The 72089-nt window shown below is 29.6% G+C and overlaps 5 protein-coding genes across 6 annotated transcripts in view; 3 read left to right on the top strand and 2 right to left on the bottom strand.

Moving 5' to 3' along the window:
• Positions 1–1861, top strand: part of LOC119685855 (endocuticle structural glycoprotein SgAbd-9-like) — a 2081-nt gene extending 220 nt beyond the window's left edge. The window contains exons 2-3 of the mRNA XM_038100251.1: positions 1348–1475; positions 1553–1861. Of these exons, the coding sequence (XP_037956179.1) occupies positions 1348–1475; positions 1553–1778 (354 nt within the window). The 3' untranslated portion in view covers positions 1779–1861. The remainder of the gene's footprint in view (positions 1–1347; positions 1476–1552) is intronic.
• Positions 1862–14719: 12858 nt separating this feature from the next.
• Positions 14720–19591, top strand: LOC119686390. Its single transcript, XM_038100964.1, has 9 exons — positions 14720–14893; positions 16126–16340; positions 16455–16576; positions 16641–17064; positions 17123–17281; positions 17383–17589; positions 17649–18757; positions 18991–19195; positions 19250–19591. Exons 1-9 carry the CDS (start codon positions 14735–14737, stop codon positions 19548–19550), a joined length of 2901 nt encoding a protein of 966 aa, XP_037956892.1. The 5' UTR covers positions 14720–14734; the 3' UTR covers positions 19551–19591.
• Positions 19592–22934: 3343 nt separating this feature from the next.
• LOC119684168 (cardio acceleratory peptide 2b) lies at positions 22935–31605 on the bottom strand. Of its 2 annotated transcripts, none has more exons than XM_038098136.1 (3): positions 31337–31605; positions 23542–23691; positions 22935–23389 (listed from the first exon to the last, which is right to left on the bottom strand). In XM_038098136.1, the coding sequence occupies exons 1-3, from the start codon at positions 31413–31415 to the stop codon at positions 23217–23219; spliced, it is 402 nt and encodes a 133-aa protein (XP_037954064.1). In that variant the 5' UTR covers positions 31416–31605; the 3' UTR covers positions 22935–23216. The 2 variants fall into 2 exon arrangements, with proteins under 2 accessions (XP_037954064.1, XP_037954063.1); XM_038098135.1 differs by having other exon boundaries at positions 22935–23443; positions 31337–31467.
• Positions 31606–34558: 2953 nt separating this feature from the next.
• LOC119683915 (transient receptor potential protein-like) lies at positions 34559–46075 on the bottom strand. The gene is made up of 16 exons (XM_038097803.1): positions 45817–46075; positions 42139–42368; positions 41838–42078; positions 41623–41765; positions 40762–40963; positions 40484–40660; positions 40186–40420; positions 39972–40124; positions 38491–38636; positions 37932–38299; positions 37513–37870; positions 36865–37084; positions 36579–36744; positions 35843–36003; positions 35613–35776; positions 34559–35445 (listed from the first exon to the last, which is right to left on the bottom strand). Exons 2-16 carry the CDS (start codon positions 42279–42281, stop codon positions 34630–34632), a joined length of 3693 nt encoding a protein of 1230 aa, XP_037953731.1. The 5' UTR covers positions 42282–42368; positions 45817–46075; the 3' UTR covers positions 34559–34629.
• A 17103-nt stretch (positions 46076–63178) lies between these two features.
• LOC119683299 overlaps positions 63179–72089 on the top strand; it is a 9823-nt gene continuing 912 nt past the window's right edge. The window contains exons 1-3 of the mRNA XM_038096945.1: positions 63179–63504; positions 70274–70600; positions 72052–72089. The exon at positions 72052–72089 is cut by the window's right edge and continues 912 nt beyond it. Of these exons, the coding sequence (XP_037952873.1) occupies positions 70474–70600; positions 72052–72089 (165 nt within the window). The 5' untranslated portion in view covers positions 63179–63504; positions 70274–70473. The remainder of the gene's footprint in view (positions 63505–70273; positions 70601–72051) is intronic.

Here is a 72089-nt window from a genome sequence, read left to right as displayed (position 1 = left end):
TCTTGATACGTACAACTTTTTTATTGCCTTGATTTTCAACAATCGCTAGCACAAGATTTTGTCTAAAATCAATACTAAATACAATTGCACTTTTGAAACTGAATGGCATTTTGTAGAGAAATAGTACGAGTTTTATAAATCGTCAGTTTTATATCTAGGATCTTGTACACTTCCTTAAAAATTCTCCTTTTCTGGTTTCTTGCTTTCTGGCATCTTTTTCTTTTTTTTTCTGCTCTCTCTCTTTATTCTGTTTTTCAGGTTTTTGTTTTTTTAACTGTTTGTTCTTTATCTTTGTTTTGTTCTTGTTCCTTCTTCTGATTCTTTTCCTTCTTCTCTTTCTTTTCCTTCTTCAATTTTCTTTTCATTATTTGAATCGATCTTATTCTTCTTACACCTCTTTCCTTTTATTTATTTCTGCTTGATTTTCTTGTCTTTTTTCTTATTTTTCTTCTTTCCTTTTCCTTGCCTTCGTTTTCATAATACTGCTTCTATTTATCAAATGAATGAATCATTATTCAAAGTTAAAATGTAGGTAGCATCGTTGATTTTTCCTTCTATAGTTAAGCGAGTTTAGCACTGGATAGTTAGGCACTCAGTTCATTTGCGAGATGAGAACGAAGGAGCGGTCAGCTGTGAGAGCCAGTTCACGCCCTTTCCAACAGGCTCGTTCCGGTGCAACGAAGACCTATACACAACTTCATCTACACCGGCTACTTGGACATGATGTTCCTTATTAGTCGGAAAACTCGATCGTATGTGATTACGACGCAGAAGGCACCCAAGTGCCGATCATTGGAGTCCTTACGGTCTTCATCTGCTGTAACACCTCCGTTGCGCTGACGTTTAATTCCACGAACAACGCTACCGTCTTCTCATTATCACCCCATGGGTGACATTATTTTACTCTAGAAAATACTTAACATTTACATCTAAAATATTAAATATTTAAACTACTATAAAATATCTAAAGCACTAAAGACCATATGGCTCTTGAAATCTAAATTCAAATAATTCCAAGTATGCACTTGTCATAGTCAAATTATTCATTTCATTTTTAATTATTATTATTATTTATTTTTTGTTAAAATGGTAGGTACAGGCGAAAAAAATATAATTATCTCAATCCTCTAATCATTAGTCTTTAGCATTTAGTGGTCTAGTCCAGATGAGAAACTAGGTCTTTTTAATTGAACACATTAAAAGCATATTTTTTGATTTACGATGTATTTAAAACTTGTAATTATAAATTTCCAATTTATATTTATCATTGTTATCGTTATACTTATCATTATAATTCTCATTATTATCTATAGCAATTCGAATTAATAATCTTCCTTCCTTTTTTAGTTTCTTCTGCTAGCCGTTGTGGCTGCACTTTCCGCGTCTACCTCAGCTGGTCTCCTGGATTACATATTCCCAAAAATCATGTCAGAATATTATGAACAACAACCTACCAAAGAAGGATATCGCTTTAAGTATATATATTATATTTTCCGTTTTTATACTCCTGATCTCCTGATAAAAAAATATTGTTTTATAAAAATTTATTTAGTTTGGAAGAACCAAATGGCAGCAAACGTGAAGAAATTGGTGTGATCATGAATCCTGGTACAGATAAAGAAGAACTCGTTGTTATGGGTACTTATTCCGTGTATGATGAAAAGACTGATACCGAAACAATGACCATGTACACTGCCGATAAAGATGGTTACAAGGCACGCTATCAGATTAAGAATCGTAAACTCAGTTCTACTGCTTTGAAAACTAGTGCCGGTTAAATTTTAACCCTCTTCAGTAGATTGTAATTATGTTCTCGAAAGATTTTTTTAATTTTTGGTAAAAATTTTTATTTATTTTTTTATTAAAGTGATAAACTAATAAATTTTGTGTTTAATATTATAAGTGTAAAAATATTCAATAGGTCGTTGTATTATCTTCATTTTTCAGAATGTTTTATAATTTCCAATTTTCAACGTGTTGACAGTGTTTAAGTACTTCACAGTAAAGGATAATGAACACAACTTATGCAATTCAAGCAAATATTCCTTTATCGATATATACTAGCATTAAGTTGCCTTGTTTCATACACTGATGCCTATAAATGATTTTACAAATGTTCCATAAGATGACAGTATATAGGAAGCCATGCCTCAGCTTAATTTTTGAGAAGATTGTAGTCGTAACTTGCTTCAATAATTCGTTGATTCTACTGACAATACAATATGTATACACTACATTACTCACATATTGAAAAATAAATCGATGTTCATGGTCCCGTCCATAGAGCCGGAGCAATGACGATATCATCCTGATTTTCTTAATATCTTAAAAAATAGGCCCAATGATTCTACTATAAAATAGTAGTTTGGATGTCCTTAATACAGATCAAAATTGGTTAATAGTAAAAAAGGTATGTTCCATCATGACAACATCATGCCACAGATGTCTTCGACAACTATGAATAAATTTACGGAATATATTAGGGTTAGACTCGTCAAGCTATTCCAAATTGTCTTCAGAATGCAGAACAAAATTCAATGAACAATACCAATTATTTTGTCATCAATGGTAGATGTGGAGAACTTCGAAGTCTGAAATTCAAGAAATTTGCTCTAGTCAATTAAGAGTCAACAAGAGTATGATATATTTAGTTTAAACACAAACTCTAGAGAAAAACATGAAACGATAAGTAACGGTTTATAAACATTATACTTCTGGTTAATAGTTTTTATATAGAAATGTTCAACTTAATAGTCCAGTATCTTACTGAAACTTTTCGTTAAATGAGAGTACCCGACAAGTCAAAATCATAAAATATTATATAAAAAAAATAAAATATGCTAGCTAACTGCACTAAAACCGCGGAATAAACATGAGAACAAATATGTATGGAAAAATGTTTATTGTAACGTTTGTCAAAAGCACGTCCTATTAATACATATCTGCAGGTACGCTGATCAAACCACTTATTTAAGAAATAAAAAAGTATCAAAAATAAAATAATAAAGTAAAAATATATCTTATCACATTAAGTGTATAATATTTATAAGAAATTTTAAAAGGTATAACAAAAAAATTAAAAAAGTTCTCAAAAAAATTAATTAGTAAAACAATTTTTTTATAGCAACTGCCAGAAGTTCTATTCACAAAAATATTGTTTATAAATATGACGGCTTTCTATAACCTGTTCAAACCATCTGTATTTAATTAATATACTTTTAAACCTCATAAAATATACTTTTTGGTTTAAATATGTGCAGAAAAAAATGAAATGTCATATATGTATTTTTCTACTATTTATCTTTTTATGAAACTAACGTGCTTAAACTATAATTAACACAAAATTAAAAAATATTTAATTATATATATTTTATTTTTAACAAATCAGCATACAATTTGTATATTAGCAAAAAACTATTTAAAGAAAATATGAAAAATACAGAGTTTAATATTGACGTCAAATTTCGGTATAAAGTTCGATTTTTAACATGAAATTCAGTTTATTGTGCTTTGAAGCACATCAAAATCTTTTCCAATAATATGAATCTAAAGTTTTATTGATGCTAGAAGTTCATTAACCACAGAGATACAAAAAGTATCTCGTCTCGCACTCTAACACAAGGCAAGCTTCAAATCACAAACAAATGTATTGTGACTGAAACATCTGTTATAACTTCAATAAAAATATTATTTATTTTCAAAATATGTGTAAAATATATACGCTTTAAGAATTAAAAAATAATTAGTTTGTTGAGGTAGTCAAGTTTTATAGCAAACATTAACTATAATTTATTTCTAAGAATTTTATAATGTTTTAAAAAAAAATATTAATTATCTTTTAAGCAAAGTCAGTGATTAGTTGCGTTCTAAATTAACATAACGATTAAAAATAAAAGATATAATATTAAAACAAAAATTATAGGTTTAAAAAATAGTTTTCCAAAAAGATATATAATTTAATATAATAACATTTTTAAAAAAAGTAACCGCATATATCCAAGAACTGACAATATCATTGGTGTAAAAGTCCTTGAAAATCCTATGGTTGTCGCTGTTGACACATATTCTCTGTATCTTCAGCTATATCTTCTTTTATGCATTAGTCTATTTTTCCAGTTCTTTGGTAAACTATTAGTAAACATTTCAGAAATAATTCCTTATACAGCAAAGCAAACTGAATTAAATTTATTAGGTTAGGTGAAAAATCTAATGTTCTAATGTTATTTCCTGAAATTCTTAATATATACAAAATGAAATTGAAACTAAAAAGTTTATATATATTATTTAATTTACTAATATTCATACCTTTGCATGCATTTATACATACTTTGCAACACTGACAAAAATGATATGAAAAATACTAGCAGAGTAAGTAGCAGCGGCAAATATCAAAAAAAAAAAAATTAAAAGTGGCTTTAAAATTGTCATAAATAAAAATAATACAATACAGTCTATAGATATAATCTTGCAAAAAATTTAAAATATTATCCATGAAATGATGTTACGGATAATTTAAAAATATCCGTAACATCATTAAATAAATCGATTAAGTCCCACAGTCAATACAGCAGCTATGTTTAGATCAAACACAATGACTTAAAATTTTATGACAGTCTTTAATTGCTACAAATGGGTTAGCAATTTGTTAAACATATTATTTAGGAGACGGATCATAGCGATATAGATAAAAACTGCATTACACTTCAGATTAATTAGAAAAAAAACTATATATTCAAATTCTTCCAAAAAATAATAGATTAGTAATCCTTCAGAGATCTGAAAGTGCATAATCTTTGAAATCTTTTTAAATGAAATATATGAAGAATGGAATCAAGGTCCCTTGACACGGAAAGCTCATATGGCTAAAATGGGGTATAAAAAAATCACAGAAGTTTTTTTCTTTATTTAGTAAGAAATGAAAACTCAATCCTTTTAGGCACCATTAAAGAAAGTCTAATATATTGCCTTAGCAATAGGTGTTACATTCAATAGCTATGCTATGGCGGTGAGAAAGAATAGGATGTAACGATAATACTAAGTTATTATCAGTTGGAGAATAATAAGTTAATGCTCTCGTTAGTGTTGTAGTAGCTGCGGTGGTGAGAAGAGGAGGAGGCCATTGTAAATCTACGCTGTTGATGTGTAAAACATTTTAAAAAATTATAACACTATGTTTATAACAGTCGAAGATTGTCCCATATCATTGATCAAGTAAGGATCCTACTGGAATCATATAGCATTTTAGCAAACACATCGATTAAATTAACTAAAAAATATGGTTATATTTTTAATAATAATAAATTTTAATTATATATATGCTATATTTTCCTATTAAGTATTGAATCCAAAGTATATTCAAATCTGCCATATGGAATGAAAAATGTTGTCACACTACGTAGGCAATTTTCGATTCATTCTCCAAACTTCGCTGGCTTGGTCATGTCGTGCTAATAGAAAAAAGTGCTCCGGCTAGAAAGGTTTTGATTCTCTACCCTCAGTTGAAAAACGAAATAAAAGATGAGTAACTTCGGTGGAAGGACCAGGTGATTAATGATTTGGAGATACTCGGTACTACTAACTGGCGACAGCAAACACCGTTCCGACTGGGTGGTGGAGGCTACTCGATGCGGCCAACTTAGTAAGTAAATCGATCACCAACTCTATTTATATACATTGAAAATGACACTCTGCATTCAGTTGGTACATAAATTCATATCAATTATGAATTTGAAGTTGATTTAAAATGAATACTCATTCAGTAAAGTGAACTCTTTCACTTCACTCCCTCATGCATACAATACTTAGTGGACAGCACCAAAAATACAAAAAAAATAGACATGAGAAGTCATAAAACAAAACGTTTATCTACGTTTAAAATACACTACACTATGTACACTACATTACTGTACTAAAAAAGCACATATAGATATTAAACTAAAAAAACCAACTTAAATAAAATAATATCATATCTGTAGCATAAATTAATTTAACTATAATATAAACACCATTAGACAGTGTCTAGTAATTATTAAAAATTATTTGAACTTTTCATTTTATACTACATTCTCAATATTGGCAAGTATGTTTATCTTACATATGTAATAAAATAAATGAGGTAACTACTGTAACTGTTCTGTTATATTCTGCCTCTGCCTCAATGTTAATTAGGCTTCTGTTAGGAATAAACTGGTATAAAGAAATGCTATTTATATCGCTTAGGCAAAAACATTTTGCTACCAAAGCAATAATGATAGAAAATATTACGAAATAATATAATTTTTTAAAATAATATAATTAAAATATATAAAAATTAAAAAAAAAATTTATATTAATTATTTTTACTATTTTAACAATAAAAATTTTATGCAGTTAAAGAGTTTCAAATATTATCCGTCAACACAAAAATTTTTCATATGTAAAGTACAAATGAACGTACGAATGATAAGGCTTCACGCCTCTTAATTACAAACAAAATCAACCAAATTCAGTTCCTAGAAAACTGTTATAAAATAATTGAAAAAATTAATAATTAAAATTCATAAGAAGCTAAATTCATTTAAATTTTGATTTCAATAGTCATTGAATCAAACAAATCAATTTTTCTCATCCTCTTGACCTTTTGCCAAGCATTTTATCTTTAACCGCAAAATAAAATTACTCCCTTTGTTTTTGTTTTTTAATTGAAAATATAAACAAACACGTGTTACCAGCAAAAAATATAAACAAAATAAAAGTGTGTCAGTGACAATTGAAATATTTGTGGTAAAATGTTTTGTATAACAGTTGAGAGTGAAGTGCTGTTAAAAAGAATGTAAAGACGAAATGTAAAATTTAATGAAGTAACATAAAAACATGAAAGCTTTGCCAAAGCTACTTTGATTTACCATTGATTTTGGTTAAAAACAACTTTAACTAAAAGAATATGTTGTACGTTTTAACAGGAGATGGCAGAGCGACGAATTTTACATACTAAAGAATATTTTTAATATTTTAAAACTAAAATTATTTATAAAAATATTAATAAAAAATTTTTAAAATTAAAAATTTTTGTTAAATGTTAATAGCGGTTAGATTTGAACTCATTTACTTACGCAGTATGTATAGATAATGGCAAGAAGTCGATTATAGTTTCCAGTAATATTTATTTCATATTATTTAATATAAATTAAATAAAAATCTGTTCTGGCATTAAGAATAAAACGCCAATATAAATGAGAAATATTGTACACGGATTGGTTTCACCATCTTTTCAACAGCATCAAAACAAGAATGAGATTTTAATCAATTAAATTCAGTAAACTGTGTGAAAACTGTTATAAAAACTGATTTTAATCCTTGATTTTACACAAGTCTAGCACCGGTCAATTACATTATTTTATTATATTATTTTATTATATACAAAATGAACATATTTATATTAAATAAAAATGAAAAAATACTTGTAAACTAGCGTTAGTCATTAATTGGAACGAAGAATCATTAATGAATTTCAAAGTTATTTTTATATACAGTGGCTCACAGCTTATTTGATGCAAGCAAAAATTTTTTGAAAAATGTTGTTTATTTCAAAATATTTTGCAAAATTAAAAAAACAAAGTATGCAGAGTTATTGTTTATAGTGTGTTTATTCATTTTCAAAAAAAAAAAACCTAAAAATCTTCTTCCATTCCTTAGTAATGCATCAAAAATCAAAACCAAATGAAAAATTCATGTCACAGCTTAAATGATGCAGTTAAGAATACCGTTATTTTTGTCGCCAGATTACACAGAAATTAAAATATTTTTATTCTGCGATCATTTGTAATCTAGTTTTTGAGCGAATATATTATAAAAATTAAAGTGAGTGCATTTTGTTAACCATGGGATGGCGCACATCAATTGAAAAGCGTGAGTTAGTGTTGGAGTACTTTAAAAAGGGAATTCTCCAGCGTAAAATTGGTGAAATGGTAAATATAAGCTCTTCAACAGTTTAACACATAATTGAACGCTTCGTACATGAAAATCGCATAGAAAATAAGGGACAAAAGGCTCCCAATAAAATTTTTACAGAAAAAGAATCAAGGTATTTGGTAAACCAAATTTGAAAAAATCCAACAATTAGCGCTCCAAAGTTAACAGACATGGCCAAAATAGATTTTGGAAAAATTTGTCATCCTGAAACCGTTCGTAGAATATTGAGAGAATCAAATTTCAATGGAAGAATAGCTGTAAAGAAACCTTTCGTAAGTGCAAAAAATAGAATTAAAAGGTTGCAGTTTGCACGAGAGCATTTAAATAAGAGTCCAGCATTTTGGCGAAATGTACTTTTTGCAGACGAAGTCAAAATAAACTTATTTGGATCAGATGGAAGATCTTATGTATGGCGCGAAGGCAATTCTGAGCTCAAACCACAAAATTTACGTGCTACCGTAAAACACGGAGGTGGTAATGTTATGGTTTGGGCATGTATGTCATCAAATGGAGTAGGAAATTTGGTCTTCATCGAAGAATCTATGAATAAAAATATTTACTTAAAGCTTCTTCAAGAAAATTTGATTCAAAGTGCAACGAAATTGCAGATTGCAGATGATTTTCGCTTTTACCAAGACAACGACCCTAAGCACAAGTCAGCATTAGTACAAACGTGGTTGATATGGCAATGTCCACACATTGTCCAAACTCCTGCACAATCACCAGACTTGAACGTTATTGAAAATTTGTGGTCCGTTTTGAAGACAAATATCAGAAAACATGACATCCGCAACAAATTTGACTTAAGAAACGCTTTACAGCAAGAGTGGAGTAAAATTAGTCCAGATTATACCAAGAAACTGGTTGATTCCATGCCAAAAAGGCTTCATGCTGTTATTACTAATAAGGGATATCCAACAAAGTACTAAGTACTTAGAATTAGTCCGGAAGTTTGTAAAAATATTAGTTTTTTTGATGTTGCATCATTTAAGCTGTGACATGAATTTTTCATTTGGTTTTGGTTTTTAATGCATTACTAAGGAATGGAAGAAGATTTTTGGGTTTTTTTTTTGAAAATGAATAAACACACTATAAACAATAACTCTGTATACTTTGTTTTTTTAATTTTGCAAAATATTTTGAAATAAACAACATTTTTCAAAAAATTTTTGCTTGCATCAAATAAGCTGTGAGCCACTGTATGTATTCGTAAGCTTGTATATCAGCTGTATAATACTGAATAATAAGACACAGAATCAGTGTCTTAGTCTGAATTATGCTAGAAAATATATAAGTATCTACTTGTTACATTGTCAAGGGAGCCTAACACCTAATACTCCTATTCTCCCTGTGTATACGACTGCATAAATGGATGTTTCGTTTACAAAGACATATGTTAGAATTAATATCATAACAGGACTGAATAAACTTAATTCGGTTATTCTTAAATAATTTTCACAAATTAAAATAAAGTATTTATTAAGTATGGTTTAAATGATTTATTCTTGGTATTCTTGGCCAACTATCTTACACCCATGAAATTTGTCAGATTAAATTTATTAACTAATATAGAATAAAAATTGTTATCGTTCAATATTTTTAACAGAGCTGGAACACATTGCTTCTCAGCAATAAACAGGCTTAGTTTGAGTCAAAACAATAAAAAAAAAATAAAAAAAAAGTCTTGCAAAAAGGTAAACAAACTGAGTTGGCGGCATTATTTGCCTATCTAAAAAGCCAAGCAGAACCATTGTTGCACGCTTGACGCTTTCCGAGTTGATATTGTTGCCACAGGTAACTGACCAGGCACAAAGCGGCCCAAACAAAACAATTCCAACAAAATAAAATTAAATGGAAAATGCTCAGGCGGTGAGAGAGTCACAACTAATAACTAGCGACTACGGGGCAGATTGCAGGCAAATTACTACGGATACTGTTACTACCACCAAAGTCAGTCATCGCAGCGCCCAACGGTTCTAGTAACGCTAATATAGTTTAGACAAGTCAAGCAGCGAGTAGAATAAACTGAAAGCTATGAATCAGTACGGGAGCAGCAATTGACGGAGAGAGTGAAAATATCGGAAAATAAAAAAATTAAAACGAAATAAATTTAGTGTATATCATATATATAATATATAAATCATATATATTAAAAATATTAAAGTGAATAGTGAAAAAAATTATATGACTTCCAATTAAAAATAAATAAATAAATAATTGCAAATAATTAGAAGTAAAAAAAATTTATTAGTGAAAAATGTATAAGAGTATTATTTTAATATATAATATGTATATTAATATAATAAAATGTTATTTAGAATTTAAATAAAATTATTTAACATTATTAATATTCACTTTTCGTCTGCCTCATAATGTGAACTTGGTTTGCTAGTTGAAAGCCATTAACAATTTTTAAAATTATTATTTTTTTTTTGAAAAAAGTGCGAAAGAAAATTTGTTTAAAAAAAAACTAAGTGTAGTGCTGTGATGAGGTTTTTCCAAAAATTTTTGACAATCTCTTTGTTCCTTGGTGTCTCATGGAAATGCTCCATTGCCGATGTTGGTCTGCCACTTATACAAATAAGTCACGGTAGGTTGATTTTAAGAGTGTTTATATTATTTTTTTCCCTATTGAAATTTTATTGAAATATTTTAATATTCAACAATAAAAAAAAACAGAATTTATATTTTCACAGTAAATAGTTTTAAAATTCACACTTTTTATTGAAATGTACATTTTGGCTACGGTCAAAGGCGACATGTTAATCTTGTTCAGGTTAACAGTCACGCTGACCTTTAATGTTCCACATCAGCAGTCACAATTGTGGTGAAAGTGTAGATAGAACATTAGTTTGCATAATAATAAGTCTAGGCTAGTTCGATCTAATACTAAATTTTTTCATACCATTGTGTAATGTGAACTATTTAAGTAGTTAATAGGCTCAACCAAAATACAATGTTTAGATGGAAGTTTAGGTACTGAAGTTTATAGTTGAATAGAAGGCATAGTTACTCATATGACTAATAAAAAAATATTTTTAAAAAATTAAAATAATGTGGTTTTGAATGGTCTAATAATTTAATTTACTTCTGTGTATAAACGTAAGCAAACACGATCTACATGACTCCGACAGGGTACGCCCGATCCCATAGTACAGAGTTCCCTAAAAATTGTTATTGTTTCTACCCATAACAGAGTTAGCTTTGGAATACTTGGAAGTAAGCTGAGAAATTGTCTATTGATGCAGACTGATAAAATAGTTTTGATAGCTGTGTAACTGTCTGTGAAGATATATTCTTCCCCTTTCAGGAATTCCAAGATTGCAGCTTGGAGAACACGATCATATAATGGCGAGTACGTAGCTGCTGAAAAAATAACTTTTATTATTAACTCTTATGTAGTCGCAAAAAGTGATCAAATATCAATCTTTATCTCTGACTATCGAGAATCAATACAAGAAGGCGTTCCAGCATGGAGATTATTTGTCTCACAACCTCATCAGCACGCTTCTTGCTCAGTATACTTAATGACTCAAATTATAATTACGTTGGATGTGCTAATAAGTTATCTAATAAGTTGATAAATCCCTTACATTCTTTGATGAGAGGCAGATTGTTGAAATAGCTTTGATGGCTGTCTGATTGTTTGTAAGAATACAGATTTCATTTTTTAGAAAAGCCATGTTCTCAACCAGAGAACAGGCACTTATGAGAGCCAATAATACGATATTTTGGGTGATAGGATAAACAAGTTCTTAGGTCCACGAAGTAGATTTAACAGTCTCCACCTCTAAATTATCATTGACTTCTTAGTGTAAGTTCCTACCTTTACATATATTGTAATTAAATTTTTGTTCTAATCTCCTTTTGTACTAATTATGATGTCAAGGTTATTATCAAATTTTAAGTGAGTGAATACTTGACTAGTAAATTATAGATGAACATAAAAAAATTAAATGAAATGCATTGTATCTGTCGTTAAAATTAAAGACCAAAGGATTAAGTGTATGATCCAAATTAAATGACTCATAGATATCGAGGTAAATATCTTGTGGTAACTAATAAACTCATAGTACCTTATATACAGTACATATAGAATAAAAGGACGGCTTTCGAAATGCTAATACGTATATACCATATACTATTACATTTATAAAGAATATTTTACTTTGTCTCCAAAAACTAAAAAAGCACTTCACGAAAATTAATTTTTATATTCAATTTAATATATCACATGAAATAAACTATATTCCGTATTTATTTTTGACACATATGGTTCATTGTAAATATTTGATGAATTCATTCACATATTGTACATATATATTCCATAGAAAAAAGTCCCTCTTACTTCCTTCCATTTATATTTGGGGCAATCAATAAAAATAATAATTTGTACACTTTGAATATAAACATGTTAATAAAAAGTAACTAATTTAATGGGTTGGAGGTATAATCAAATGCCGCCCAATTAAGGTCAGTGACCAACAGAACTAACTATTGTAATACCAAGTTAATTAAAGTTGTATAAAGTATGAGTTAGCATAAACAACTTTATAAGTTGGTGGAAAACCATGTATAAATACTAAATAAATTTTTATGGAAACATAGGTTATTTTTCGGCAATCCATCTCTGAAAATTTATTATGATATGAAAAAAATTATTTATCTGTATGATAAACCTATAAACGTTTAACATCGAACTTAGAAAAAAAATTAATTTGATTTCATCAACACTTCAGGAACCTTCTCTCAGCCACATTCCTTTCCCAAAGACCATCTGTTCAGCTTCCGAGGGTAATGTGAACTTTATGAAGGACTGTTGTTCGTTGCATTTCAGATCCAAAAAATTGTTTCAGTGGTATACACTATCTAAATTTCGTAAATTTATTTGTAAACAGTTGTTACTGTGATTGTTGGACTCATAGTTATCAAATCGAAAAATGTTAAAATGATTGATTGACTATACTTTCTGTTACCGTTCAGTCATTTTTAGATAAATGAATAATGAATTGGAATGTATAAAGTCTTTTGATTCATTTTGGGGAAGGGTATCGCCAGCCCGTCAAGATATCTGCCTTTCCCTATGGTTTGAGATTTAACAGAGTGATTCATAGAATTAGGCACTTATAAAAATTTTGAAATCGAAGAAATTCATTCGGATAATATCTTTTGGACACTTTCAGGTGACAGATCACCAGTTTATATTAAGAAAATATATATTATAAAAATGAAATGGCACTTAGTTCCCGTTCACGAGTTGCTTCAAGACATGTTTCTAATTGGTTTTAAAACCGTCAATTAGAACAGTTTTATGATTGACTACAGTCTTTCTTAATATTTCCAAATAACAGTATATAAAAATAAAAATCCTTAATTTAAAAATATTATTTGTATACGAACATTAGAAATTATTAGAATGTATTTGATTCAAAAATGAATTCCTAAATATAAAAAAGATCTAAGGTAAAAATGTGTTCAATATACCTATTTTAATTTTATTCAGTTTTTTTAGATTTGTGGTATCTTATAATAGATATACGTTTCTATAGTAGAATCTATAGTAGAATGGTATAAAACTATTGAGATCTTACTATCAATTGCTAAAGACGTCTGTATTAAATAAAAAAAAATAGAAAAAAATGTGATTATTTTTTATAAATATAATGGTTATTCACTTTTTTTTCTAAAACGTTTGAAACATATATTTTAAAGTAATTGGACTAAATATGACTAGTATTTTAATGTACATAGGTATATAAGACAACTATTAAAGGAAGCATTACTTTTTATTAGAGATATAGGAGCCATTTAACTGTAGAATTATGTTTAGCTTATTATATTTAACTGAAGATATATGTAGCTATATGAGTAATATTTCATACAAAATCCATACAAAATCCGTATTAAAAAATATGTTAAAGAAGTTCGATAAGACATTTAATTGTAATATTATTTTCAGCTTATTGTATTTAACTTGACATACTCGTATATGTAGCCATATGAGAACTTTTTTATACAAAATCCATACAAAATCCGTATTAAAGAATATGTTAAAGGTGTTCGATAAGTCTAAGTGTAAACAGGGGTTAGTGGCATTTAAACGAAGTTGCTTTCACTTGAATAAAACTTCTAGTACAATATAATTGAATGTGACAATTTTTAAATTTGGCTGTTTTAAATAGGATAAGAGTGAATAGGTAGTAAATAAGATAATAAACCCGAAAGTTTAGTTGATCAAACAAAAAATAATGTCAATATTTTATCTCGATTTTTTTATTTAATATTATATTGAATAGATGAACAAATGAAAGAATCATTTTAAATCAAATAACTATTTCAGAGTTTTGTAATTTTATTCTTATTATATTGCGGAAGTAATTCTTTTTATTTTTCTTACTAAACATAATAAGACCTCATTACGGAAATTGATTAAACAACGTTACGAGTGGTAACACGTAAAGATTTATCGATATAAAAATAAAATACCCAAAAGTTAAATGCGCCAAATAGGAATTTCTATAGCAACTACAACAACAACACGTTATGACTGAAAACTATGCAGACAAAAGTTATTAAAGTTTTTCTTAGATACTTTTTTAGAATATTTTTTAATAGAAATATGCACTTCTATATATGTATATCTATATATATATATAAGTTTATGTTCTTACATGACAAGGACAAACACAAATTGAGAAATTCGATTTTAAATAAATAAACTTACAATACAATAAATAAACTTTTACTTTTATTTAAAGATGATCTTGGTGAAGATTATCCGGAAATGCAAGAGGAAATTCATTTGGAGGATTTCTTTTGGACAGGTTCAGGCGATGCACCACCAGACTACTTAAAGAAAGTACACACAGGCATCAGTAAAGGCAAAGATGTGATTGTTAAAACGGAAACTGTAGTTGCAACAGTTTATGTTGATGGCAACAATGTAGGTTGAGCTAATATTTAGCATATGATAGTATCTTATAATTTACAATTACATACATAATTATTATATGTTAATTTTCTCTTACCGAGAGTGACATGTCTTATGACGAAAAGAAACAATTTAAAAGTTAGAAGAGTTCGAATAGAAATGTAAAGACAACAACAAAAATTTCGTTCATTTCGTTCATTAATACATACATACATATATAATTGTTAATATACCTCAATATATGGAATAATATACAATAATACATATTTTTAAATATCAGTTATATCTATAACTGAGATGTAAAATATATTTGCAATATTATATATAACAATATTATATATAAAATTAGTGTAATTACCCAAAATGTATTTATTTTGCAACAATATTATAATTATATAAAAGATCTAGAAATATCTTACCACTGTGATATCAAATAATTTATCTACCAAACATATATTTCTAAACTAATTATGTTTCCTCTGATATATCGACTATAGCGAACTTGACGACAAATTAATGCTCCCCATAGATAAAAATTCACAATCGCTATTTGTTATAGCTATCACAAGGCTGGCTTCAGATTCCCCATGGCGAAAGTTCAATTACATTAACTTTTCCGGTTGCCACTAAGGCAGCTTTGAGTTATAGTAGCCATTTATACAAAAACATCAGACGTCTGCTTTCACCAGTTTTCATACTCCGTGGAGAGTACATATATCTAATCTATACTTTTTGTATGCATATTGATGTTTTTAAACTTAATGAGAATTATTAATTTAATCATCTATATATCGAAAAATAGTACATATATGGTAGCAAGCGTTTATATACATGCTTAAATTCAATTTTTCTATCTATACACTACCATCAAACAATATTTTTAGTAACAAAGAGAAGTATTTTTAATCAAACTGATAACAGATATATACAGTTCAGATATAACTTACAGTTAATGTAAGAAATATCTTGGAGAGATTCTACAAACTATGACTGCTTATTTTATATCAGTTAGACGAGACTAATTAACGGCGAAATATTTTAAAATCTGCAATTGTAATTAAATTTTTAATAAGGGTAGATATATATGTTTATATTTAATATATAAGACAAGTGAATTTCCATATAAATAAATCAAAATCAAATATTTAGTTGTTATCCTTGTCGCGGTAAAAATTTTTCTATAAAAAAAGCTAACTTTTATTTCTATGAAAACTTTGGATCGTTTATTTTATTGTATCCTACAGGAAATAGACATACCAATTTGTTTGGATTGTCTACCAGACGATGGAGGTGGAGGTAACAATGGCAATTGGGGTTTCAAAGAAGCACTGCCACATAATTATTCAGCTACAGATAGACGATATTGGCTGCTTACTGTAATGTCAGGATTCTACTCACAGAAAGATAATCCAATGCTAGAAGAAAAATTGGCAAGGCTCTATCGTTTAGCATTTACAAGGTAAGTATATTAAATACATGACAAATCGTTTGCTATATTAAGTACATTCATGTAAAAAACACATGTATTATATTATTATACAATTATATATTATATTATGTTTCATTATAATAGACAACAATCTAGACATTTGGGTATTAATGGCGTTCAGGAAATAGCAGGACTTTCTGTGCCAATTGGTAGAGAAAGAAGAGAAAATAATGATGAACCAATTTTAAGCAGTACAACCGCAAGAAGTAAGAGATGTTATTTAAATTTTTTTAATTTATAAATTTTTTTATGACTCATATTCCCCTCCAGCATCAGTATCGGATATTGAAATTGTTGATATGGCCAAAGATAACATACCTATTACTCAAAATATTTCCCTTAATCAAATAAGAAATACCAAATCGGAATTAGTGTCTTCCGAGGAGAGTGAAATGGATATACATTTAACCAGTACAGTAATTACAACTACAGAAAAACAATCTACAAGTGAAGCCACAGATTATGTGACTTTCTTACCTTGGGAATTGATACAGCAAAATGGCAAATCAGAGAAATCAGAAAAAAGTAAAGCGGCAGCTATACTTAATCCATTTAGTCCAACACATTCACCTCACCCAGTCTTCAGAAATGATCATGTACGTATTGTGATACATAATATCAGTCAAATTACAGAGGATGATGTGCAGAGCGGCAATTTCGGAAATACATATGATGACGATGTTAATAGTAAATTGTAAGTATAAAGCTTGAAGTATTTATTTTAATTATTCACCTATATTAATAATTCATAGAGATGAACGTCCAATTGCGAACCAAACCGAACTGATCTATTCAGTTTTTGTTAATGGTCGTCCGGTTTTGGCATCGACGGCCGCAAATGACATGAAACTAGTAAGTGAAGCAGAAGTTTCAGATGTGATTGGAAAAGAGATTTATATGAAAGCCGAACGTAAGTTTATATTTATAATAAATACACATATCTGTAAGGCAATATACATATTAAACATATTGTACATAAAAATACTATACATCATATAATAATATAATATACTATTTCAGCTTATTTACGTGAACCTCAAGCTACTCCACTTGCTCCAGCTACACGCAGCGGTTCAGTTGGCTTTATTGATTCTATACAAAACAACACTGCGTTGGTTGTTGTCAGTTCCATTGCTCTCCTGTTGCTTCTATTACTGCTCATTGCTCTCTTGCTAATGGGTCGTTCCCATGTACGTGAGAAACATATTGAGAATACTAGGTAAGCGCCGATGCTGTAGCTTTTTCTGATAAAAAATAATCATTTAAACACATTTTCAGATCAACAAGTCGTAATGAGCTACTAAGTGAGAACCAGTCAGGTAGAGTAACCTCAAGTGCTACAGTTTTAGATACAGAACGCTCCACGATACATTCTCGCGATGTTGGTGTACAAAATATGTCGTTCGAGAAGGAGCAAATACATAGAAGTAGAGAAGCACGTATACAGTTTCCAGGTCCACCACAAAATAGACGTGGCTCTATTACTTCTACAGATAACACATCAGATTCATCTGTTTATTGTCCTATAAATCCACCGACTGCAGACGTTCAGCGTATTTTAGACGAAAAAGCTGCTAACTTATTTGAACGCCACAAAAGGCGACATCACCAATATGACCATGCGGAGGGACGCGAAGAAACCGCTTACACTACCATTCTATCAGAGAAAAAACGAGAAAAGCAGCGTTACAAAACTAAGCGACGTTATTTATCGGAAAATCGTGTGGGTTCACTCGAGACAAGCCCAGTCCAACGGCTTGGAAACTCATCAGGTGATGATATTGCAACAGAATCTGTAGATGGTGATACAGTATCTGTACCTGGTGCTTATCAAAACTACGAGCGTGCTGAAGCTTACAATCCACATAATAACTACCATCGTAATAAGCTGTTACATCAAAAGAGCTTCTATGTTGATCCCGAGCCTAGCCATTCAAAAGGTGTGCATCACTTACAGACCACTGAAGCTATTAACAAAGAAATTATACGGACATTACAACCATCGGAAAAGTCTTCAGATACTGGTAGTATTGGTTCATTTCTTTCCATGGCATCTGTAAAAGCATTTCCAAAGAATACTCTGCCGGAACCACTAAATCGCGTCTTAGATCCAGTTTTTGTTACATATTATGATAATGTGGAGAACACAGTGCCCACATCTGGTAAATCACATAAGTCACAACGTCGACAACGTAGCCAAAAAGATTCGCTGGATGGTACAACTATTGCAACCATTGAAAGTTTTCCAATACCGAAAGCACCAATGAAAACTCAAAGATTAACCTCCCAAAGTGATAATGCCGATCCTGGTGTTGTGGGTCCGATTGTTTGGGAGAGACATAAGAAATCAATGAGTGGCGATAAAGAAACTGGTAATGATAAAAACAGTGCGCCAAGTCTAGAGCAACGTGCACGATTTTAGTAATTTTTTACTGAAGTAGTTGAAAGTAGTACAAATTTAGTAATTGCAAATCGAGTAGCCTAAACTAACTATCTCACTTTTATTCGTAAATTGTACATAAGCAACTCTCAAATACAACGGAATTTCAACACTCAACTTCCTTTTGTCTTCTTCCCATTCCTTTCGTTTTCTTTTACATTTTTTTCAACTTAAACTTAGACGATGGAGTTTATGCAGGTTCGAATTTTAGCCCGATTCGTGATCCTGCTGCTATACGAAATCATTACGGAGATTTACTCGAAGGCGCCATGCAAATGTATACCAGCCACGATGATTTGCCCATGCCATTACCCACAAGAGATTTCACTAATAATCGCAAGCCTACTAAACGTGAGAATCGTGGCTCTTCCGCTGGTATACCAAGGTTTGTTTTTCGTTCAAGTTAAATATATTAGTTAAATATATTATTATTTTTTAGTTATAGTAGCAGACCGCATAGTTTTGATATACGTCCATCCACCGCACAACCAAAAACAACGCCTAAATCAAATCAATCAACACAGCCACCATCACCGACCACAGGCGCTTGGGGTGGCAGTCTTTATGATTCACACTCTACACTGGTACGTCCAATGAGTGCTGGTCCAATACAGTATCCAATGTCAAAAAATATGGGCTCTGGTTTGAAATCGAAAGCAAAACGTACAGATTCTTCAGCTGCACCGATTATTGAGGCAATTCAAAATGAGCTACGCAGATTCAAAGAAGATAAAAAATGAAAAATTTAATTTTAAGCAATTTAATGCATTTAATAGTTCTTAGTCGCATAAAATTTTAATATTTTATTACATGTTTGTAGATATTAAAGATACAAATAGAAAGAAATCCAAAAAAATGAGATAGTGTACTAAATTGAAAACAGGAACTAAGGCTTTCGTAGTCATCAATAATCTAAGGTTAGTTCAGTACGTGGAAATGGGGGTTGAATTTCATGTCTTTAATGTCTTTGTCAATTAATATGACAACACTATATCAGTTGGGTATATAATGCAAAGCTGATTACTGTATGACACAAAGATGACACAATTCTATAAGCTACACATGTTAGACCAGGTTAGTGCCTTGTATATAGTGGTCATGTTTCATATCTATGGGAAAAGTGAAGAGAACTGTAAGTTTCTATCAATTGAGACATACTTTATATAATGTTCTATAAATAATTTGGATCCTTTAATTTGTTTTCCAATATTCCCCGGTCAAGGATACCGCACCGGATAGCGCAGAAGTTTCGAGTTTCATCTCAGTACCTTTCCAGCAATGTTGCTGCTAGGCTTTCTGAGAGTGTGCTCTATCCAGCTCCATTAACGATTATAAATTTATTCTGTTGCTCTAGTTTGGCCTGTCCGATCCTATAAAATTATATTGAGACATACTAGATACAGAACAGAATAAGAAATAAAGGGGATACTGGCTTTCAAAGAACGAAACGCTGTTAGCACTATTGATTCGTTGTGTTATTTGCCGATCCCAACTGAACAGTGAAACTTCTAAAATGTCAGCTGTTGAGAACATTCTTAATAGATTAGATTAATAATAATTACTTCTGAATGAGGCATTTATATATACAGGGCTAGGCGATTGAAGTGTTACCAACTACACACCGGTATACCTGTCAGACTGATATTGCCAACTAAGTGAAATTCATACGAACGACAGCTGTTTACATTAAGACCGAAAAGTTTTCGGAAATTCTCATTTAAAATTCGCGCGCTGTATATTTTTCGATATTTTAAGTTTATGTAGTTTGGCAGCACTGTCCTTAATTACTATGCCAAAAATGAGCGCGATCTGTCAGACAGTTCGTTTACGGCAGCTGTTGAAACCAGTTCACCTCAGTAGGGCGTTGCGAAAAAAACAATGGAAAAAAATATTGAACAAAGAGTTTGCATCAAATTTTGTGTTTCGAACGAAATTTCGTGTGCAGAATCGTTGCGAATGCTACAAAAGGCTTATGGGGAATCAGTTTTATCGAAAACTCAAGTTTATGAGTGGTACAAAGCCTTCCAGGACGGTCGTACGACCGTCGAAGACATTTCGCAACGCACTACTGAGGTGAACTGGTTTCAACAGCTGCCGTAAACGAACTGTCTGACAGATCGAGCTCATTTTTGGCATAGTAATTAAGGACAGTGCTGCCAAACTACATAAACTTAAAATATCGAAAAATATACAGCGCGCGAATTTTAAATGAGAATTTCCGAAAACTTTTCAGTCTTAATGTATATCGTTTATAAGCTACCACAGGAATTTGTGTCTAAGTTGTATAGAACAAAAGTTAATTGAAATACAATTCAAATGTAATAGTGTGATTGCGTTATATTTCGTTGGAAAACCATAACCAACGATTGTTCGTGAGCTCAAACACCTCAAATTGAATAAAATATTTGTGTATTGTACCATAAATCATTATAATATTATAGGCAGCGTCATCAAACGCTATGGCCACCTGAAATATCACAGCAATGTCACTTGAAATCCGACGCATAATCCAAAATGAGCTAAAGGTAAAGCCTTACAAGTTCCAAAAAGCACAAGATCTTATACCAAAGCAACAAAAGGTTAGACTCGAATCAGAAAAGGAGTTATTACTCTTGCACAAACGTGTCGAATTTTCAAATATTATGTTCTCTGATAAGAAAAAATTTCCTCATTGAGCAATTCATAAACTCTTAAAATTATCGTGTTTAGTTAACTAAATGCACTGTCAAAAATTTAAGACTACGAATGACTACTCGAAGTAATTTTCCATCTCAAGTAATGATATAGACAGCTGCGACCGCCGATGAACGCTCTCCAATCGTTTACATCAAACCTGGTATCAAAGTTAGTGCGAGATATTATCGGAAAAATGTTTTGAAAGTTGCTTTAGAGCCGTGGGCATGCAAATATTTAAGTCGTAGGCCATGGACGTTCCAACACGACTCGGTACCATCTTATTAGGCTCATGTGAACTAAAAAAAGTTGAAAAATCATGTTTCAAACTTTATTTCGTTTACACAATGACTTTTATTTACAACTTGTATTTTATAATTTTTTTCCTTTTTGTCCTTCATAACCTGGATGTAGGGATCCTCTGCTGGAGTTGAGGCGCCTTCCTGAACTTAATCCCTCAACGAAATCATGGTTTTCTTCTTACTCAACTTTCATTCCTCTAAGTGCTACTGCAAATACACTTTTCGTTGCCTCATCTTCATCTATATTCACAACATGACCAAGTCAGCGAAGCCGAGAGATGTCAATTTGTTTAATAACGTCAATGTCGTGGTAAATCTTTTACAGATCATGGTACATTTGGATACGATTGATGTGACCAACTCGTAGAACCACTACTAAAAGCGATATCGTTTATTAAAAAACTATCTGTAACTATAAATATGCTATTTTAAGGATCATATGGAAGTTCTTATATGGAATATTTAGGTAATTATTGGTGATTTGGTAAAATGTTCAGTGTAATATGTGGCACTAGTTGTATACCGTAAATAAAAACAAAATATATTAATTCAAATATTATCTTTTTGATATATATTCACTAATATATATATTTCTCATTTTTTAGTTTTAAATTAAAACACAAAATTCGTTTGGCACTTTCTGTGCATTATTTTCTTGTTTTTTATTAATCGCAATAAAATTTATATTATGGAATTTAGCATCTCAAAAATAACATTTAATATATATATATAGATTTATTTAATTAAAAAAATTGTAGCGTATATATATATGTAGCGTATATATATTTTCTACTTATTAAAGCTAAATATCTAATATCATAATTAATCAGATTAATATTCATAGAATGTAATAAAGTGTTGAAAATACATTGTTAGTTGTTAATAGTGAAAATATTTGTTTTTTATATATAAAGATTTTCATTAATTAACATTATCATTAATTTCTGAGAACATCAATTAATGAAAACCCACACCAGCCCAGTTATAAAAAACAATACCATAAACCCACTGATATTTTCAAACACTTTAATGCATTTCAATAATTTGTTTTTATTTTGAAATTTAATTTAATTATTTTTTAAATACAAAAATTTATTTTAATTTACTGAATCAAACTGAAAAAAAAATTAATAAAATTAACAAATTCAAAAATTGATCTCTTTGCTTTTTTCTTACATTATTAAGGGCAACTGCGTATAAGATTTGCAAAATGTTTTCTTATATATTTTTTAATTTATTTAATATATATTTTTATTTTCTGGTTAAATATTGTTTATAAATTGTAAAATTGAGTGTGTGCATCATAGCGTAAATATATTTTTATTGACGTCCATTGTATAACCAAGGCATTGAAACGAAATCGTAGTCCATTTTCATCGCAAATATTTTGTCATCAATAGAGTTTTTGTCGAAATTTTTGTCTTCATTCGTCTAATATTCCTCGTTTTGTCCTTTGTTTGCATGCTGCTTCACATTATTGTTAACGCTGCGCTTGCCAAGTCGGGGACCAAACCATAAACCGGAAGTAGGTCCAGCACGTTTCTCAAGTGCTTGTTGCAGTGCCAATAGACGAGCCCATTTACGCATTTCCGCATCAGTTCGACCTACACGAGGAAAGGTGATTAAATTAGCACGTTTGATTTCACTTTTGGGAAGGTCTAAAAAAAAATTAAATAAATTAATAAATTAATAATTAATAAATTAAATAATTCTAATCTATAATACTTATTAATAATGTTTACTATAATTTTTATACCTTCATAATCCTCTAACGAGGGCTCATACAAATTGTCATCCATGTCGTGTAAATTATTTGTTAAGCTTGGATCGCTACGGCCAACGCGTGGGAAGGCATAAAGTCCGGAGGTAGCACCACCTCCACGTCTATTTTTGCTTTGTTCAAATTCTAGTTGAAATGACAACAAAAAATTATTTTTTTTTATATATATTTAGGCATAAATGTTGAATAAATTTAATGTTAAATAAACACAAAGTCGCCACAAAAGTTGTAAATAATAAATTTATTAAGTGTTGCACATATTTCGGAGATTCGCTATTTGTGGCTACTCCATTTAAATAAATTCAACAGCTGCTCCCGAACTCAAGGCGCAAACCAATTTATGTAGGCATTTGCTGGATAATTGATTTGGTTCCACTTTGGGAGCTATTAAAATGAAACGCCTAGCGGATGCAGTAATTTGTAAATAATTGTAGGCAGTTGTAATAAATTTGCTATGTTTTCATCTACACAACGAAATATTAAAGTCTTTGGAGGTGAACCTTTAGAATGCAGTTAAAAAATATATACAAACAATACATAAATTTTTTAATAAAAATTAAAAGTTCATTTCTATTTGTTAATACTGCAGATATTGATTTGATTTAAAAAACTTAAAAAAAAAATAATATTTTTATAATGAAATTATATATATATATATATATATATATGTAATATAATAATTTTTCACGTAGTTATAATTGAACCAACAATTTTTAGTGTGGCTGTGACCAACAATACAAAAAATTATTATCACTATATAATTTTTCCTACAATAGAAATAAATAGTAGTATTAGTGGCAAAGGCAGTGGAAATTTTTTAGCCTTAATACCAGTCAATAATATTTTTAACTTAAAATAAATTCAAATAAATATTATATATGTTATCTCCAGAAGTTATATATATTAGATAATTTTTCGTTACAATCCATTTCATTCCTAACAACAACCATGTCTGGTCTTCGCACCGTGCAACAAATTTATCCATCGATACAAGTTTATCCATCGATACAAGTTCTAAGCCGGTACCATCCAATTTGGAAGTTGTTGTCATCACTCTAACTCTAATTTGCATCGGTGCCGCTTATAATAAAATCTAACATAAAAAGTTTAACCGAGCAAGCTATAATTACTCTTAGAAATTATTGACTTGCCCAGCTTTATTTATAAGACTATATCTGCTCCAAGAAAAGCTGAAATGTATGCGATAGACAGGCTTATATACTTTAACCTTGAACATAACTATCAGCGCCATGGAGTAGTAGTTTAAACTAATTACTATCAAGTAATAAAGGCTTCAGTTTTCATTTGGTAACATTAACACTGCTAATGGATTGTCTTAAAAAGCTAAACGTCATTGTCCAAAATAACTAGATATGTATCGTAGGGGGTTTCGAATTACGACTGAATTTCCGCTAATAACATCGCAGACAGATTTGTCGGAAAAGCGGCAACATTGCTGCTGTGGGGTCGAAATTTTCCATGACTTGGGAAGAGAATATTTTATACTCATGCATTCAGAAAAAGAAGGAGGTACAATACATTTCTAGATTGCAATGTAAAATAACTCAACATAAACGCGGTCGAGAGGTCAAACCACTTTTTGTGAAACACTCATATCTTAGATCCATATGTGGAAATAATAGAGCCCTGTAGATACTGCAGTAGCTTGGATGTTACAGTAAGAATTACTGATATAGAGGTCTTGCTAGCTACTGGTACTGTTTCAGCAGTCATCAGTTAAAGTTCCGATATTCATCATCCCCGATATTATAAGCTGCTACAATTGAACTACTTTGGTTTAGGATGGAAGGATTGCAACACCTCAAACTCGTACCTCACTACCCCATTTTTTTGATTCATCATTGTTATCTGCAGCTTCTGATATTATATTACGAGTACATTTAAATCTACTTTCATCAATTATTTCAATACATGAAGCCTGAATTATTAAACACAAAGAAACATTCCAAATACAAATCAGGATATATGGTATTGACTGCTGAGTGATTCATAAAGAAGAATACTCTACACTTAGGTATGTTATTAATAAAATTAATGTTAATAGCGATTTTAAATTAACAAAATGTTTAAATTAATATTAAGAAGTATTGTATAATTTTTTGGAATAAGAACGTACATACTCGAATATTGAAATTCGATACATACTTCATATAATAATAGACTTCTTTAAAGGCTTTTTACTCCTACATCTTGGTTGAATCTTTAATAATAAGAGTATAAGATTTCGAGTGAATATTAATTTAATTTACAAAGACAAAAAAGTATATAAACTTCCATGTTAATAATCAAATTAGGTGCCTAAAGGTTTTTAATATTTTTATTACTTTTGTAGTACAAAATGTAATCCAAAAGGGCTTAACGCGTAGTCTATGAATGAAATTTAAATTGTGAACTAATTGTATACTTAAATGGAATGTATATCAGGGTTACATACAATTCATTTACAAAACACTCGAATAAATTTGTTCATTTAAGATTAAATAGAAATCATTTAATGTGGATGGTGTAATTAATTATTAATATATTTTGCCATGCAGAAGACTTCAGTAGGTTGAAATAAATGAATCAGCAGTTGAGAAGTCCATCATAAAGTTAACAAATTGAAGTTGAGACAGTTTAATATAATTTCAAGAAAATGAAGATATGGTTATTTTCTTTATTTATTTCAATAATCTCTTTTTTTTTTAATAATATTTAATCTTACTTACATACAAAGTTTAAAAAAGAAACTCCATAAAAAATAAAAATTGGAGAGAAATACCATACCAACATACCAGAAACGAACAGAACTTTGGAAGATGTACAACGGCGATAATTTTTGGGTAAAGCACAGTATTATAACCTGGAGACAATAGCCAAAGAAAATAAAAAGTTTTTCTACTAATGAGATAGGAACTAGAATTGCCTCGTAAATGTATAGAGACAATGGAGCCAAGAAAACTTATTGGCAATTAACGAACATGCCTGCAAAACATATAGGTAGCCCTTAATACAGATACTACTGTACTGTACTAAGTATGTCTCTAACTAGTGCCGCTAAGAACTTGTGCTGTTAATGCTCTAATGCTCTTTCTTTAACTGGTATCGCTAGGGATCTGGGCAATTATTTTACTAACCAGTTTTTCAACTGGTATCGCTAAGACGCGGAGGTCTATACCTACTAACCAGTTCAACGTACCAACCTGCCTAATTTTATAGAAAATCTGCAATACTAAAAATATTTCTATTTTATTTAGAGACAATCTTCATGCAAGTTGTCACTGAGTTCTTTCTGCGCTAAAAGCCTCAATGATATGCAGCCATCTGTATACAAACTGGTCACTTACCGTTAAAAGAAAATCCAAAAATCTCATTGAGATGCCCCTTAGAGACATCAGTCTATTGGTAGGTTTACTTACAGGTCACTGCAAACTTGGCAATCATGTTAGAAGATTAAATCTGTGAGGAAGTCGATAAGAGTGCTTCTCATCTACTATGTGTTTGCCCAGCTCATGCACGGCAGCGATTTAACACTTTAGGAGCACCTTCTCTTGATGATCTTGATCAATTACAAGATCTGACTCAAAACAGCACAATGGCATAAGTGGATCCCCTAGGTATCGCTGGTAAAACCTAACCTACCTAACCTAGAGACAAATGTTTTGAAATCATTATAATAAAAATATTAGAAGGACATATTTAAATTTTCTGATTAAAAGTTAAAAATAATATTATAGAATTATGTTGTAGACGATCGTATAAGCTTTATGTAGTGAATACTTATGAGAATTTATTAAAGTTGGTTATGAAAATTTTCGGTGAACTGAACTTAATAGCCAAAAATATTATAATTATTCTGATATAGTATAGGAAAACCACATTATAATTACCACTGTTTTGGCAAGATGTTGATAGTACAAAGCACACTCTATACCTCACTTAAATGCCAACAAAATCAATTTTTTCTTGTTAAAATCACAGTGTAGGTAGTATCTACTAAGCAGTTTAGTTTGCTGTTTTTCTTGATAATTTTACAAGTAATTTAGAAACAATAATCGTTATATTGTCAGCAGGAACGCTTAAGCATGGATTAGCACCTTTGCTAGTACATGAAAATATTTACTCAACTTAATAGACAAAAAAGGAGCACTGAAACATTTAAACTGAAAAAAGTCAATCACCTACAATGAACAGGAACAGGAATATAAAAGTAAAAGTGAAAACTAATGATGCAAGGATACACAACCTCTGCGTCTATTGAAAGTGTTCTAACATCGAACTATATTGAGCAACATTTAAAAGAATTTATGTATCTTAATCCGATACGAATGCAGAATTTATGTAAATTTAATTTAAGTCGGTTTAACAAACAATTTAAACAAATTACACTTTAACTTCCAAACCATGACATCAGTCTCAGAATGGAGTAAGACAGCCCAGCTGCTGCTCTGAAGGTGGCTAGAATTTTAAAAATGGGAGTGTGGACAATGCTTGCGCCAGTGATGCGATTGATTGCTATGGATTTATGAGCGATTTAATAGCAACAATTGTATATTTACAGAAAATAAAAATAGTGAGTAATGTACTTCAAAACTCTTTAAATATTTTTAAAGAAAAAATATCTAAAAAAGAATTTATCAGTAAATTTAATTTAAAATCTTACTTTTATGTCTGAGTAAACCACATAATTTCTGATTAAATTTATTAATTATTTTTTAATAAGATTTCTTCACCTTTAAAAATTGATTAACTGCGGTTTACTCGTCGTACTTGAGTTAGTCCTGATTTGCAGGGAATTCGTCAGTAGAGGCTGATGTGCCGCTGACATTTATTTGAGTTGCTTTCATGTAGTGGAGTAGGATAAGGAGTAGGAGTAGGAGGAAGAGAAGGCTCTTTAAATATTTATATTAAAAAACGTATTGACAAATTGAATAATTTCAATGTTGAATTATTAATGAATTCACTTGCAAACGATATAAAAATAGGCACTCGAATTAATATACATTAAAGTCAAAATTTATTCATATTTTTTACATTTGTTATTGAAATGTACGCAATTTATACGAATACTTCTTCCTATGTTTCACATACATTTGCCGAGTTTTCTATTCACTTGCAAATAAATTTTAAATATGTTTTTACGCATTTTTCTGGTGAAGTTGATAATGTAACTGATATATTGAATAATATTTTATATTCTTTTACATACATATCTTTTTCTTAATATCTTTTAACAATTGTTGTTTTCAAAGTAAACAATATAGACAGTATAAGTAATTCTATTTTATGGTCCTACATTTGGCATATGTACTTGTCTTAGTAAGGCATAAAAATTATCTTATGCCTAATTATTATTTTTATTCGTAATACAAAAATTTATTTAAATAGAGTAATAGAAAAGTACTTATTACTAAAAACATAAGTACTCTAGAACTTTACTTAACATCATATCCAGAAATAATCCAACGTTTCTTATCAAACGAAATCCCTATAATAATAGAAGCACATTTACTACCAGAATCGAAAAATGAATACTATACCTACAATAACGAGCATATCAATATAATCATAAATATTATCACAATGGTCACCAAAAATTTCAGCTAGACAACATTGAGTTTTTCTTAGGGATGCTGACAATTAATCTGTTTTCGATAAGCATATCTATTTTACCTACTAAATTGGCCCTAACAATATGTTATTGGGTTTCAGCCTGAAGACTTACGATATTATTTTAAAATACTGTTACTCATATAATAATCAACAGCTGCAGTGGTGCAGTTAGCTTTATCTTCCATCAATAAAGGCTTCTAATATGTTATAATATATATTTCAACAAATAATCAGTTAAACAATTTTCTGCATACGAGACCATCAAATGAGTGGTAAATAATATTTAGAAAAGTGTTGCTTTTAGTGAAATAAGTTAACCTAAATTAAAATAATATGGGTATTCACGACAACAAGAATCTTTCAAGTACATATATCTTGTTAGCATAAACTTGAACACTGTTATCATGTTCGATGACTGAGACTCTAATGTATTAATAATTTTTTAGACTAAATATTAAAAATTGAACTTAAATATTTACGTTCCTTTCTCTAGTATAGCAATATCAACAGCAATATTTATTTTTTCGTATATATGAATATATATTCATATATATATAATATATGAAAAGGAACTATTTAAAGTTAGACGGACAAGGACAAAAATTTATTTTTAATAAAATAATCGAATTTAATTGTTTATAGTCCTTGTCTTCTTTGCTATTCGAATCCGTTTATATTCATTTTCATTCTACACTATTCTGTCTCCTTTTCTTCCATTTTTTCCTATTACTTCTGTTGGTATTATTATTATTAAAGGTGCTCTTTTTTCCTATTACTTCTGTTGGTATTATTATTATTAAAGGTGCTCTGATTTAAGCGTTCGTCTATATTTACATTAAAACTGTAACAACGTAGAAATATATACTGTAGTTAACTTTCTATAAAACATTTTCAAGGATTAACACCAAAACTAGATCTTTAAAATACTTTCCACAATTTGAGCAATCATATAAGATTAGAAAACTAGATCTTTAAAATACTTTCCACAATTTGAGCAATCATATAAGATTAGAGTATAGATATATGCAACGTTACAATCAAATCAGTTTCGACATTAGTACGGAACCACAAGTGAGGTGAAATTATTTGATCCCATTATATATAATCGGAATATCAGTAAAATAATAAATTATCAAATTATATTTTTTTATGTTAAAATTCAATCGTTTTTATTTGAGAACGAAACGATTTCGAAGATATTTTGTTAAAGAAACTTTAAATAAAAAGAGGAATTATCTTTTTTGAAGAAACATTTTAAGGAAATTTACTTTTTATAACTGAGGATTGAATCTGAAAATTAAAATTTATATTTTAAACAAATTTATATCATTTAAAAAGCTTTTCTAATAAACATATTATGTGTGTTTTAATAAAAAATAAATAAATAACAGTTAATAATATCAGGAGTATAATAAAAAAATTAATCTTTTAAAAATCGAATTATTTTGAAAATGATTTTAAATAAATTAAAATTAAAAACAATTTGAACAATATATTATAAATATAAATGACACGATATATAAAAGATATATAATTTATATTTAAATATTTGAGTTATATTAAAAAATAAAATATAATAAAAAATATATATGTTAATAATATAATTAATGGCATTGTCTTTTGTATTAGACATTTTCAGATAACTAATTAAGTTAAACAAGTGTTAAAATTTTAATATTATTATTATAGTTAGTAGTTAGTAGTGGTTTAAAATAAATAAAAAATTTAAAAATATTTTTATATGTAAAAGAAAAATTAATTATTACTAAAATTGGCTATAGTTAAAAAAATATAATATCCATGTTATAAAAATATAATATCTCTTATTTTTTATATTTTATATATCTTTTATGTGATATTATATATATAAAAATTTTTAACTTGTATAAAAAAAATTTAAAATAACAAATACAATATATGAAGAAGCAATAAATTCTAAAAAATATTATTATAATTATATATATTATATGTTATTTGATGGTTTTAGTATTTTATATTTTTAACTTTACCATTAAGTTATTATTATTCATTTTCATTTATTAATTATATTTGTTATAAGTATTACAAAAATAAATTTTCTTTTCGCACTAGTTTATTTTAATTAGATTCAGAATTTATACTTATATATCAAATTTTATTTATTAATATAATCACTTACCAGCTTGAGAAAGTCCAGCCAAAGCAATTATCAATACAGTTAAGTAAATTAAAAAATCCGCACTGAACATTGATTTCATTTTGGTTTATTTTTTGTTTTTTTTGTTTTGTAAATGAAATTACTTAAAAATTTATAAATTTATTAAAATAACAATTTTGAACTTAGCAACCACAAAATAATTGAAGCACACGGCGATTAAGAAATTTTAAAAATAAATTTTTAATATTTGAAATTAACCGTCGGATTAAAATTTTAAACAAAATAAAATATATACATTAAAATATATATATTTCTTTTGTTTTAAAACTAAAATAACTTCCTGTTGTTGTATTTGTGGAATTGTGCTTTTCTAAGTCTTGACTACTTTTCCTCTTCACGTACAACAGAATTATGCTTGATAACTGTTAAAATCCGTGTCCTTTTATATGAAAAAGACAAAAGGCATCGCCTGCAGGATAATGGCAAAGCAACAAAACTCATCAGTAGCAACAGCAACAATTGGCGACGCATCCTTGCTTTGATACACATTAAAGGCAGCACAACATTGCCTACATACAAATGTGCTTATGAATGTGTAATTTTGGGGGGTCCCAACACAAGACACAACACGCACAAGCGCACACAAGACACAGCATGCACGTCAGCACAGAAATCTGCCTAAATTGCTTGGATATGTTGTTGGATGAACTTACTACTACATACATATATACAATATCTGCATCCGCAGCAATATCAGCGAACAACATAACAGCGGCAACAACGGATTCAACAGCAACATTATTTCACCTAACTTGACATGTTGTTTTATTTTTGTACTTAATTTAGTTCTTCTTTGGATACAAATTGTTGCTGCCAAGCTGCGGTTAGAAAAGCAACAAATGCTTGTGTTGCTAAACATTGTAAGCAACAGGTGTTGCGAGCATAAAGAAGCGTAAAAACATGTTGAGAAGCATTTCCCAAGTATGCAAGCATTTCATAAACACTTTTTATTTTTATTCTTAATGCAATAAACATATATTGAAAGTTAAACGTATTAAATTATTAAATTATTTTATTAATAACATCTATTAATACACTGCGGATGGTCTATGAAGTAGACCGAAATATCTGTTAAATAAAAATATATACATAGCAACTTTGAAATTTATGTTTAAACCCAAGTTTTTTTTTTATCTAATATAAGTTATAAGTTCAAATTTGGCTGGGCATGAGTTCAATCCCTGGTACTTATGTGTGCGAGTTCGATTAAATTGATGGTATATTGAGGGAAATAATAAATTGTGTCGGCAAGGCAGTGAATGTTGGTATTTATTAGAATTTCGAGTAGGGTAAATTAGATAAAAATTAGGTAAATTAGAGGTTAACATTGTGAAAATTGAAAACTTTTAACCCAAACTAAAAAATTAATGATGTGCACATTACTTTTTATAAGCGATATGCAAAAAATCCCTAGAAAATTTCAATTTGCTTTACCTCAATTTACTCGAACTCGCACATATTAGTTATTTACTTTATAATTTATATTCTTAAAACCTTTTTTTAACATTTTTCGATGGGTCCAATTAATTAATTCACTTTTATTAATAATCATTAGCGAAGAAAACTTATTATTAAGTTCCACTTAACTCTTAACATATAAAGGAGTACGTATGAGGTGTTTGTTGCAATGTATGGGGGTTTAATATTTGGAGTGGATTCAAATTAAAAAATGCAACGTATCTTTTTAACTCTTGTAAAACTGTAGATAGTTTGTAATTACAATAACGTAGTTATTTGGATAACGCTAACTGTTGCGATCTTTCTATAAAATATTTAATGGAATCTCTATTCCATTAAAGACTCCGTATATCCGGTAATAAACAGCCGAGTATAGTAGTAGTTGATACTTGCGAATATGTTGTTAATTAATGTGGAACTTTAATTTAATGAAATCTCATAGGTTAGATCAGGGCTGTTCAAACCAGATAAGATTGCGGGCTAATTCAAATCACTGAATAGGTTGGAGGGCCGCAGAAATAAATACGTACATTCATAATTTTGTCGGAGAAAGTAAGAATATGGCAATAATGTTAAATTTAGTTTTATTAATTCTTTATTAATTTATCTTTTACAATTCTATCAACATAAACATTATTAATATAAGTTTTTGTCATACAAAAAAAAATTTTATTTTTAATGTACTGACATGCACTGGATATGTACTGGATATGAGTTGTAGAGAGAAATATATACTAAAAACTTTGCAAATTAAGTAAATTAACTTGTTGTATAATAAATTATTTAAAAAATTTTAATTCATTTCATATAACAATTAAAATTTTGCCGAATTGTGATAGATTGGAAACATGTTGCGAACCCTGCTTTGGACAGCCCTGGGTTAGATGATTAATTTTTAATTAAGATGAAAACAAATATGAGCTTAAGATTACGAAAAAACCGTATAACCAGGCCACTTTGATTCAAGAAGGTCATAACAACTTGAAGTTAACAGCCTACTGCTAAGGATTTGGCAGAGTGCTAACTTCAAGAAAACATGCATTTTTTATGACCACACTCCCTTTAGAGTGTTGAATTTTCTGGGAGAGGTTCTTCTGATAGTGAGTTAAAACCTTTCACGTTTTTATAGTATGATAATATTTTTATTATTTTATTTCAAACTAATTTTATTTCAACTTATTATGACCTATTAAGCTCAACGTAAAGAAAAATATTTTCTTTAATAACCTGGCGAAGCTATCATTCTAATGTCTTGAAGTAATATATACCAAATATTTTAAAATATTTTTCTATGAAATTTTATTCAATTTCAATTAAAATGAGTTTCATAATGTCTCCTTCAATCTAATCGAGCAAAAAATGTTGCTAATTATGAATTTGAACCAAGGATCCTTGAAAAAGGAGTACAGTAGATACTTTTTAAAAGGAGCGTATGTTTTGATTTCATTAAAATTTGAGTGCAGAAGCCAAGTTGAAAGTATACCAAACCATTCACTTAATCAGATAAAAACTTTTAATACTCTTAATGCCAACCAGCAAAGAATATTTTAAAATGTATTTAACTTATATATGGTATAAAAAGATATCCTGTGTCATGTAAAGTACTGAAAATATACACAGAAATTTCCATGAAAAATATTTAAAAATAGAAAACGACAACAAAGTAAAAAGTTACTCATTTGTACATAAAACAAAATTATTTTTATTCGATTTTGTAATAATTTTTAAAGTTAATTAATAAAAATTAATTCTTAGTCTAAGAATAAATATAAAATATGACAAATGAACTTTTTGATTTAAAGCCAACCGGATATCATACGCCCAGTAACCGTGGACTTGCCGCGCTCTCCACCCGCTGCAGCACTACTCTGACCAACTTTAATGGCAGGCTTAAGAGGAGCAGCTTCAGCTTTTTTATCATCTTTCTTATCAGCCGGCTTATCATCTTTCTTATCTGCAGGTTTATCACCTTTCTTTTCATTGCTTTCATCATCTTTTTTCTCATCTTTATTGGTTTCCTTTTTGTCATCTTTTTTGTCATCCTTCTTATCATCTTTCTTTTCATTCGCTTTGGTATCTGTTTTCTTATCATCCGTCTTGGTTTCAGTTTTCTTCTCATCAGGTTTCTTATCAGCTGCACTAGTTATTTCAGGTTTCTTATCATCTGCCTTTTTCTTTTCATCTGCTTTGCTATCACCTTCTTTTGTTGTCGTGGACGATGCACCTGATTTTTGTGCTGAAGCATCTGGCTTAGCTGGTACAGCTGGTGGAGCAGCTGCCGCTGTACTCTTAGCTGCTGCAGCAGGTTGTTTGGTAGTATCTGTTTGCTTAGCCGGTTCTTCTTTCTTTGCAGCGTCAGGTTTTGTTGCTTCACCAGGTTTTAATATTGCGGGCTTAGCAGTGGTATCAGTTGGTTTAGGTGGAGGTGCTGGCGCAGCGGGTTTTGTACTTTCGCTTGACTTGGAATCTGTTGGTTTAGTGTCAGTTGGTTTTGTTCCGCCAGCTTTAGTCTCTGCAGGCTTAGCTGCATCTGGCTTGGGTGCAGTTGCTGCAGCTGGAGCTTTCATTGAAGCGGTGAGTTTAGAAGCTGTATCAAGTATCGATTTTTTAGACTATTCGGGAAGAAAAAAAACAGATATTTTAATAAAAAAATAGTTTTTGTAAAACTTTTTTAAATTTGTGTTCTGGAACTTAAATATACTTATTCGACTAATTATATTAAAGTGTGAAATATATATAAAAAAACTTGAAATGTGTAAATGATTATTAACAAACTTACACCAATTGCCTCCATTCTCTTTGGTCTTTCTTTTTCTTTATCTTCTCCATCAGTATCACCAGCATTGCTTACGGAGTCTTCATCGGCAGTAAATTTCTTTTTCATGAATTTCACATATGCTACACGTGTAGCACGTGATACATCACCAAGATTTGGATTATATTCTATTTTTAAAAACATTTATTAAGAAGTATGTTTATAATAATATTATAATAAATTATATATAGTACCTATCAGTTGGGTCTGATTCATCTTCAATCCTTCATTGGCTTGCTCGATGATTCTACGTCGCAAGCTGCGCTGACTATGTCGTTGCATTGAAGAACGTTTTGTACCTATAGGATCTGCTGACATAGTATTTTGACGTGCAATTGCATTCCAGTCCTTATCACTAGTAAAAGAAAATTATTGAAGCATGCTTAATGCATGTATATAAGTGATGGAAAAAAATAATGCGTTATCTATAGATATAGCAAAGTTTTGTCTGGACTTATAGATTTAAACTAATTATGCAAAAATATTTAAAATAAAACTAATGATGAAAAAATAGTAACGTCAAGTGTGTGCAGATGTTTAAACTTCTTTTATATTGAACACTGAGCATATATATGCATATATATATTATTAAACATCATATTATTAATTAACTTAAATACCAGTTATAGGGTAGAGAAGTTAAATATCAATACTGAAAACATATATATATTTTTTTATAGCTTAGGTTTTTCTTTAGAAACCTAACACTTCGGTTAACTTGAGAAGAGAAAATAAAAATTGGCTAGAGGTACATAATTCGTATCAGTTTGTATATTGTGACATCTGTAGAATGGAATCACAAAAAAACGGTGTAAAACTGCATAATACTATCGCGAGAATGATATCTGTCCGATATATGATAATAATTTGAAATTGTCCAAACACATAAAGACCACTAATCGTGGCTACATGATAGAATTTTTCACTTACCCTTTCTGTGCCTTCTTCTTGCCCATTACTCTGGCTACAACTGAAAATATATCACTATTACCATCTTCACTCATTTCTTGTTTCAAGTTCTCAACAAGACCGATTTGGAAATCTTTAAGTATGCGACGTTCGGTCACTTTGCTCTTCTTGGTGCCCGCAGCAGCAGCTGTTTATATAAATATTATTATAATTATGGGCAGATTATATTATTTTATAATTTATATATCTATCACATATATATTTAAAATACCATTTTTTAGGTATCAAACAATATATTTTTTCTTACCTGCTGTTTTTTTCTCAATATCGGGCACATTGAAATTATTATTAGAGAATATATCCAACAATTCAAAACGTAACGAACTAATATCTTGACGTACTTCAATAATATCATCCTCTGTGATACCGTAATCATCACGACGACGCTGCTCGGCAGTAATGTAGCGACGTATAAGTAACTTCATAACCTTATCATGCAACCCCTGTGCTTTCACCAACGACTTGCGCTGTAAAGGGCAAGAAGAAAAGTGTTCAGATAAATTATTACTAATTCACAACATTCAGCTACATTCCGATTATTGGCGCCACAACAGCTGAGCTAGTGTGACGCAAAACACCTACAAAACAATCTATGCCAAGCAAACCCCATGGAGAAGAAAAGTTAATAATGTTTTGTAATTTATCTAAATAATGCGGTAAAGTAGTATTTTACTCATGCTAAAGTGTTTCGAATAATCACACGTCATATTTGAAATTGTAAAATGTGAAACTTAAAAAAAACTATCAAGCAGAATATAAGCTAAATTAAAACTAATTAAAACTAATTAAAACACTTTAATAAATTAAAAATAAAAAAAATATTTCTCTAATGAACTAATGTAATAAATTGTACTTTTCAATAATCCAGTTCGATCCGTTTCCCTAAGTAACTTACCATAAAGCTCTTTGAACGTTTTCTCTTCACTTTTCCTAATGTTTTTCGCAGCAATTTGATTGAGGGACATAGATTAAATGGTGCTGGTACAGTGCCCCCATCTTCGAAGTAACTCATCCATAATTGCGAACGAGCAAATTTCCATTCAACATCAGCACGTTCCGATATGATTTGATAGGAGTTCGACATCATAGCAATCAACATGTTGAGCAGTACAATAATATTTATTACGGAATACGAACCGAACATCAATAGGGCCCAAAAACGCGTAAAACTCTTTATGCCAGCCAAATCGAAGGAGACCAAATCGACTAAACCGAATGAAGCCCAGAAAAGCGATTGAGATGTTTCGAAAAGACTGTTAAAGAATTTTTCATCTATATCTGTATATGTATTTAGAATAGAGATTTGAAGCATACTTAGAAAAACGTCTCCATATTGTGCAAGCCTTTTCTTGATCGTCAAAGTCAGCTACATCTGGATGCAAATGATAGCACTTTTTCATTTCCAATTCCGCATAGTACCATAATAGTTGATTCAATCCGCAACCAAACGCAAACAATACTAACGTATATATCAAAAAGAACTTAATGATATCGATTATCATACGACCCAATGAAACTTGTAATGGTCCCAAATGCGGATTAATAGAGAATATATGTACCAGTTTCAGATAGGAAAATACCATGCCTGCCGCAAATGCACCTTCTGATAACAACATCGGGTCGAACGGATGCCAATGTTCACGCGGAAAGTACGGATCTATATTTCGATACCATAAGTCTCTCTGTAAAGAACGTGTATTTACTTATATAAACTCATACTTTTGATTACTTTAAAGTATTATTATGAATCAATATAAATCTTAAGAAATTAGGATCTTTAAAGCTCGATTTTTTTAATCAAATTTACTAAATTGGAATGATAATCCGAATACTGAAATTAAATTTAGAATTAGTTATTATTTTTTGAACTTACATGCACAATTACCCATGCCGTGGCCCTACAAAGTATCCATGTTACATAAAACATGTTCGATATGAAGTCTACCACATTCCATAAATCTGTTATATAATCGAACAGCCCATCTGCATAAAGAGTTTTCAGTTCGCCAAATATCAAACCTTAAAAATAAGATTAATTTAAATATATAGTCTTTAAAACGGATTCATTTATAAGATTATTCGGTGCTTTTATATTTACACGCTAAGCATAATTAATATATTACTTTTAATGATATATAGTATAGGATCCAGATAATTCAAAATAAAGAAGTGTCTTTATATTATATGGCCTGAGAAAATAACGTTTTATATTTTTAACTATAATTCGAAGAATAAATGTAAAGGTTATTTTAACCTTTATTATCGGTAAAATTATAATTATAGGAATTATAGGTAAAAATAATGAATTTCTTGGTACATCAGTAATAAATCTAGTACATATACCGAATGGATGTATTCTAACAATAATAATATAGTGCAATACAAGACTTTCAAATTAGGTTCAATCAAATTAACTTACAGGGTTTTTTTACAGAACACTGGATTCTGAGGTACCATCTCAATAAAATGGACCTTTCAGAGACACTTATTTATCATTTTTATGAAATAGATATTTTAGCATCTGAGGGCATCTTCTACGAATGCCTTACACTGAGCGGCAGCAGACAAATCCACTTCGGACACAAACATATGGAGCAAAACAAACCATTGTTAGATATTTCTATTCATTGAAAGCCAAAATCTAAAGCCAAAAATGATCGGTTGAACCAACTGCGTTCAGACCACCTGAATCACATATGGATGTTTTCAAAGTGAGTGTTTTCGAATTAAAAATACTTATAACAGTAAAATAATGATACTATCCAATGAGGAAAATCAAGAAAATAATTATAATATTAGTGCTATTATGTGCTTCCATGCAACACTTATTTTACATGTAAAGGCTATTCATTATTAATATAGTGTGTATACAATATAAGTTATTTGGGAGAATTGTAGAAATAGTCTCATAGCATCTAAGTGTTCTAACTAATAGTAAGACTGAAAACAATATATAAATCAACTTTCTTTGAAAGTATGTACATTAAATTATTTAAAAATCATGTAAAAACATGAACAATAAAATATATCAAGGGGAATAAAGTTTTTTACCGAAGCTATATGGTACAATGTATCAGTGTCTGTTAGGATTCATAATTCATCTTTGACAAATTTCAATGGATTCCTTAAGCTATATAGCTGATAACTAAATCCTATATTATACGAAAATACCATTTTGCTAAGTTCTAGATATATGAGTTAGTCCAAAAATTGATGTTTTAAGCTAGGCTTATTATTCAAGATATTAATTATACCAATTAAAATAACAAATTCAATTAAAAATAACTTTCTGTTCAATTATGAACAGTTTTAGTTCCTTTCATTTTTAACAATAAGTATTGTTTTCTTACTTACTTGCCACATACATTATTATGCCCAATTCAATAGGTCCTGGTAGAGAGCCTCTTTCATGTTTACGCCAATCTTCTAACATAGCCAACATCCAAGGAAATGCCAACAACTCAAAAGTGATTTGAACAACACGCAATGAAGCAGCACCCAGAAGCACTAAAGATTATAAAGATCGATGTTATAAGAAAGTGAAATTATTGTAATCCAACTTCCTTACTTAAGAAAAACATGTAGGAAAAGGATTGAGAAATGAATTTAACAAAGGGTTTTCGCATCAATTTGCCAGTATCCGAGTCCGGAGCCATCAAATAATTCATACTGTTTATAGGAAACATACAACCGAGTTTAAGAACTTCCATGATTTGCTGGGAAGCTTGCTTACGTCGAAAACCAGGCAAACCCTCATACCAAATTGCGGCCAGTAACTGTTGTACATTAGGATGAGCTACAAACTGTGGAAGAATGAACACAAAATTAGTTAATAAAAAAGTATAAGTAATGCATAAGTCATTTACAGTTTTTTGTTTATATTTAATGGCCAGTTTAAGACGTTCCAGCGTTTGACGTTGTCCCGGCACCCATATGACATTTGAGGGTTCATGGTTGAAATTTAGCATAACTTCCAGTTCTAAAGAAGTGCGTGCATGATCCAGCAGAGATGTTACAAAGTCTTGTACATGTAAACGCATTTCCTGTATAAGCAAAAATAATAGAATATTCGTATTAAACTTAATGGCATTACACTTTTTTATGTAAGCATATGTTGGGCCGGGGTGGACGGTGCGCTGCTTACCGTATATTCCGCACGAAATTCAGATTCCATCGCTTGTAATCTTTTCAATTCCCAACAAAGCTCAAATGCTGTTAATACAGGGTCACGAGAGCTGAGCGCTATTAGCGAACTGGCAGTTAGGGCACGGTATGCGTTAATACGGGACTGGGAATAGCGCAGTGAGTCCGCTTCTTGTGATGTAACGCAGACATCACAACCACATCTGTAAATTGCATTAACATCAGTTTTTGTGTTGATAAATTCAATTTTGAGATAAAAAAAAAATACAAAAAAGTGTTGGTGCTTTTCAAAGAATTACTAAAATTAGCGAGATAACATTTTAAGTAAAAAAAGTAACATTATTTTGTAGGTAGCAAAACTCAACCAAAACTTTTTATCCGAGCTATTGTTAGTTTTCAGTTGTGCAAAAATGAGAAAATAGTTTTTTCTTTGCTATTGCCAATTGAGCACAAGTTGCAAAATCATTTTATCAACAATGTATCTGGCCACTTTCAGCAAGATACCAAGTACAACAAATGGATGCCAGAAATATTATTGTGACAACAAAACTCCAAACGAAAGAAACACGCCTGAAAAGTTTTAATGTCGTTGACCAAAATATGCAAAATTTAGCTTAAAAATCACGTAAAACTATTGCAGCAGCAAATAAGAAAACGTGCCGAAATGTGTGCCGCTTAGCTAAATGCCACTAATTTCACAATCAGTGCAACAAACCCCACTGCAAAATGGCAATACTACATGAAGTGCAAGCACTTATAGTGCATAAAACGAACGTTCACCAATCCGACACAGATACACTGGTAAATAGAACGGCCAACGGCAAAGGTAAATAGTCACTAAACGTGTACCAAATGCACTCACTTGACATCATGCGGCATTGGTAATGTTGCTCCACGGTCCAATAATAGCCTCAAAATCTCGTAATTGTTGCGATGTGCAGCCAATATTAATGGTGTGATATCGGCTGTAAATGTGGATTTGGAGCGGTCGACGGCTTCCCAACTCTATTAGTAATGAGAATGAAATTATCAATTGTAATACTTTTGCAAATAAACATTCATTGTTTTATGACGTACGTATGGTTCACCCTCCTTATGATGTGTTTCTTCCCATTGGAGTAACTCCTCCACAGCTTCTACATATTCTTCTGATATGGCATGCAGCAGCGCATCACCTACATCAATGCCATAATCAAGTAGTACGACAATTAAATCAAAATTTTCATTTTCAATCGCAGATATAAGCGCAGAACGATTCATTGGATCCACACAGTTAAGATTAAATTTATCCGGTTGATCGCGATAGGTTTCAATAATTCTATTAAAAAAATGTTCATTACAATATTAAAAAATATTACTTAATAAAAAAGTCACCAACTTTTTGACACCCGATAAATCACCACGTTCAGAAGCTAATATAAAATTCTTCTCCACCTCTGATAAGATATATTCTTCTGCCATAACAATATCATAATCAGCTTGGTGGCCCTTTTCGGGGTCACCTTCTTTTTTTCCAGCCATGCCTTGACTGTTTCGTTACTTCTAATGCGACGAAAGGAATATATACTTCTTTCTATATTTCACTTTTTGCAATCAAATACGGTTAAACTAAAGATAAATATATTAAAAAAAAGAATTATTAAATAAAACAAACTAAAAATTATAGTATAATTATAGTATTATCATTCAAAGAAGAATCTTAAGAGCACATGACTTTAATATTAGTATTTACATATACTTATTGTGTTGTTATTATCTCTCTTAATATCACTTATCATAACATAATTAGACATAGTATTAACTGTGGACTAGTAAATACTATTATTATAAATAAATTTAATTAAAATAGGGGAAATACCATCATTATGGTCTGTCATAATACCTATAAATCTATAATACTATAGATTTTTAGTACTAGCATTATGTTGTTATCTTGAAATTGAGTTTTCGATTGCTAACTTTGTGGTAAAATGTATAATACTCCAGATTAATTTTTAACACTCTAGATATTTTACCAGAGTAGCAAGATAACCCTAGAATTAACAACTGTTCTATATGATTTGACAGATAAACTGTGACTTCAATCGATATATGTTTTTTGTAAAAAATATGAGTGTCTACTAACACTACTAAGAAATTGTAGATTACTCTAAAAATGTTCGATTGGAGAACCAAATTTGACACATCACGAGTAAATCTAGTATAAATCCAGATTTACCAATCGAAAACGCTACAAGAAAATGATTATAGAAAAGTTTTCTATAGAACTAGATATGTAGTCAATTTGTCTAAATTCGAGTTCTTCAAAAGGAAATTCACATCCTCATAATAAAAACTTTTTAGTTAATTTGTCAAAATTGAGTTTTTAAAAAGGAATAAAGCATCATCCACATCCTTACGATAACAGTAACTTGTTGGATCTTTAATAATGGTGACTTTGTGGTGTCCACCTCTGTTGTACCCCAATCATAACTGCTGGCTCCTTTCTACATAATGTGAGAGTAGTTTCGATGTTATGTTCTTCACAGAGTGTTTTATCACTTTTTATATTTTTCTTTTCAATTCTATTAATCTAACGAAGTTATTCAGCAGTACGGACTTAGAATAAGGAATAGGTATCAAATCGAAAGCAATGTAACCATTCGATCACCTAATTCATTCTCTACGACACTGTAGCGACCAGGAATCAATATTATATGGTCCATTGCTTTATGTCTCTAAAAAACTACCAGGACAGCCGAGAGCTTCGTGAATATTGACTGTAGCTGCAAACGCCGATGAACTTTCCGCTTTATTTCTCATTTATATTCCAGCAAACTACTCTTATTTTCCGAAGCCTTCTATTAAGAAGACTATTGCGGTAGTCGATGGAAAAGGAATTTGATTTCGTCGCATGAGAACCACCCAAACCCAATATGATTTTAAGTTATATTGTTATGAGTCCATGGTGGACTGTCAGTCCAGTGTTTGAATTGAAGAGTGAAGGGTGAATAGAATCAAAAATTTGCTTTGATTATAGACAAGTCAAGCATAACTGTGGTTTAATATATGCTCTGCAAGTCAATGTGATATATTGAGTGTAGGAAGTTAATATGCTGCCAGTACAGTGATTGTATTGAAGAGTGAGAGGCGAATAAGACTACACAGTTGCTTTATTTTTTTTTGATTGTAAACGAATGAGACATAACTTTGATGATATGTGTATCGTTTGAACCATTTTTGGTCCGATTATTAGCCATCTATTAGAATTGATGTTATAAAAAATTGTAGCAGGTTCGTTGGCTCTTCAATTGCCAGGTATGTCTATATGATCCAGTACTCATTTTGGGTTGACTGACTGATTATAAGTAAATAAGTCAATATAATTACTTTTAACTAAATAAAAATTAATTAAATTTTTCCTTTTCTTAATTTTTCCTAATTAAAAATGAATTTTAAACAAATTGACTACTCATGCACAAATAGCAATTGGAATACTAAGACGTCAGTTTATAATTTTTTATTAAAGTTCGTGTTTGAGCTAATAAATAATATTACCCCATGACATAAATTTCATTAATGATCATGGATTCATAAATTGAACTTTTATTCAAATTAATTTTAAATTTAATTACCAATAAAATTAATATATTTGTTATTAAGGAAAAGTGGAATTTAAACATAATCATTAATACAAGTTGCGATACGGGTATATATGGTAGAGACATTATTTATAATTCGTGTGATATATTGAAACGTCAGCGAAACTAAAGTTAACATTTATTAATTTTTAATTAGTTTTAGACTTGCGTAAATAATTTATTATTCTAAAGCATAGAGGAAATGTCAAATACTCAAATAACCAGCTTAGCTTTAACATTTTTAATCAACTTTCTAATTAAGAAAACTACATAATTTTGGTATATCAACTAAATAACTTTTAAAATAATAACTACAAAATATGCATTTATTCTCAACTTTTTTAAATTATATTTTATAAATTATTTTATTTCAAAATTTATAATTTTGAAATAAATTTTAAAAGTTTCATTTAAAATTTTTTTCTTATATTTTTTTGATTTAAGGTAAACATAGAAGTTGTTTGCTATTCCTCAGCGTCAAGTTAATTTAATCATCAGAACTGTTTCAAGAAGGAATATTTTATTTTAATAAAAATTTGAAGCAATTTATTTGAATTTTTTAATTTAATATTATACTAAATAATATAGTAATAAATCAGTCCGTTTTCGTGACATTTTGCCCCTATGGCATTTTATTTAGAAATACACATCCTATTAAGATGAATGGAGAACTATTTGTATATGAAGGTACTCTCTAAAGACAAAGACGGCTTATAATAATGTAGAATAAAATGAAATTAAAAAATTGAAATGTGGTGAACTAGCATTGAATAATACTTAATATATACATATTGGTACCGACTTATATGTTTAATGCATCAAGCCGTTTTATAGGCATAAAGCTTTAATAATGAATATACTGTTCTAATGGAACCTCTTTCTTGACATATTACTAAGGAACTTATATTTTTATTTATTTATTTGGAATTTAATTAATATCTTAGTCTTTCGAAACTACACACCAAAATTATTTGAGGCATACCCTATGATGCTTTAATGAAGCGAATCGCTTCTGTACCAAATCTGCATCTAGTATAGCTTAGATGTTAAAAATTTCAAGAGCACTGTCCTGGACGTGTATGGAGAAAGTATTTATATCAAAAGGTGCTTGAAATTAGCTCTTTCTTGTACAGGGCACTGAAATGAATGATTTAAAGCGTATTTAAAGCACTTAGAGGTTGCTACGAATGGAGTGTTTTTTTTTATTTGCAGTCCCATATAATTCCTTTTTATTCCTGATCTGATATAACACTATCTTTGAATCTATAAATACATTTCTTTTGAACATATCGCATTATTTCTATTAAGGTTTAATATTATTAACATTATTGTTTAAATATATTACTATTTGTGTGTTAATGTTTTAATGCTTAATACAAAAGAAAGTAATTTAATAAATTTTTTTAATTCAGCAAAATAAATATATAATATTTTACCATTTAATATTTTCCCGGTATCAAATCTCTAAAGCATCATTAACTCTTCAACAAATACACTTTAAAGAAATTACAAATATTTCATTCGTACACTAAAAAAAATATGCACTGTTTTAAATATTTAAATTGCTATATGAAAAGTCTTTTTATCCATTTGTCCTTGCATATCCTTTTAGTCCTGTCTTATATGTCTTCAAGTATATTCAACTCTTCTTACTTTGTAATTATTTAGATCGTTTCGTTGTTTTTATTTTCCGTTTCGATGTTAACCGTTCAAGAATTCGCGAAGCACTGCAATCATCCAAGTTTGACTCTTGGGTATATTCCACTAATTACATTAGTGACCACAAAAATCGGTCATTGGAAGCTTACATAAACTAGTTCAAGTCACGTTTGTCTAACATCGAACACATGACTGCAAATTTGTTCTTAAGTGTAAAGAAGAGACATTAATACCTAGCTCAATTTTCCAATATTTGCACCCTGTATTTTAGGTGTTTCCGTTCTCATATGTGAACTCGTGCCTAAGCGATAACAACAATTTTGAAACTTAAATGCATTTTTCAGACATAGTTTTTCTCTTTGAAAATTATTTTCTTTACAAAAAGTTTAAAATGGACAGCTTGGAATCGATATTGGAAGCCATACCGCTTCTAACCTCGTTTATAGAAATGTGATGCTTACAAAACAAATCACTTGCACTTTCGTGCGATTATCATGCGGCATTTTCAGCGTAATTGGTAAACATTATTTACTTTATTTGCTTTAATATATATATGTATTTAATGGTATTTTACTAATATTTTGTTTATATACAATGGAACTTCCTAAGGAAGTTTCTGAAATCACCCATTGAACAATGAGAAATTGCTACAGATGGCGGCTTAATAATTAACTAATGGAATTCTCCAATCGAAATTTTGGGATTATTTAGATAATCATGACCAAATATACGATATATAACAGAAATATATAAAACATATTATACACATTTGTATGTGTGTTGTCACTGACACAGGATTTGAAATCAAATCACACTAAGGTGATATAATATATAACAAATATATAACAAATATATAATATAATATATGCAAACGACTGCATTTAAAACAAGGTGTGTCCTGGCACTAAGAGACACATTATTTGAAATCGAATCACGCAAAGGTCTGATATACAAACGCAGTTTAAAAAATATTTTAAAAATGCTTAGTGATTCCATCTTAAGAATATAACAACAAGTACTCCTAAGAATCACAAAATCTATATGGGGTTTTTTTTCATCCAGTAGCGCTAGAGATAAAATCGTCAAGGTGTGGGTACAACCAGCCAGATTAATCTAACCTTACCTAACATAAACATTCCCGAACAATTGATCTATTACGGATTGCACGAAGGAGAGTAATTATTCTCAAACAGAAATGGATTTTATGGAAAAACTTTTTTTTATTATTATTTACCTTTGTCTTTGAGTAATTTTAAAATGGTTGGAATATAATTCGTATGCAAAAGCCGACAATTAAAACTAGTGTTAATAATAGGGAAGTTCCTGGTATATACAAATGTTGATAAAAACATTGCCTAAAGGATTTTTTCCAACATCATTACTTTTTTTTGCTAGCAAATCGTTTATTATTTAAATCGATCTGAATCCTATTTAGACTTATAACAATTCATTAGAGAATTATATTTAGTAGAACTTTTGACTTACATGCTAACACCTCATATGTTACTTGTCAACGACAAAAACTATCGTATAAAGTATCGCCTAAGAACCAACCGGTAATCAGCCGATGTCTAAATTTTGTCTATTCTTATTATCAAAACCACAATACTGTCTTCATGGTACAAAATCAATAAATATTACTTAGTACTTACTTAAACACAATCTTTGCTACAAATTTATCTATAAATAATAGAATACTCAGTCCAAAAAAAAAACAATCCCATGGGAAAATATTTATGTGAAATTTTATAGACTGAAGAACATTTCATAAAATAAATTTAAAAAATATTAATTGTATGAACTGAAGAACATTATATAAAATAAATTTAAATAATATTAATTTTAGCTATATTCATTGTAAAAATATCTTTCTAAAAAAAAATTCTGTTTCTATATATATCACATTTGACCTACAGCACAATTACATATTATTGAACTCTTTCGAAAACCTTTCAGTTTACTTTTCATACTATTTTCCACCATCTTTCATTTTTTCTTATGTACCTTAGCCAGTCTTACTGCAGACATATCCATGCATACTTGGCTTGAAATGTAGACATCTATGGCTTCCTAATAACTGTGTTAGCAGTAAATTCTTTAATCACATGATGTATGTGTACTGAAATAAAAAAAAACGTGTATTTAGTTTTAGTTACAAATAAGTCTAAGAATGCTGTGTCTTCTTAATAGCTTAGTAACTAAAAACTAAATGTTGATTAGTAATAGTAAAATATGATAAAAATTTCATTGACATTTCAAACCGTTTAAAGTCATATATATAATATATATAAAATGGTTTATTTTACTAGACTGTTTTCAATTCGTATGTATTCTTATTTGTTTATATTTGTATAACAATAGTAATAGATATAGTAGCTATTACTTACTTTTTTAATTTTTTTTAAAAAAGTTTTAAAGTATTTTCGGCTAGTTACTGACAGATCACCGTCTTGTGATACCCATGCCAAAAAATTGAGCAAAAAATGCACACTTTTTTCTTAAATAGATAGGTCAAGCAATTTCAAGATATGTTTATATAGAAGTTCTCGAACTAATAAGTCTAGCGGGCATTTCAAACATAGATCTATCAAAAATAGTCTCCTTTAAAAAGTGAGCAATTTGGTTTTATTACTTACATTTTCAGTAACGGATGATTAGTAGTGAGATGGTGGAAGTTCTGCTACTATCAAAGCTCATGAACCAAGAATTACAACTATAGGAATTTTGTCAATGCTCAGAAGCTTGGCTTTGTGTTCTAAATATTTATTAGTGTTGTGATATTCTCAGACATTATTATTTGAATTTTTTCACCATTGTTTTATATCAATTTCTACTGAAACTTACTACTAATTATATTGTTTTAATTATCTGATGATTTCTTTCATACAATTTCTTAATAAACTCCAATTCCAACTATTAAAAGTTAATGAAACCTCTTCAAAATCATACCGAAACGTTTTTGAAATATAGCCTATTTATGCTGTCTAAATTTGACCAATATCCTAGTTGATGGATATATCCTACCCTTTACATAAAGGTTTTATGTGAACTACATATATATACATATATATTTTGTCGACTTTTATATAATATATAAGAAATGCTCAGATTTCCCCACGAGTTTTAAAGACTGTTCGTTTAGTTTTTACTGTAATTCTCGATATACTATTTATTTCTTGTCCGGTCTATAAAATTCTAACGTTCAATACTTCTGCCTCTACTTCTACTACTTTACATAGTGCGACACCTAAATAAGTCTATTTTTCAAAAATCATTATTGTTTTAATAGAAATATTTAAACAATTATTAAAAAATAGTTTCTTTCGTATTGTCAGTTTTATAATAAATTTAATAAAATAGGGTTTCATTTACTATATCCTATATAATCACTTTCAAACCCTATTGTTTGGTATATTTATGTGATAGTTGACGTAATCAAAGGGTAGTGCCATATGTAGATATATAGTTTTGTTTATATACGTATAATATAAATATTTTAAAGCAATCTATATAAATACTAAAAAGCTTTTTGTTAAACTTATTCCTATAAACTTATTAAGCATGCTTGTACCTTTGGTTTGTATCGAAACTAAAAGTTTTAACCGTACATGCTTAAAAGCTTTCAACAGAGCTTAATTAATAGTGAAATAAGTTAAAAAGTTATGGCTAAAGCTGCTTTCAAAAAAAGCTTATATTACCGGTTAACTTATTTAGTTAAGAGAAATTCTCTTAATTTTGCGTTTGCCCTTCATAGTGTGGCGGTTTCAATGCTCTTGAATTTTGCCAGGTGCGAAGGACCTATAATGTTTATATTCAAATTGTTTTTGTTTTCATTTTATTTATATCCTTTGAATTCGTGTTTCTTTATTTAAGGACATATTTTTGTTTTCAGTTACTACTCCACATGCTCAGTTAAAAAAAAAAACTATTTAATTGAAAAAACGATGTTAAAACTGGTGAGGTTTTTATCCTTTACTATTATTCGCGAATTATTGAACTGTCAATTGCACTTAAAATGCACTCGACACATATGAAAAATTCGAAATTATATTACCAAAGGGTTAAATAATAAAGTTAAATAAAATTAATTAAAGGAAAAATTATGCGAACGGAAAAATTTATTAAAAGGACTGTTCCTAATTTCGTGTGTTCCAATTTTATATTGAATGACTATTATAGTTGCTTATAAGTTTCTATTTAATAATAATAATAAAAATAATATAATAACATAATATAATATCATATAATATCAGGATGCACGAATCTAGCCCAAACAGAGTAAACTCCAAGCGTATGAACTACTCTACTACAGATATAATCCCCAACCAATTATGGAGAATGAAGATGTCAAGATATATTACGATCGAACAATATACTCAGACCATAAGAGGCTCCATAACCGATCCGATATCACGCTCCTTGATAAGTACGAACGTAAATGCTACTTGATTGATGTTGCAATCCCTGCTACCAGAAACATGAGCCGTACATACACAGAGAAAATTAGTAGATACACTGAGTTAGCAGTGGAAACTAAACGAAACTGGAACGTTAAGGAAATCAAGACCATTCCAATAGTAATAAGCGCTGAAGGTGTAATTTACAAACATCTCTGTGCAAACATGAGCATTTTTGGACTCATCGATACCTGTCATATTACCAGAAGTTTCATTACCTGAATTCTCATATACAATATACAATATATTTTGTTTTAAGCTAAGGCTTCCAAAATGTATTTTTTACCCATTAAAAAGAAATAAATAAATAGAAATAATAATAATATTAAGCCTTGCTCGAATGTCAATGATTTCGAGCAGTCTCTTGTACTGGGCGTAGGCTGTCTATAAGTCGCTTTCACTTTTCACGCCGCAACGCTACGTCCTTTACATCACTAATACTGCTTATTCTTCTTCCTACAGGCTGCTAAACGGTATTTATTTGATTTAACCTTAACCTTCTCCATGTTGTTTTTGGACGACCTCTACCTCTGCTACCTTGCGGATTGTATACCAATGCCTGTTAACAAATTTCGGTACTACTCTTTCGAAGTGTATGCCCGATCCATCTAAATTTTCTTTTCAAAGTTGACATTACTTAACTTTGCTCTGGTCCACAGGTCTTGATTTGATATTTTGTTTGGCCAGAAATAACGCAAAGTTCTGCGGAGACAGCGGTTGACAAATAATCTCAGCTTGCTTTGTATGTTTTCCGTAACAAATCAGTTTTCGCAACCATACAGGAGAACTGAAAGAACGCATGCTTTAAAGATTTTTATCTTTGTGCGTAAACTATAAGTATTGGAACTCCACACTTTACGAGGCCTTGTAAAAGCGCCCAGGGCTTTCTTTACTCTAATTATAACATCTTGCGCTGTACTTTCAATTTTAGATACAATACTAACTAGATACTGAAATTAATTTAAGCGTTCCATGGTCTCCGTCTCCAATTTCCATGGTCTCCGTTTGAATTCGATTTTTTATTCTGACGTCCTTTGTTTTCTGTGCATTGATTTTCAGTTCGAGTTTGCAGGACTCTAAAGGCAGGACAGTTTCTATGTAACATCTATAATTCCTGATAATTTACTTTGGTGATGATTTTCTGATATTAGTTTTTGACATTTTTTCCATGGTCTCCGTTTCCAATTTCAAAGGTTCGTCAATTCGATTGTTTATTCTGACTTCTTTTGTTTTCTGTGCATTGATTTTAGTTCGACTTTGCAGGACTCTAAAGGCAGGACAGTTTCTATGTAACATCTATAATTCCTGATAATTTACTTTAGTGATGATTTTCTGATATTAGTTTTTGACATTTTTGTTTTTTTTATATACTATCTATATCTATTCAGATATTATGGAGCGTGTTATGAAACAATTATATGTAATTGACGTATGTATATTTTTTTATATTTCGTTTAAAACAATTTATATATTTCTTTTCCAATTATAAAATAAATACCATACCAAAGAAAAAAATTTTAAAATTGTATTTTTCCACAAATTTAGTTAATTAATTCCTCAAATTGTATAGACAAAATTATCCTTAATTATTATCCTGTCCGTTATTTATTGCTTCTTTTAAGCTATTGTATTTCTAAATTGTGTGTTTTGCTTGTCAAAAGATATTATAATTTATATTTATAAAAATAACGTTGTGCGATATATAAAAACAATAATTCAGTTGACAACTTAATTAAGTCTCGTGTGGTTACTACATTTGGATTTGGTAAGTAACTTTTGGTGAAATTAATTTTTAAAGAGTTAAAGTTACACAATTCTACTTACAGTTTAATTTCATGTCATAAAGTGAGAAATTTAGGTTTTATTTTATGAAATACAAAGGTTGTTAAGTATCCTTTTTGTTTGAATCACACAAGGAATTGAATTTGAGAATTGCGTGCATTGTTTGTAATTTGCATGTTGATTTACCTACACCGACAATAAAAACAACTAAATTTTAATGAAATAAATTCTAGGGTATTTACTTTATGAAGGAAGTGTATTTATATATAAAATATTTTTACAAAAGCATTTCTGTTTTCCATTTCTTTGGATTGAATGCAAGTACACATAAAAGCCATTTCAATAATAATAATAATAAATTATATACTAACTATATTTAATTAAGCCGTATATATTCATATATGAAATATTTTTAAAAATATCCAAATAAATATCATCCAGGGCTAAACTTATGCCTCACTAATTTGTTTTGTAATTAATAAACTGCCAAAAAAAAACTCCAATAAAACCTTTATATAAAAAAACTATGATTCATGTAATTAATCTATATATTCATATAGTTTAATCAGACTTTATTTAACTAAGATATTTTATATACATAAAAATTGTGATATTTTTCGATTAGTTGACAATCTATCTTAGTACTCGTAGATGTAGAAATTATATTACAAGGCTACTCTAAAATATAATCAAAGGTTATGGATGCCAACGAACGATGAAGCAAAGTTATTATGCGGATTCGAAATAAAAATTCTTTAGAAAATTTTTTCTTGCACCTATTTTCTTTTTTAATAGGTGCAAGATTCAAAAAGATAAAGTAATCGACTAACTGAACCTTACAGAGACAATAATATAAAAAGATTTTTTTATATATAGCAAAACAAATGGGTCTTGTGATAAATGAAAAATCACAAGAATGTCTTGGGATCCTGAATGTCTTGGGACCTACGTGACTGTTGACAACTATAATCTGTGTTTGTCTTTCGAAGTTGTGAAAGACTTTGTTCATTTAGGAACCAGTGTAAATATTAACAGAATGATAAAATGACATCAGATATTAAAAGTATAATCATTCTAGCCGATAGATGTTACTTTGGACTAAATAGACAATTGGAAATTAATAACTCTTTCGACAAACCAAAACCTACAAGTCTCCTATCATGCCTCTCCTACTGTATGGTGCAGTAGCTTGAAAAATAACTAACAGTGATGAGAACGCATAAGTAACATTCGAAGGATAAATTCTTTGGAAGATCTAGGGTCACTTACACATTGATATCGAATATTGAATTAGATGTAACCATGAGCTATATGAGCTGATTGTGGCATTAAGATAGTCAAACGCATAAAAATACAGCAGTTCGCTGATTTTGTAATGTGTCATGGGATGAAAGCGCTCCGGCTAGAAAGTTATTTGACTCGGTACCCGTTTGTGGAAAGTAAGAACAAGAATATCGGTAGATTTGGTGAAAGGGCTAGGTAACCAACTATATGAAAGAATTCGAAACTACAAACAGGCGATAAATAGCCTCTTATCGGTATAGAGAAAGCCACTGGACTGGTTCAAAGGTAACTAACATATGTTATAGTCAACTAAGTTGGTAAGTATGGTTTTATGGGCTTTCTGATATCAAACAAAGGAAAAAAACTTTGTGTCTAGCATATCTTTGGTGACAACTGACTGAGGGTAATAATAATGTAAATAGCAACTAAGTAAGTAAGTATGGGATTTCTGATATCAAACAAAGGAAAAAAACTTTGTGTTTAGCATATTTTTGGTGGCAACTGATTGAGGGTTATAATTCCATTCACTCTAGTAGCAAAACTCTCTGTATAAAGGATATGAACAGTAATTTCTTTTTTTATTTTTCATCATTTAAAATGATAACTAGTTCACTTACCTTTGTTCTTCTTTTTTTAGTAGGTCGATCACAAATTGAAGTCTTTGAAGATTGTTAATGATGGTACACGTTATTTAAAATTTGTGTGTTATGAACGAATTCCAAAAAATAGTTTACTTCAATTTAGAGAAGTTTAGCTAATCAAAACTGGTGGCTTTAAAGAATTTTGAACGAGTTTTATAGAAACTGGGATAGAAGGAAATGTTATGATTCAGGGTTTCCTTCATTATCGTGTTTTTTTTTATTTTCCGCAATCCTCACCACTGGCAATACCTTGAATACTAGAATAGTATATTCTAATAATTGGTATAAAAATCTTATAAAAATATTTTACTTAAATTTATTTGTACCCATTTCTAATTTTGAAAATTTGATTTAATGGAAAATAAATAATTTTTACTATAACAATAAACTCATTTCGTTTTAAATTCAAAGTAATTCAAACTTTGAAACAAAAATTGTGTTGTAACTTTGTTCTCCTTCTGCTATAAGGTTTCGCAGAGTTTCCATGAAGCCTTGAAGTTTCGCAGAGAAAAAAAAAATTTCTCTGAAAAATATTTAAATGTTTAAAAAATCAGTAAGTTGCAATTGTCAATAAAATTTTAATAAATAATTTTAAATAACTATTTAAAAGTTTCTCCACATGCAGTGCTTGCATTTGCATATGTGTTTTTATATTAAACTTCATGTCTATTTACATGACCTTTATGGCATCCATGATGTGATGAATGTCCTTTTAGGCTAAAAAAAACCTACATATTTTTGTGCAGTGACTTAAAAATTTTGTACGTTAAAGTTGAAATCATCAATCTCTGTCGGTTTATGCGCCGTCAGTGTCATTTTTCAATAAAATTTCAATGTGGCAGCTGCATATTCGTATATGAGCAAACTCATTAATATCATGATGGAACGACATGTACCAAGAGGGGTAATACTCGTATATAATGGCAGCATGTACTGGGATGCAAACAACTGCTGACACATAGAGATGTTACTATAACAACTACATTTCAATGCACAGTGATGTGGTAACGAGCGATATCCTTCTAACAAATCTACACTCCTGTATTGTGGGCAGGAATGTTGAGCTGCCTTTCACCTGTCAACTCGGTTCCTATTTTACTGCTGTTGACAGTTTTGAGACCAGAGTGTATATGTCATAGGCTTGTAGAGTGTGGAGTGTGGAGTGTGGTAATATTTGCTAAAGTAGGCAATCAGTGTACTAATGCACATGCAGCAGCATGTCAAAGCACATATCCTTTTGTTGGATTGCACACTTGTAAGCATGTGTGTCATTCCACTTAAAAATTAACACTCGAAAGAAATGTATATCAACTTCATTTTGAAATCCTGCAAAAAAAGGAGTATTACAAAAAAGGATATAAGAGTAAAATACTGAAAAATGTACTTTTGTATTTAAAATTTAAGTGAAATCGTGGCACGTGACAAAGAAGCGCAACAAAGCAAAGTGCATTGCTCTGAGTTTAGCTTTTTTTTTGGGGAAAAATCATTTAAAAATAAAAAAATTGCATAAAAATGTAATAAAATGTAAAATGTGAAACTAGACAAGAAAAGCACATCAGTAGACAACAAGTATTATTATTGTTATTACGAGATGTTCAGAATGTAAAAATAAACCTATGAATAGACCTTATTAAGCTCTATTGGACTCGATTTGCATAACGATTTCTAAGTTTCACTGTCGATCGTTCGTCTCCATATTGTCTTCGATGGTTTTAAGGATGGTTTGTGCCTTGAGGTCCCATTCAAGTGCAGCTAGAGAGATTACGTTTTTTAATTTCCCTGCTGTTCACTCCACTCCACATTGTTTTTAAATATAAACGGTGATTTTTTACATGAGTGTGTCATTTAAGTTCAGTACAAAAAGTCACATTAGTGACTTCGCTTATGATTGCTTCCAGTTCAGTTATATGACAAAGACGTGCTCTGCTTTTAGTACATGGAGTACGTGAATACCATATATGAAGAATTTGATGCGATTGATATGTTAAGATATAAAATCTCAAAGTTTTCGTTGGTAATTCGGAACTTTGAGTGATTTATGTTAGAGCCGACTTTGACACGCACTTGTAATTTTGGCACATGGTTAAGTTAAGTTGAAGTGACAGCCTTGTGCACCAAATATCACTATTAATACAAATAATAACTAGTTATGTTGCATATCAGAGCGACGAACCGTTATAATTACTAGACTCTCAGTGGATTTGAGGCCAATAGGATTATATCGACATTTTAAGATATATAGACTTTGCGTGTTTATTAGCATTTATAAGGTATTGATTTTGTCTTATGTAATGTATACTCTCTTACCACTTTTGGTACTTTTGTTTGTAAATCAGAATGATTTCAGCGCGTTCAAGATCAAGTATATACATTTATAATCACTGTCTATTTCTAATTGTGGCTTAACTATATTCACATTTATAATTATCGTTAGGAGTGGTTATGAAGAAGGGAAAAGAAAATCTAACTGCACTGAAAGAATCAAATGTATCATTCAAAGCTATTTTTCTTGATTTTTACAATTCCATATTTTGGTTTTTATATCATCAAACACTATTCAATGTAGACGGAAGTAAGATCCACAATTCTTCTTTTTGTTTAAAATATTACGAAAATGCCTTATGGGGCTGAATGAGCACCAACTTAATTTGTTTCACATCCAGTTGTTCGTCCTAATAAGATTTTTGTGAAGATTTTTACTAAGCCTGGGACTAGATCAATTAATATCCAATTTTGATATTATTTGAATTAATGCCGTCGCTTTTGAACTATTATTTGACCTTCAATGATAAAAGTGCATCTTGTACTTCGTTTATGCTAATTGGACCATATTCATCTAATCTATTTGGATTGTGTCTTTTCAAATTAAGTTGGTAACTCCTCTAAAATCGTGATAAAAGAAAGATTTGCTACCACGAAGGTAACAGATTAGAGCTTTAAGAGATATGTATGAATATTTATCATCTAGAAATTTACCCATTTAACTTAAAATTAACTCAATATTTAGTTTTGAGGTTAGAGTGGGAAGCACTCCAACTAAAAAGATGGAGTATTACCTACATCACCTGTTACATATATCTTAGTTACATATATCTTAAATAAAAAGTAATGAACTGTGATAATGCTTTAATTTGAAAGCTAGTAAATATATATTGAATCTCTTATTGACTTATGACAAATGACTTCATTTAATTACTTATTTAATTATATTCCAATGCATTTATATCTATATATGTTATATCGTATATCAGAGCACTTTCAAATAAAAATTAATTGAAAGAATTCAACTTATTCGACATATATTTCCTTTTGCTAGTTGTGACGTTGGAGTGAAAGTGCATACTTCCACATGTAGGAGGAAAGAAAACATTTGCATACGAGCACACGTAGTAATTGTTAATTGAAAAAAAAAGCAAAAGGATTCACCCTTTATCAAGTAACTAAGGCCAACGTATTGTAAAGTGGCGCTTTGGAATTCATTATCCGTGAAGTAAGAGTTTCAAGTTTTTGTTTTTTTCCACATATGAAATGCATGTAGTAGAATGCATCTACACCCGCTTAGTAGTACGTTGGGCTGAAATATTTACTTCATTCACTATTTCCACATGGAGTGCATCATCATGCACATTTGCATTAGCACATGTGAGTACTATATGTGGATACACACATATAATAGAAATAAATTGTAGATATATAATATTATAAAATATATATATATATATACTTATGTTTTTATAAATGCTTAGATAGAAATGAATGTGTAAAAGCAAACAAATATGACAATTGCCTTAAGTAGATGACATGACATACTCGTGCTTGTGTTTATAAAAAATGTAAATAGAAGCGTTTTCCTTTTTTTTTGCACTTAAGTAGGACCTTCACGATAAGGTGTCTTTATGATAAAAAAATATTTCAATAAAATATGATTTAAAAGAATTTAAACACGATATTAATAAAATTTTTATTTTTAAATTGAATTTAATTTTTAATATGAATTATTAAATGTATGCTTCTCTGTTTTACTATTAAAGGAAACACAAGTTCTTTAAGAATATTAAACATAATCATTTGCTACTAAGGATCCAGCATCAGTAAACTTTTCTTCCCGAAACACTCTGAGAAGTGAAGCAAATTCCTATTAATTCTTAGTAGATCGGTTTTTAAATAAAACTTTGGAGTGATATTTGGTAACTACCTTTTGAACAAGCAAAGTGCAGTGAAGGCTAGCTTAAAACTCAAACGGGGACTATGTTATACGTTTCTCTACTTACCCTTGTAGAATGTGCAGCTCTTATACATTATAAAAGAAGAATTGTCCACAGAAAAGTGATCCATGGATTAGAGAAGTCAAAAACTTAACTATAGCTTAAGTTAAACAGAAAAGGAAAGGTATTTAAGGGGACTATGTTATACGTTTCTCTACTTACCCTTGTAGAATGCCCAGCTCTTATACATTATAAAAGAAAAATTGTCCACAGAAAAGTGATCCATGTAGAATGCCCAGCTCTTGCACCTTATAAAAAAAGAATTTTCCACAGAAAAGTGATCCATGGATTAGAGAAGTCGAACATTTAACTATAGCTTAAGTGAAGCAGAAAAGCAAAAGATATATAAGTCCAAGAATAGAGTCAGGCACAGTTTTTAGCTGTATAACTATAATAAAAATAATAATACTAATTTCCCAACAATGAGTATAATGGTATTATTAAATCTGGTATAGAACATAAAATATATGTAGGTATATTATATTTGGTTTAAAAGCTGCGTACTAATATAACTCTACACTTTTACTTGAAGATATCTATTGACTATTATGATGCGTTTAAAGTTGCCTGAAAGATGGAAGTTACTTTCACCATAGTTATCTCCTGGTATTGTGTTTGGTATACCATTTAGTCATCTAGGTAAAATTGAGTAGACATATCTACTTTCGTTATCTTTGTCAGGCTAGTAATGAAACGGTTTCCTTCATATTGTAGTTGCTCCTATTGAATTCCCGGACAAAGATATAGAAAGTGGTTAATGGATTATATTTAATCTTTATCTTAACAACTGATGTACAGTCCACTTATTGAAATACGTTAACGTTGAAGCAACACTACGATGACACAGTTTCTCTTTTATACTGCAGTAAGTACTCATTTTCTTTTTATTCCTATCTTTACTCCTGTGAGGTTCTTACAATCTCACAGTCTTCATGATTTCTTTACAAATCAATTGTCACTGCAATAGTGAATTCCTCTATGCTCCGAAAAAATAGAACATCAGGGTTTGTGTAGATGAGTCGGCGTCATTTATATACATTTCCGAAACACTTCCGACCAACTCGTGTAACAGACGAGTCATTTCTATTTATTGCTCTTATCTCCAAGATTCCAGTAGAAAAAGATCTTGTTATGTTTAATGTTTATCAGTGAGACATAACTAGATTTACCATCTCGGACTGCACTTCAAATAGATCTTGAAGGTGTCATTAAGCATACCTTATTTAAATTTTTGGTGATTGAAACAGATAAACGAAGAATTGTTATATTTGTTTAAAATTTTATTATAATACATTAAATGTGTTTTGTTTTACTATCCTTTATATGTGTATTTAATAATCCTGACCGTATGTTTTTAGTTACGAAGTTTGACGAAGGAAACTTTTTTCAATGTCATACTCGTTGCTTTTATATAGGTAAATCGGAATATTTATCATTCCTTAGAGACAGTTGTGGTTTCCTCTGTATTAGATCTTGGTTTAGAGTCTGCTGCTTTTATAATAAGAACTCAATATTCTCAACTGCGTAGCATGTATATAAATTTGTCATATATTCTTAAAAGCTTCATGCAGGTATAGTTGGTCCAATATGAGTACCAGACGTATTAACTAAGAACTTTTCAACTTTTTTCATAAAATCTATTAAAAAAATTGTAAGCTGATTAAATATAAATATATAATTAAAATGATAATAAATATATATCTGAAATTTCATTATAAATTATTAATTTTTCAATAAATTAACTCTTTTTATAATTATTTTTCGATATATTAACTAACTGTTTAACTAACTATTTAAAATATTCTTCATGTGATTGTTAATTTAATTCATTTGCGATATTAAATTATTTTTTATAACTTTTCTAAATAATCTATGTTTACATAGTGTCGTCTATTGAACTCTCAAAATTTTGGCTAATAGTTCTAATTAACCTAAATTAGTAGTTTTATTCGCGTTTAATGTAAACAAAAATCCCCGACAAAGTTTTCGGCGCAATAGGTTTTTTGCTTGACTTTATACTCGTATTGGCGTTTTGGCACTTACGTCAACGATTTTCTCAAGAAACTGACTTGTTTACTGTACTCAGTTGACTATAATTAAGTTTTTGATATCAGAAGATAATTAATTGTTTATTTTCGCAATGCATACTCAATACTTATAGTAAAATGGTGTTGTGACCGCTTGGAAAGGATAACTAATTACCGCTCAATGTAAACATCGTCAGCTGTTGGCGGTGAAAATTGAATGCGCAAAATCGAAACTTTTAATGAGCAAATTTTCATTACACAAGAAAAAAAGTTACTACAGAAATGGATACAAACTGCGAACTTAGTTCGTTGGGTTTAAGGGAATAAGTAATGAGCACATTTGCACATTTGCACATTTGCACAACTACAAATAATTAATGACTGAAAAACCAATGTTCACCCCAGTGAAAGCATTTAAACTACAAATTCGTTGGTTGACTGTGAAACTGATATCCTTGATGTTGCTTCAGTTTGTCGTAGTAAGAGGATTAACAAATTGATTGTACTGCTATTGGGTTTTAAAGAAGTTTTACTGTTGGTCAACAACGGGAAACAATACCTACTGGCGCTTGCCATTTCCTATTAAAGCTACGAAACATGTATTGTACAAGGAATTTAATATGAGTTCAAGCGGTTTCCATTTGTATAAATATACTTTCGAATCAGTTAAGGTGTAATTAATTAACTATTTATATAAGTTATTTACTTTAAATCATTTGAAATTTAATTACACTTCAAATAAACGTAATTGATTGTAGATAAATATTCTATCTTATTGATGACTTAAACCTGTGATTTAATTAAATATTTCACTTAAATTACGAAAGTTGTTTCTTCACAGCACCAATTAATTGTATAAATGTTCAATATATACATAACTAATTTATAAATACAATTCAGATATATCTTTGTGTTTTTATACAACTACCAAACCAAAAATTAGTTCTCATGTTATGAAGTTTTTTAACTTCTCCGTTTGGTCAGTAATATTTATCTCAATATTTAACATGCGTGTTAAAAATAACGATATTAGACAATGCTGACACATACATTTCTTTCGAGTAAACCCCTTTAAAGAGATCTGATGAATGAGACTAGTTCCGCAGTGCATTTCAAAATAATCTCGTTACTGTTGAAAATACATAATAATTCGATTGATTTATTCAAGAAGAAATATATATTATATCTTTTAATTTATGTGAATGCAACTCGTCGGTTCATATCAGTTCTTCACGAGGAACTGAAGGAAGAGGCGGTTCTTCTACCTACACATTTGAATTATACAAAATCTTGCAATGCTAAAAGCTCGAGAGTTAATCTCTTAGAACATTGTGATCATTGCCTAACTAAATAAATTTAAAAAATTCAGTCTTTACCGAGTTCCTAATACCAGATAATAACGGAAGTTTTTGTCTCAACAGTCTCAATCTTTTTCTGGTTAAGAATACATCACATAATCACAGATAATCACAAAAGATGTCTCCCATTCCTCTTCTGTTAGAAAATACATTTTTTGCCTTCAGACAAACCTACTACACGTTTGGCTAAGATCAATTTCCAGTCTGTCACAAAGAAGGTGTCCAAAACTCTTATTTCATTTCTAGCAAAGGCGATATCTTGTCACCATAGACAGACCAATCCCACGCCTTGACCAAAGTTAAAGTCAGAGAGTGATAAACGATATGTTCGAAAGAGTTATTCATTTTTTGACAGAGGTGATATTTTATCATATTAAACAGATCAAGTAGACAAAGGATGCAATCCAAAGTCTCATTCACTTTCTGCCATAGACGACATTTTGCCAAATCAGATAGACTTGTCATAAATTGTATTCAAGATTAAAGTCGGAAAGTCAGTAAAAATGTGTCTGAAACTCATTACATGCACTTTCTGGCAAAAACGATGTTTTGTCAAGGCAGATAGACCTATTATAAATCCCACCCAAGATTAAAGTCAGAAAATCCTAAATAAGGTGTCTAAAAGTCTCAATCACCTTCTGGCAGACACCATATCCTGTTACTTAAAATAGATCCATCACATCTCTTAACCAAAGTCAAAGTCATACAAAGGATATGTTCGGATGGGATCTGTCTGTCTCCTTAGACAGATCAATCAGATTCGCGACCAAAATCAGATTCGTATAGCCACAAAGAATGTATCCAAAAGTCTTATTCAGTTTCTAGTGAAGACGACATCTCCTTAAGTCAAGTACATCTATCCATAAATACTAACAAAGATTAAAGTCAGATAATCATAAAGGAGTTCTTCAAAAGTGTCATTCTTTTTGAGACTCATTTTTGCGTTCTTATATCCCCTTAGACAGACTCCTTAAACATAAATCCTACATCAATATAATATAAGATTTTACAGAATTTAATTATTTTAGCTGGAGATTTTCTGGATCTCATTTTGTAATTTATTTTTTATAATAATTAAAATATCTTAAAAATATTTTTATTTTGCAGTGTACTATCCGCAAGCCTCTAAATCATTTCTTAAATATACTCACACATCACAAATAAAGCTTTTTTTCAATGAAAACATTGCTTTCAATGCGAGAATACAAGTAGAAGAGTACAAATCACCCCAATTTCTCTTTACGTTCAGTGGGTGGATTAAGGGACATACACATTTGAACACTCTTTTAATATATAAAATAATAAGGGAAGGAAAAATATAATTTAGTATCCTAAAAGGAACGTAACAGTACAAGACGCGTTAAGTAGCAACCGGAAGCCACGCGTTCTTTAGCATTTTTGATTTTTAATCACATTTTTCCTAAAGCATTTTTCATTGCATTTTCAGTTTTATTTTTTGTTGATTGTGTTGGTGCGCACAAAAGTATGCAGTAGAAAATATTTCAAAAGGATTAACAAATCTCCTGAAGCAAGGAAAACAGGCTTTTTGCAACATTTTCCATATTTTCCATACGCCAAAGTAAAAGAAGCAGAAAAAATAACAACTTTTCATTTAATTTCCGTGCAGTTACATTTTCCTTCCGAAGGCAATGTAAGTGAAAGTTTTTGGCTTGAAATTGTAAATGAAAAAGTTCATTGACTGTGTATTTGCAGTTGCTTCTCATGAATTTTTTAACTGGAAAAATCCTTATAAAATTGTGTTAAGAGTTTATTTGTGTGGCAAACTTAATGAAAACTGTGTTGATTTAATGAGAACCACTAACTACTCAATTTTACGAATTAAGGATGTTAAGTTCTATTTAACTGTTTTAATGTTTTTGAATGATATTAATTAAAATTTGATTAGAGTATTTAATTAATTAATTAATTATTTCTTAATTACAAAAATGTAATTAATTATTTTACAATTCATTAAGTTTACATGTACACAAATAATACAATAAATATAAAAAATAGAAGTATGTAAATAAAAGTGAAGATGCAATATCACTATGCCATATAGGGTTTTAAAGTAAAATTTAAGTAAAAAAATATAAATAAAAAAAAATAAAATAAAATAGAAATATACGCATAATCAAGTTTATTTTGATATTATAATTAAGTGTTATTTAAGTGTATTTATATTATCGTACAGTGTGTACAGAGTATTCTTTCTGCTCACATTGAATTAAAAGTTAATCATACGCACTGATTGAGTTATTGAATGTTATGAACTTTGAAGGAGAAATTTTTATACTAATTTAAACTTGAACTTATTTTAGTGTGAAATATTATTTATAAATTTTCAAATATTGATTTTATATTCTTATCATTTGAGTAAATTTTTTTGAACATGCAACTGGTGGCTTTAAAGGCATATCTGGTGTATGTCTTATGTGTGTAGGTTTTATACTTCATTTTATACTTAAATGAATTTGTATTTCTATAATTATAATGCAATGTTCAAATATAAGCGAGCAGTATCTATTGAATTTAATATTTATAGATGTGAGATTATTTTAGATAGCTCTCATGATTAATAGATATTCACAAGCATACTTCCCATTTGATTAGCTATTTATATTCATCATCAACATTTCCCAATGTGGGTAGTACCGAAGCAGCTACTATAATTTTCTATATTTATATTATTCAATATTGTGTTGATAAATATGTTCTTAATAACTTTTTAGGCGTAAAATGATTAAAGGACTATAAGCAAATTACTAGCTTGAGAACATGCATCTTTGCAATTGCAATAAGTTCTGACAAATTTTGGCTTAAAATTTTTTTTACGTAGTATTTCAGTTATTATACTTAAGGTTGTTATAAAAGTTGGCGCAATTTAGATTTCCCGCCTATTTTGCGCAACATTTTCTATTACGCTATATGTTGACAACACGCTAGATGATGCATCTATTTCTTGTTGGTAGTTATTAACACTATTATAATCGCCATAACTCGAAAACTAAGCTCTATAGACATACATAATAAGGCACAGAGTTGTTGAAAATAATTGTCTGTACTAAAATGTAATGTCAAATGGATTGATTCGACAAACTGGGATAGTGCTACTTATTGTTGGTAATTACTAATACTAATATAATCGCCATAACTCGAAAACTAAGCTCTTTAGACATACAAAGTAGGGCAAAGAATTGTTGAAAATAAATGTCTCTACTAAAATGTGATGTAAAATGGACTGATTCGACAAACTGGAATAGTGCCTAAAATTGTTATATCTACTACGTTGTTTATCAATATAGTGCTAGATGGCGCATCTACTTACTTGTTGGTAGTAATCACGTCAACATATTTATCGTATCTTGAATATTAAGCGCTATTGACATACAAAGTAGGTATAAGAGTTGCTCATAGTAGCTGTCTTTACTAAAATCTGTTGCCTAAGGAAACTCGCTCAAAAAATCAGAATCGTGCTTAAAATTGTTATTACTTCTAAGCTATTTCTAAATGTTGCGCTAGATGGCGCATCTATTTATTGCTAGTGATAATTGTGCTTATGTAACTAGCATATGTGGAACAGGACACTATAAAAGAGTAATTAATAATATCTGTCTATACTAAAATCCTTTGTCAAATAGGCGTACCCGAAAAATAGAAATTCGGCCTAAAAAATGTGTTCCATTAAAAGGTTAAGTTTTTATCAAATAAGTTCATCTTTTGTTTACAAAACAAATAATTCACAAAAACTATAAAAACTGAAAATAGTCAAAATAAAGTAAGCACCAATGTTTGTTGTCACATGGAGTAGTAAATAACATTTATTTATTCACAAACATTCGAAAGTAAAATTAAAATAACTTTAACCTTTTTTAGCCACCGACACATTCAGTAAAAATTACATATAAAAAAACGTTAAAAGCTATAAAAAATGAATTTATAAATGACAGTAAACACGTTTTACTATTTCATTTATTTTAAGTGCAGAAGCGAACTACGGGTCTAGAATTTAGCATGTAAATGGAAAAAAAGCTAGAAACTGAAGTTGTGTTAACAGTCAGTCTTTATTTTCATAGCTACTACGTTTTCAAGTGCTCTTTTATTTACTACTGAAGGTCCTTTATTTTCATATTTGCATTTAATAACAACATTACATGCCAAACAAACAGACTAAGGACTTCTTTAGCAGAGAGAGCTGCTATGATGAAAGCATTTACACTCCCTCGTGCCCAATGAGGTTCAGGTTCGTTTATTTGTCAGCACATGACTTACATGTTGTCCTTCGGAGGAATTTTTTTAATTTTTTTCCATAATGTAGGTTGAGCCGGAAAGGAAAACACTCTGTCATTACAACAAATTGTTGCATTTATTATGCACATTCAATGTACAAGGATATAATCGAACTTCTGTGCTATTACGGTGACTGGGTTCGAAATAAGGAAAACTTTTCCTAAACAAAAGTAAAAGTGAAAAATTGCTGCCTTCAACTTGAAGAAAATTATGTTATTTTATTACTTAATTACATGCAAGGAAGCAATTTATTATGGCTCCTGTTAGACGGGTATACTTATTATTCTAAGATAAGTTGGAAGTATACTTTTATCTATAGAACATATACAAAATCAAGGGAAAATATACTATTTCTGATATTTTAAGTAACGTTGCTTGAATAATACTTAGTATGATTGGCCAAACTTTTTCATAGCTTTGTTGAAAATTACAACCTATTGATAATATTTTGTTAAGTTGAAATAGAATTGAAATTAAATTTATACAAAACCTTCAAAGTTTCCAAGTTTACTTATGTTACAAAGATAACTTTTGACACTAACCACTCAAATCAAGTCTAAAACAAACTATTTATCAAATAATTTGAAACAAAAATTGACAACGAGCAAATAAACTATGTCTATTTGGTTCACAGCCAACCCAATCAAATTATCTTCATCTCGTACTCTGGTACTATCTAGCCTGCAGTGAAAATATGACAGTTGTGATGTTATCATAGTTCGTGGAATGACATTCCTATTTTAAAAATCAATTGTTATTTCCTACATACTTTTTTAGTCTACATATGGGCAAGATACGAGTATTATTTATTAAGGTAAATGCTCACACTGCAAATATATGGGGACTTTCTGTATTGGCCATATTAGAAAATTTACTCGTATGTATTACATTTGTTACTACTTCGATTACTTTCGAAATAATCATTTAGCACAATTTACTAATAGTAACTTAAAAAAACCAGTGTCGATTTTCACTCGCCATTATTTCGATAACGATAACATATTATCGTTACCCAAAATCAGGTGTCGATGGGCAATACGCGGAAACGAATACGTTGATAAACAAATCAGGAAAGGGCCAGCTACACTAATGGTGGGCCGGAATCTTTCTGTGGATTAGTTCATTGTATCCCCCTTTCTCTAATAAAACTGAAAGAGAACCAGAACAAAAAGGATTACTTCCTTTTGTTCTGGATTACAGAACAATGCAAATTACTTATTGGTACCTATAACAATAGGATTGTATGGACTAATCAAAAGAAAAACTACACTAATGGTGGCCCGAAATCTTTCTGTGGATTAGTTCATAGTACCCTTTTTTCTCTCATAAAACTGAAAGAGAACCAGAATAAAAAGGACTACTTCCTTTTGTTCTGGATTACAGAAAAATGCACATTACTTATTGGTACCTATAAGAAGAAGATTGTATGGACTAATCAAAAGAAAAACTTCAAATCATCACACGAATCTTAATAGGATACTGTAAACTTAAATCACACCTTAGGAAACTGAGCATATATACGGATGTAAGCTGTAAATTCTGCAAAGATGATGAAGAGTCAGCCACACATATACTGTTAGAATGCCCTACGCTAATGTACATACCGAATAGACTCCTGGGAATGTGAACCCTTACGGAAGAGGCAATAAGACTCTGTACAATAGGTTGTATATTACTTTTTATCGAAGCAATCGGGCTTAGAGACATATTCTAGTTGTGCCACATCCCACATCAATATTATCATATCGTTATTCTAATTTAAATATCGATAATCTTGCACCTTGCTATTTCATTGTTCTAGATATGTCCTTTATCATTTACAAGTACTCGTCAATATGTTAAGTTAAGATAATATCCTATTTCTTCAATATAAAAAAATTTCCGAATAAAGCTATAGTGAAATAATTTATTTTCTCTGTTAATATACAAATAGTAACTATATAGAAGAATTAAAAATTTCTCAAAAAATACTTAAAACTAATAAAATTTACCTTTAATGTAAAAATATTTATATGCAAACCGAGAACTATAAATCATAAGTTTCTTGCAGTCACGGCTAGTCAAGGTTCATATTTATTTACTGTCGGTTGAGTGGTAAAAATTTCTTCGAAGGATTTGTTGATAGCGAATCAAATATACATTCCACCATAAAATACCAATTAAACTACTGAATGGCATTGAAGGCCCTTAAATTGATGAACTTAAAAACATTAAAAAATCAATTGTGAATCAAAATTTTTGCAATATCGTTTTATTTGTTATTGTAATAAAGGATGAAAGATAAACATTGTATGCATAGCTATTTTATGTATCTACGAGTAGTAAACGTTAGTAACAATAAAAGTTTAATAAAAAAAATTATTGCGTTTTAAATCCAATGAAAACTGCAACCTGCAATGTGCAATGCTTAACTCTGAACGAAGTTGTGAGCAAATAATCGTACCGCGATGTCCCGAGTCAGGGACTTGTGAAAGCTACTCAAACTGCCAACGAACAGTAAAACTTAATTTTATTAAGCGATGTAGCAAGAGAAATGGACTGCATATAATTTTATTTACTATGACGGGACAACTAACAGAACATTTATAATTTTTCATAGTAAATAGCCCAGCAAGAAATCGTAAAAATTTGTGCAATTTTAGTTCTAGTTGAATGCACTTAAGTATGATTCATGGGCAAAGTAAAGTTTAATAGATTTTAGAGTGACGTATAGAAAAAGTAAACTTTTGTATTTGAAATTGTTGTGCTGTCAAAAAATTAAATTTATAACATAAAACCCTTAATATTATGCTTAAAAATTCTTAATATAATAAAATATTGAAATACTTATATTGGATTATATATTAAAAACATTATACATATATTTCAGGGACCGTAACAATTATCATTAAAAAAATAGAAATCACCTTATAACTGTTATCATTCGTATTTTAAAATAAAACTCAAAAAATAATAATTATATTTACTTTATATTATATAATTCAAAAATAATTATTATCATGTGCGTTTTATTTTTTTCACGAACAAATAATTCTTACACTCTGCTTTTTATTTTAAATGTGCGTTTTAAAACGTTTAACTATTATTTTTGCTTTAAAAATATTAATATCGAGAATAACTCTTATTTTTTAAAGCAAAATATAACTCACATGGTGTGCCTGATATTTTTTAAAACAAAAATATAAAAACAAATAAAAATATATTAAAAGACATAACATATATCTATTTGTGAGTTAACACAAAAATGATTTTTACATTATAATTATAAATAATTCATATAAAAATATACAATATTTATTTATTTGAGAGTTAACACTAAAATTGATTTTAAATTGAAATTAAAAATAATTAATTTGAAAATATATATTATAAATATATTTATTTGTGAGTTAACACAAAAATGAATTTTAAATTAAAATCGAAAATAATTTATATAAAAATATTTATTATAAATATATTTATTTGTGAGTTTACACTAAAATTAATTTGAAATTAAAATTGAAAATAATTCATGTGAAAATATTTATTAATTATTTATTTGTGAGTTAATATTAAAATTAATTTGAATTTGAAATTGAAAATAATTAATAAAAATACTAATTATTTATTTATTTGTAAGTTAATACTAAAATTAATTTTAAAGTAAACTAAGAATAATGCACTAAACTGCTAGGTCCTTCGCCCTGAGAATATAAAAATATGTAAATTAGCACTATATTTATATTGGATATATATAAAAAATTCATATAATGAAATGTTAAAATAAATCAAACAATACTTTGGACAGGCACTTAGTTAGAGGGGGGCTTTAAGTGCGTGAAATCCTTCGAAATTAGTTCTTCGAGGGACTAGTTTTTACATTTTTAAATTACTGAAATTACTCCAAAGCCCATAATATTCTGCCGAAGATTATATCTAGCTATGAACCTGACTGTGTATATTTTTACCTGACTTTTTAAAAAATATTTTGAAAAACTATTGTATTAATTTTTAATTAATTTATTTTTTGTCTAATAATTTAAGTAAAATATTAAACATTTTTTTACTTTAAAAATAATATATAATTTTTATTCTTTACCAATTTTTAAAATAATAATTGAAATACTTTCATCATTCATTTATTCTTTCAGTTATTTCAAAAAACCCAATCAATGGGCCAAACTTGGGGCACTGAAGATATTCGCTCTGTAAATCTATCTGTGCCGACTGTAAATCTGTAGATGCCATGAAACATTCATTAACGTAAGCCCCATGAAGCATTGAAATTAATTAAATTCCACTGGAATACGAAAGTTTGCAACTTACTTTGAACAAAGAAAACGTTTCCGGAATGCATCAAGTGCTCAGCTATGAAACGGCAGTACGTGCGAACAGTTCACGGGAGTTTCGGGAATATGTCACCAAGCGTACTTGTGTCAGTCTTGTCCTGACAATTGCATTCTTCACACTCATTTCAGGTAAGTTCTAGGACGGAAGGAATGCATGTGAATGTACAAAGTGAAATATTTCTGTGAAAGAATATGTGGAAGGATATATTTGTCTTCGAGAAAAAATAATTTCCTTAATTTAATACAAATTGAAATACTATTAAATGCCATTGGGAAAGGTTAAAGTATGCTTTCAGTAGAAATTTTTGCTTTGAGGTAATTAAAGGCAATATGAAACCCAAAGGATGATAGTAAAATCATGCGTATGTAAATAAATACATATTGAATTTATCCCATGAAAAAGGATATTTTATTGAATACAAAATCAAATTAAATTCCAAAAACAGAAATTAATTAAGTTTTGTGGTATGTGACAAAAGCTGCATTTGTGGTATGCAACAAGTTGTAAACTTTACTCTCCACTTGTCAAGTTTTTCAGATAAATATGTAATATTTGCAATACAATTTTATAAGTTTTGAACAGTAGATAATAAATTCCAATTATTTCTAATACAAAATCAATTATGACTGATATTAATTGTATTAAAGGAATGCTCAGTTTGGGGTCATATGTTGAGAAATGTTATAACGAAATTCTACAAATAGATTTTGATGAGGTAAATATGTAATAAATTTTATTGTATTATGACAAATTTTTGTGAAACAAAATTAAAATAAAATAAATTCAGAAATATTTATATTTAAGAAAGTGATAGATACATATAATATATATTTCTTTCGTATTTCAACATGTAATAAAACAAACCTAACGCAAGTAAATAAATTTTGCTACTGAATACTACAAGATATTCAATAAACTTTGGTTTCATCTAGAACGTATATATAGACTAAGTTTTTGCTATCCATAATTTTCTAATGTCTAAATTTTAGGATAAGAGTATGCAATATGCTTATAATTATTTATAATAAGAAGCATATACTTTTCAAATCAAATGCTCTGTTAATAAATGGAATGATTTATGCACCGTCAGACTGACCGTCGTTAGAATGGTGTGTCCGACTTTTTATTATCCAAATATATATTATACGGATTAAAACACCTTTCTTCGGCGATACTTATTTTCCATCGGGACCACTTTCGCATTATTTCGAGGAGGGTCTCTTTTACATTGGAATTTCAAGCCATGCTTTCATGATTTTAGATCTGCGTCCAAAGCTCCACTCCACTCTTTCAATGCATTTTCTTGGTGTCTGCATCATTTATTAGCCTAGTTTCTGAGTCTCCTTTCAAGGTCTAATATCTTCACTATGAGGACTTGAATCACATATAGCTCTATCGTTCACCAGTTTGGGTATTTTGGAATTCATTGGTCCAATCTGGGCTATTATTTCTTATATCTGGGCAGCACCTCATATAGTGTATTGAAGTTAATTATGATTTTGATGTTAACTAAAATTTATATTTTTTTTTTGTATTGGGATTTCTAAAAAAAATTAATAATTATTTTCTTATTTCACAGGATATCTTCTAGGAAATTTTGTATCGGAACGAAAATAT

Source organism: Teleopsis dalmanni, chromosome 2, assembly GCF_002237135.1.
Source record: "Teleopsis dalmanni isolate 2A chromosome 2, ASM223713v2, whole genome shotgun sequence".
Classification (NCBI taxonomy): Eukaryota; Metazoa; Arthropoda; class Insecta; order Diptera; family Diopsidae; genus Teleopsis; species Teleopsis dalmanni.
Note: the sequence above shows the minus strand (reverse complement) of the source record. Positions and strands in the feature narration are given on the sequence as shown.

Excerpts from the sequence above, each read along its gene's own strand:
- LOC119686390 (XM_038100964.1), top strand. The coding sequence starts at position 14,735 with ATGCAAGAGGAAATTCATTTGGAGGATTTCTTTTGGACAGGTTCAGGC. Across the intron at positions 16,341-16,454 it reads TATCGTTTAGCATTTACAAG|ACAACAATCTAGACATTTGG; the intron begins GTAAGTATATTA and ends TCATTATAATAG. Across the intron at positions 18,758-18,990 it reads AACTGGTAATGATAAAAACA|ACGATGGAGTTTATGCAGGT; the intron begins GTGCGCCAAGTC and ends ACTTAAACTTAG.
- LOC119684168 (XM_038098135.1), bottom strand. The coding sequence starts at position 31,415 with ATGAAATCAATGTTCAGTGCGGATTTTTTAATTTACTTAACTGTATTG. Across the intron at positions 23,692-31,336 it reads GGCTGGACTTTCTCAAGCTG|AATTTGAACAAAGCAAAAAT; the intron begins GTAAGTGATTAT and ends CATTTCAACTAG. Across the intron at positions 23,444-23,541 it reads CTCGTTAGAGGATTATGAAG|ACCTTCCCAAAAGTGAAATC; the intron begins GTATAAAAATTA and ends ATTTTTTTTTAG.
- LOC119683915 (XM_038097803.1), bottom strand. The coding sequence starts at position 42,281 with ATGGCTGGAAAAAAAGAAGGTGACCCCGAAAAGGGCCACCAAGCTGAT. Across the intron at positions 38,300-38,490 it reads CGGCATGGGTAATTGTGCAT|AGAGACTTATGGTATCGAAA; the intron begins GTAAGTTCAAAA and ends CGTTCTTTACAG. Across the intron at positions 36,745-36,864 it reads TATTGAGAAAAAAACAGCAG|CTGCTGCTGCGGGCACCAAG; the intron begins GTAAGAAAAAAT and ends TTATATAAACAG.